The sequence below is a fragment of the Loxodonta africana genome, chromosome 11 (genome assembly GCF_030014295.1).
Source record: "Loxodonta africana isolate mLoxAfr1 chromosome 11, mLoxAfr1.hap2, whole genome shotgun sequence".
In the NCBI taxonomy this organism is placed as follows: Eukaryota; Metazoa; Chordata; class Mammalia; order Proboscidea; family Elephantidae; genus Loxodonta; species Loxodonta africana.
Window position 1 is genome coordinate 20516344 of NC_087352.1, and position 69989 is coordinate 20586332.

Consider the following 69989-nt stretch of genomic DNA (forward strand, 5'->3'; position numbering starts at 1 on the left):
TTAAACCCTGCACTGCACATCATAGCAAGTGTCATAGGGGGAATAGACCCCAGACTCAAATTTAAATAAAAGAGATTATCATTAAGCCAAGACAAAGACAGTCATTGTAATGAGGGTTCTGCTAGTGTGCCCTAGGCACAAGAGACTAGCAGAGTCCACTGAATCACAATCAGAGAGTCCCTAAGATGCTGTTAAAGAAGGAAGTAAAAATACGTTATTGTCAAAGATGGGTTAACAAAAAGTTTCCCATATAGCAGTTTAATCTTTTGAATAATCCTTTTGTTGCAGAGTCACTTGTAGGGGCCAGTGAGGTGGCAAATAAAGTCCCCAACTTACAACGGGGTTTCCTTTCCATGCCTTCATCTTAAGTGTATTCTGACATAAGTTGATAAATGAATAATTTCTTTCATAAGGATCAGCACTGTGATCGTTGGGATTGTGTGTTAACCTGGCTGGGCCACGATTCTCAGTGTTTTGGAAGTCATATAATGTGATCACTTCCCCACTGAGATTCGATATGTGATCACCCCCATGATGGGATATGCTGTGATTAGCTGTCTTAGTCATCTAGTGCTGCTATAACAGAAATACCACAAGTGGACGGCTTTAACAAAGAGAAATTTATTTTCTCACAGTCTAGTAGGTTAGAAGTCCAAATTTAGGGCATCAGTTCCAGGGGAAGTCTTTCTCTGTCTGTCGGTTCTGGAGGAAGGTCTTTGTCGTCAGTCTTCCACTGGATGAGGAGCTTCTCAGCAGGAACCCCAGGTCTAAAGGATGCGCTCTACTTCTGGTGCTTCTTTCTTGGTGTCATGAGGTCCCCATCTCTCTGCTTCCATCTCATTCTTTTTTATCTCTCGAGAGATAAAAAGTGGTGCAGGCCACACCCCAGGGAATCTCCCTTTACTTTGTATCAGGTATGTGTCCTGGTAAGAGTGTTACAATCCCACCCTAATCCTCTTTAACCTAAAATTACAATCACAAAATGGAGGACAACCACACAATACTGGGAATCATGGCCTAACCAAGTTAATACACACATTTTGAGGGGACATAATTCAATCCATGACAGTAGCCTATCAGTTGAGGGGGAGTCTCCTTGGGCATGTGGCCTGCATTGATTGAGATTGGACATTAAAGCAGGGCTTGGGGGCTTTTGCTCATTCTGGATCCTGCACCTGGCTCCTGTTCATCTGAGACTTGAGCTAACAGCTTACCTGTGGTCTTTCCTGCCAATCTTGGGATTTGTCAATCTTCCCAACCTGTGAGCAACAGCTCTGCTCTCTGGCCTGCCAATCTTGGGTTCACCAGCCTCTTTTCTGACCCACGGACTTGGGACATTATAGCCTGTACAACCGTGTGATCAATTTCCTTGATATAAATCTCTTTTTATATATATATTTATATATACATGCTGTACTCATTTTGCTTCTCTAGAGAACCCAGCCTAAGACATTTGGTACTGAGAGTGGTTCTAGAGCAACAAAATTGTAAGAATGAATTTTCTAAATTGGTTCTCAAGTCTGGTTAGTCTTAAAGATGTTAATGACTCTGATTCCAGTAGTAAAGAGGTTACTGCTAATCCATGGTGTGAGGTGGCAGTTCAAATATGCGATATATCATCACCAATAGACCAGGTATTGGTGAAAGATGAGGTTCTGGGTAATTGCATGTATGATACCTTTATACAATTTTGTCATAATTAGAAGTATAAGTAAGCTGGTCGATTGGTTCTACTTTCGCTAGACAAACTGGTGAAAGAAAGAAATGAGCTCAGGGCTTCAGAGTCAAAGCTCAAGTGCTGCAAAAACAACCTCAAAATTTCCACTTGTGCCTTGAAAGAAAACCTTATTTCTCGTAGTAACACAGCTGACATTGCTGAAAACCAAACCTAGAGTCTTATTGTAAGAGTTGCTGAGTTACACCAACTCAACTGCCAAAGTCGAGAGGTGTCTGAAGTTAAATGAGGGCATTGATTAGGAAGAAATGGGGTCCTGAAACCTGGGATGGAGACATATGGGCAGATAATCAGGGAGCTGGACACACTGAGCCTCTAAATTCCATTGAATCACTCTTGTCAACAGAACCATTAGCCTCTTCACTCCCGTCTCATGAGATTTACCCAGCCACATCTAAAGCAACTTTGTCTGTGTCATTGCCTGGCACGTTGCCTGAGGCAGATGCTTTACAAGACAATGCTGAATGTTCTCAAAACATTTCCCCACCGATTTTGGCTTCTAGACCTATAACTAGACTTAAGTCCCAGTGAGCCCCAAAAAGTGAAGTACAAAGCATGACCCAGAAGGAGATACACTATACTCTAAAAGAACTGCTTGACTTTTCTAATATGTACAAACAGAAACCTAGGGAATATATATGGGAATGGCTTTTAAGGGTGTGGCATAATGGTACAAGGAACAGAAAAATGGATCAGTCTGAGTTTATTGATATGGGCTCACTAAACACAGATTCTTCGTTCAATGTTTTAGCTCAAGAAGTTAAGAAAGGACCTAATAGTTTATTTGGTTGGGTTGCTGAAGCATGGATTTTGCAGTGGCTACACTAAATCCAGCTGAAGTACCAAACCTGCCTTGGTATACTATAGAAGAATGTATCAAAAGGTTTAGGGAAATTGGCATGCTAGGGTAGATTTATAAGTTTAGACCCACAGACCTACACATGGAGTGCCCAGAGGACACACCTATTACCACAACGGTTTGGAACAAATTCGTGAAGGCAGCCTCAGCATCCTTGAAGACTGCTGTGATTGCTATTTTCTGTAAGTCAGTTTTGACAGTAGGAACTGCCTGAACTAAATAAAGACATGTAACTACAATGGAGGTCATAGGAGCCCGTGGTGGTGGGGCCAAGTGGTGGCACTCAATTGACAAAGACAAGGAGGGTGTGGTTACCATAATGGACAGCAGAGTCAAGGCAGTAATCAGAAGTCTGACTCATATGCACTTATGGCATTGGATACTTAGTCATGGTGTCCATAGGAGTGAAATAGATAGGAAATCTGAATACTTACTTGATCTGTACAAGTGGATGAATCTAGGTCAAGTGAACAGCAGTATAAAACGAATTGCTGGAATAGAGAGTCAACAGCCCCTGAATCAATTCCCAGACTTGAGTAAGTTTACAGATCCACAACGCTGATTAAAGGGGAGGCAGGGTCCCCCTGAGGATGCACTCCAATACACTGCCGAAAACTTATACCGTTAGTCTTTCTCCCAGTAAGGTCCTCCAAAGGGATCTACAGCCTTTTATGAGAGTGACTGTTCATTGGGGAAAAGGAAATAATCAGACTTTTCAGGGATTACAGGGTACTGGCTCTGAACTGACACTAGTTCTAGGAGACCCAAAATGTCACTGTGGCCCACCAGTCAGAGTGGGGGCATATGGAGGTCAGGTTATTAATAGGTTCTTAGCTCATGTCAGTCTCACAGTAGGTCCAGTGGGTCCCTGAACCCATCCTGTAGTGTTTTCCCCAGTTCCAGAATGCATAATTGGAATAGATATACTCAGCAACTGGCAGAACCCCTACACTGGATCCCTGAGAAATGGAATAAGGGTTATTATGGTAAGAAAAGCTGAGTGGAAACCATTAGAACTGCCCCTACCTTGGAAAACAGTAAACCAAAAGCAATACTGCATTCCTGGAGGGACAGAGATTACTGCCACCATCAAGGACTTGAAGAAGGCAGGGGTGGTGATTCCCACCACATCCCCATTCAACTCACCTATTTGGCCTGTGCAAAAAACAGATGGATCTTGGAGAATAACAGTGGATTATTGAAAACTTAACCAGCTGATGACTCCAATTGCAGCTGCTGTTCCAGATGTAGTCTCATTGCTTGAGCAAATTAATACATTTCCTGGTACCTGGCACACAGCTGGAAACCCTGGTGGCGTAGTGGTTAAGTGCTACGGCTGCTGACCAAAGGGTCGGCAGTTCGAATCCACCAGGCGCTCCTTGGAAACTCTGTGGGGCACTTCTACTCTGTCCTATAGAGTCGCTATGAGTCGGAATCTACTCGACGGCACTGGGTTTGGTTTGGTTTTGGTTGGCATGCAGCTATTGATCTGGATAATGCCTTTTTCTCCATATCTCTTTCAAAGGACCATCAGAAGCATTTTGTCTTTAGCTGGCAAGCCAGCAACACACCTTCAGTCGTTTACCTCAGGGCTACATCAACTCTCCAGCCCTATGTCATAATTTACTCCACAGCGACCTTGATCACCTTTCCCTTCCACAAGATGTCACACTGGTCCATTACATGGATGACATTATGCTGATTGGACCTATTAAGGAAGAAGTGTCAATAACTCTGGACTTACTGCTAAAACATTTGCATGCTAATTTGCATGCTAGAGGGTGGGAAATTAATCCCATGAAAATTCAGGCACCTACTACCTCAGTGAAATTTCTAGGGGTTCAGTGGTGTGAGGCATTTTGAGACATTCCTTCTAAAGTGAAGGAAATGTTATTTCATCTGGCCCCTCCCACACCTAAAAAGGAAACACAATACCTATTGGGCCTATTTGGATTTTGGAGGCAACATTTTCCTCATTTGGGTGTCCTACTCTGGCCTATTTATCAAGTGACTCGAAAAGCTGCTAGTTTTGAGTGAGGCCCAGAAAAAGCAAAGGCTCTTTAACAGGTTCAGGCTGTTGTACATGTTGCTCTGCCACTTGGGCCATATGATCCAGCTGATCCAATGATGCTTGAAGTGTCAGTGGCAGATAGAGATGCTGTTTGGAGTCTTTGGCAGGCCCCTATTGGTGAATCACAGTGCAGACCTTTAACATTTTGAAGCAAAGTCCTACCATCCTCTGCACATAACTACTCTTCTTTTGAGAAACAGCTTTTTGTTTATTACTTGGCTTTAGTAGAGACTGCACGCTTAACCATGGGACATTAAGTCACCATGCAGCTTGAGCTGCCCATCATGAACTGGGTGTTGTCTGACCCACAGAGTCATAAAGTTGGATGTTCACAGCAGCACTCCATCATTAAATGGAAGTGGTATATACGAGATCAGGCCCGAGCAGGACCTGAAGACACGAGGAAGTTGCGTGAGGAAATGGCCCAAATGCCCATGGTCTCCACTCCTGTCACATTACCTTCCATCTCCCAGTCTGTAGCTATGGCCTTATGGACAGTTCCTTATTATCAGCTGACTGAAGAAGCAAAAACGTGTGCCTGGTTTACAGATGGTTCTGGGTGATTTGCAGGCAGCACTTGAAAGTGAACAGGGGCAGCACTATGGCCCCTTTCTGGGACCTCCCTGAAGGACAGTGATGAAAAGAAATCCTCCCAACAGGCAGAACTTCAAGCAGTACACCTGGCTGTTCACTTTGCTTGGAAGGAGAAATGGCAAGATGTGCAATTGTGTACAGACTCATGGGCTGTGGCCTATGGTTTGGCTGGATGGTCAGGGACTTGGAAGGAACAAGATTGGGAAATTGGAGACAATGGTTTATGGGAAAGATGTATGTGGATAGACCTCTTTGAATGGGCCAAAGAAGTGAAGATATTTGTGTCTCATATGAGTGCTCACCAAAGGGTAATCTCAGTAGAGGAAGATTTTAACAATCAAGTGGATAGGATGACGAGTTTTGTGGAAACCAGTCACCTTTCTCCAGCCACTCCTGCCATTGCTCAGTGGGCCCATGAACAAAGTGGCTATGGTGGCAGGGATGGAGGTTATGCATGAGCTCAGGACCATGGACTTCCATTCACCAAGGCTGACTTGGCTACAGCCACTGCTAAGTGCCCAATCAGCCCGCATCAGAGACCTGGCCATGACACCATCCGTGGAGGTGATCAGCCAGCAACCTGGTGACAAGTTGATTACACTGGAACACTTCCATCATGGACAGGGCAGCACTTTGTCCTTCATGGAATAGACGCTTACTCTGGATATGGATTTGCCTTCCCTGAATGCAAAGCTTCTGCCAAAACTACCATCTGTGGACTTACAGAATGCCTTATCCACCGTCATGGTATCTCACACAGCGTCACCTCGGATCAAGGGACTAACTTCACAGCAAATGAAGTGCGGCAGTGGGCCCGTGTTCATGGAATTCATTGGTCTTACCATGTTGTTCATCATCTTGAAGCAGCTGGTTTGATGGAATGATGAAATGGCCTCCTAAAGACATAATTATGGTGCCTGCTAGGTGGCACCTTGCAGGGTTGGGCAGTGTTCTCCAGGAGGCTTATATGCTCTAAATCGGTGTCCAGTGTACGGTGCTGTATCTCCAATAGCCAGGATTCATAGATCCAGGAATCAAGGGGTGGAAATGGGAATGGTACCACTCACTATCACTCCTAGTGGCCCACTCACAAAATTTTTGCTCCCTGTCCCCAGGACCTTATGCTCTGCAGGTCTAGAGGTCCTAGTTCCAAAGGGTGGAATGCTTCCACCTGGAGACACAACACTGATTCCATTGAACTGGAAGGTAAGAATGCCACCTGGTCACTTCGGGCTCCTTATACCTCTGAACTGACGGGCAAGGAAAGGAGTTACTATGCTGGCTGGTGTGACTGATCCTGATTACCAAAACAAAATTGGATTGATGTTATATAATGGAGATAAAGAAGAGTATGTCTGGAATGCAGGAGATCCCTTAGGGCATCTCTTAGTGCTACCATGCCCTGTGATTAAAGTCAGTGGAAAACTACAGCAACCTGATACTGACGAGATGGCTAGTGTCCCAGTCCCTTCAGGGAATGAAGGTTTGGGTTACCCCCCCACCACCTGCCGCAGGCAAAGTACCATGACCAGCTGAGGTGCTTGCTGAGGGCAAAGAAATGGGAAATGCGTTGTGGAAGAAGGTAGTTCCAAATATCACGTGACTAGTTGCAGAAGCGAGGACTGTAATTGTTATGAGTATTTCTGCTTTGTACATGTGCATCAAATATTTTTGTTTTCTTCATTTATAAAATACAAGATGTAAATGGGTTTTAACAAATGGTGCTGGCATAACTGGATATCCATCTGCAAAAAAATGAAACAAGACCGATACCTCACTCCATGCACAAAAACTAACTCAAAATGGATCAAAGACCTAAATACAAAATCTAAAATGATAAAGATCATGGAAGAAAAAATAGGGACGTTAGGAGCCCTAATACATGGCATAAACAGTATACAAAACATTATAAAGAATGTAGAAGAAAAACTAGGTAACTGGGAGCTCCTAAAAATCAAACACCTATGCTCATCCAAAGACTTCGCCAAAAGAGTAAAAAGACTACCTACGGACTGGGAAAAAGTTTTTAGCTATGACATTTCTGATCAGTGCCTGATCTCTAAAATCTACGTGATACTGCAATACTGCAAAAACTCAACTGCAAAAAGACAAATAACCCAATTAAAAATTGGGCAAAAGATATGAATAGACACTTCACTAAAGAAGACATTCAGGTAGCTAACAGATATATGAGGAAATGTTCATGATCATTAGCCATTAGAGAAATGCAGATCAAAACTACAATGAGATTTCTTCTCACTCCAACAAGGCTGGCATTCATCCAAAACACACAAAATAATAAATGTTGGAGAGCCTGTGGAGAGATTGGAACACTTACACACTGCTGGTGGGAATGTCAAATGGTACAACCACTTTGGAAATCGATTTGGCACTTCCTTAAAAAGCTAGAAGTAGAACTACCATACGATGCAGCAATCCCACTCCTTGGAATATATCCTAGAGAAATAAGAGCCTTTACATGAGCAGATATATGCACACCCATGTTTACTGCAGCACTGTTTACAATAGCAAAAAGATGGAAGTAACCAAGGTGCCCATCAATGAATGAATGGATAAATAAATTATGGTATATTCACATAATGGAATACTACACATTGATGAAGAGCAGTGAGGAATCTGTGCAACATTTCATAACATGGAGGAACCTGGAAGGCATTATGTTGAGTGAAATTAGTCAGTTGCAAAAGGACAAATGTTGTATAAGACCGCTATTATAAGAACTTGCGAAATAGTTTAAACTGAGAAGAAAACATTCTTTTGTGGTTACGATAGGGGGAGGGAGGGTGGGAGAGAAGTATTCAGTAATTAGATAGTAGATAAGAACTACTTTAGGTGAAGGGAAAGACAGCACACAATACAGGGGAGGTCAGCACAATTGGACTAAACCAAAAGCAAAGAAGTTTCCTGAATAAACTGAATGCTTCGAAGGCCAGTGTAGCAGGGGCAGGGGTCTGGGGACCATGGTTTCAGGGGACATCTAAGTCAATTGGCATAATAAAATCTATTAAGAAAACATTCTGCGTCCCACTTTGAAGAGTGGTGTCTGGGGTCTTAAATGCTAGCAAGCAGCCATCTAAGATGCATCAATTCGTCTCAACCCACCTGGATCAAAGGAGAATGAAGAACACCAAGGACACAAGGCAATTACAAGCCCAAGAGACAGAAAGGGCCACATGAACCAGTGACTACATCATCCTGAGACCAGAAGAACTACATGGTGCCCGGCTACAACCGATGACTGCCCTGACAGGGAACACAACAGAGAACCCCTGAGGGAGAAGGAGAGCAGTGGGATGCAGACCTCAAATTCTCATAAGACCAGACTTAATGGTCTGAATGAGTCTAGAGGGACCCTGATGGTCATGGCCCCCAGACCTGCTGTTGGCCCAGGACAGGAACCATTCCCGAAGCCAACTCTTCAGACATGGATTGGACTGAACAATGGGTTGAAGAGGGATGCTGGTGAGGAGTGAGGTTCTTGGATCAGGTGGGCACTTGAGCCTATGTTGGCATCTCCTGCCTGGAGGGGAGATGAGAGGGTGGAGGGGGTTAGAAGCTGGCGAAATGGACACGAAAAGAGAGAGTGGAGGGAGAGAGCAGGCTGTCTCATTAGGGGGAGTGTAACTGGGTGTGTGTAGCAAGGTGTATGTGTGGGAGACTGACTTCATTTGTAAACTTTCACTTAAAGCACAATAAAAATTATTTTTTAAAAAAGATGTAAATGGGGCTTTTGCATTTTTGGTTGTATGTGTGTTTGTTGTATCATGTTAGGCCCAAGCATGACTTTATAATTGTCTTTATTCAGAGATTATATATGGTTTAAGGAGATGTGTACAGGTGCCAATTTGACAAGGGGTGGAGTGTGATGGTTGGGATTGTGTTTCAATTTGGCTAGGCCATCATTTTCAGTGTTTTGGCAGTTGTATAATGTGATCACTTCCCTGTTGAGGTGTGATACATGATCACCCCCATGATGGGATCTCTTATGAGTAGCCAATCAGTTGAGAGGGAGTTTCCTTGGGCATGTGGCCTGCCTTGCGGGTGGGTGGATGGTCAGGCAGGTAGGGCTCGGGGGTTTTTGCTTGTTCTGGACTCTGCACCTGGCTCCTGTTTTCTGACCTCTGGTTCTAAGAGACTTGAGCTAGCAGCTTACCTGTGGTCTTGCCTGCCAATCTTGGGATTCATCAGTCTTCACAGCCTGTGAGCAACAGCCCTGCTCTCTGGCCTACCAATCTTGGGTTTACCTGCCCCTGCAGCTGCATAAATCAGGAGAAGCCTCTTTCCTGACCCATGGACTTGGGACATTACAGCCTTTACAACTGCATGATCCATTTCCTTGTTACAAATCTCTCTCTCTCTCTCTCTATGTATATATGTTTTACTTCTCTAGAGAACCCAGCCTAAGACAAGCACAAAGCTGTTTCCTATGAGGTGGAGGTTAAAGATGTCCCAAATGTCCAACTTTTCCAAACTGCTGTACCACTCCATCATCTCTAACATCTACTACTCCTCCTCCTCTCAGTACTCTCCCTCCCATCTTTGTGTTCTTTAATTCACTGTAATGTCTCACAGAACTCATGAAACCATATCAAGGAAATGGCTCACAAGGTTGTGGAGTCTAGAAGGTCCCAAATCCGGGGATCAGGTGTAGGCTTCTCCTGACCCACAGGGCTGCAGGGGCTGATGAACCGAAACCGGCAGGTCAGACCACAGGCTGCTGGCTCATAAGGCTGTGGAAGCTGGTGAATCAGGTTTGAAAACAGTGTGCTAGCCCCCAGGGTTCAGAGGCTGCTGAATCTGGCAGGTCAGATGGCAGGCCCCTGGCTCAAGTGCCAAGAACTGGAGTTTAGATAATCATGAACCAGACATGGGATCCAGATGCAGAGAGCCCTGCTAGGGCATCCACAGATATGCCTTGGTTGCAGTCCAAACCCCAGGGAAGGGCATAACTTGAGTAAGGGTGGAATTTTAGTCATGCCTTCCTGTGACTCAAGATACACCCCACATCATTCCTGCCTCATTAACATTTAGAGGTTAGAATTTCCAACACATAAAATGGAGGACAACCATACAATACTGGAAATCATGTTTGACACACAGCCCCAGCCTTCACAGCTTCCATATACCTTACTTGCATAGTCCCACTCAATCAACATGTGTGTCACAAAGACCATGGCTGTTGATTCTAACTCATAGCTACCATATATGTACAATAGAACGAAACATTACCCTGCCCTGCGCCATCCTCACAATCATTGTTATGCTTGAGCCCACTGTTGCAGCTACTGTGTCAATCCATCTCATTGAGGGTCTTCCTCTTTTTCACTGACCCTCTACCAAACATGATGTCCTTCTCCAGGGACTGATCCCACCTGATAACATATCCAAAGTATGTGAGAGAGTCTCACCATCCTTGCTTCTAAGGAGCATTCTGGCTGTACTTCTTCCAAGGCAGATTTGTTTGTTCTTTTGGCAGTCCATGGTATATTCATAGCAGACCATGGCTAGAAAGGCCATATTAAGTAATTCACTGCAGCACAGTGGAATACCTCTTTTTTTTTTTTTTTTTTACTTTATTATTGACTTTTATTATCAGAATCTTTATAAATCGGATCTTTATTTGTCTGTGGGGGTTGGCATGAGAATGATAACTACAGCAAATTATGCACTCCAACATTGTATGTAGTACCTATTACTAATGATAAGGTGTACAAAAAAAGAAAAACAGACGGTCATAAGTGCAGTTCATCATCTCGAATCTGTCCTAAGTTGGGGAGTTCATGTAACTCAGAAAAATGAAGTAAAGCGATGTGGACAAGGAAGATAGAGTGATATTTTGGAGACAGCATCAACAGGAAGTGGTGCTGAGTGTAAGGATGACACGTGTATGTGTTTCCATCGATCCTTTGACCTTTTCTCACCAACCTCCAATAACCTATGAGAAACCGTTCTAATTCTCCTGGATTCCAGATTCCTGTATCCCTGGAGTTGGGACAACCCACCTAGATCACTTGCCCTAGGGTGTCCTTTTGAACCTAGAAGAAATTGGTTTCCTAAAGTCATCTTTAAGGCAAACAATAGCCTAGTAAGTAGCTTAGGGGAGACTTTTCCCTTAGACATTGGGCTGTTTTTGAAGAATTATCTATGTGCTGCCAGTTCAGGCAAACAGGAAATCAGGATCTGACTGGAAGCTTTGTTTTAGGGTAAATTGTTATTTTCAAAGCACTGTTCTGACCCTATTTCCAAGACAATATGAAGGAAGTGGGGTATAAGAATCTCTGGAGGTTTTCTCATCTGTGGAACTTTCCTCTGACTTTCAAACCAGACATTCCCTGGTGCATGAGCTGAAAAATATAGCTAATGAGTTCATACACAAGTAAAAAAATTATTTGTGACACCTATTTTTCAGATAATTCCCCAAAATAAAAAAAAACAAACCCAGTGCCGTCGAGTCGATTCCGACTCAAAGCGACCCTGTAGGGCAGAGTAGAACTGCCCCCATAGAGTTTCCAAGGAGCGCCTGGCGGATTCGAATTGCCGACCCTTTGGTTAGCAGCCATAGCACTTAACCACTATGCCACCAGGGTTCCCCAAAATAGCTAATCTTAATTGCTTGTGCATTAATGACTGCTAGCTGAGAAATGTAAAGGAGAAAGAAGTTGAGGGCGGTGTTGAGTCAATGGGAGAATTCTCAACACCATATGTGAGGCCCCGCTTTGATTCCTGGCCAAAGCACCTCAAGCTCAGATACCTAGCGTCTTGTGAGTGGAGGCTTGCATGCTTCTGTGATGCTGAAGAGGTTCCGGTGGAGCTTCCTTACTAAGATGGTCTAGGAAGAAAGTCCTGGCAGTCTGCTTGCTTTTACTGACCACCTTTAGTGCTCTTTTCCCTATGCTATGCCCCACTCCAAATATTACCTAGGCTCATCCCACTCCTAATTTTGCCTTGTCTGTGGTGGCCACTCATACGATACCAGGTTCTCCAGATCTTTTTCTGTCCTTAAAACTGCTTCTTGCCCGCGTTTGCAATCAGAAGCGTTCTGTGTTTGTCGGTTTACTGGCTTTTCCCCTTTTCCCTTATATCCTACCAGGAGCTCGTCTTTGCTGTACTGACACTTGAACTCCCACTTGTCCCTTTCCTAAGGTTCTTTGTCAACAGTGTTTAAAGGGTGTGGCCATATTACTTTTTTGCCCAGCCTGCTGAAAGCAATTTGATCCGTGCCTTTTTTCCTTGAGAAGCTTGAGCCACCGAAAAGCTATCCATTTTTTGAAAGGGTCGAGGAGACAGGGAATCGGACAGTTTGGTTGGCTTCCTCTTTTTCCTGGCCGTCCCTGGTGTCAAAGAAAGAAACTGATTCTTGACATCTTGCTTTGATTTGGGAGTTTCTTACCCAAAAAACCAAATATTCTCTTTAAAGACATCTGTGACCAAGATTAAACCGCCAGTGGTTCTTTTTTCACGCAAAGTTGCAAATCCTTTCTTTCTTGTTGGGAACCAACTGTACTAATTTCGAATTTCAGCTGAGTGGAGGGACACAGGCCATGTTGTGAACTGATACCCGTGGATCTCAGTAAAAGGCGGAGGGCAGTGTTCAATCAATTCTGTTCAAATTAGCTGATTAAAACAGCCGAACTCATTGTTGTCCAAGTGATTCCGACTCATAGCGACCCTATAGGACAGAGTACAACTGCCCCATATGGTTTCCAAGAAGCATCTGGTAGATTAGAACTGACGACCTTTTGGTTAGGAGCTATAGCCCTTAACCACTACATCACCAGGGTTTCCAAATTAGCTAATGGTTGATCTATGTTTATCACTCTTCCTCTCTTTATAAGCCTAATTGTACCCAGCTTCTTCTAGTCATTTGCTTTTTTGGGGATCAGAATAGTCTCCCTATATACATATAGAATACCTAGAGTAAACCTTATATTCAAATTTAGTTGCGTTTTTGATTATTTTTGACACTGGCAACTGGCACAAAATTCTGCCCCCAGCTTTCTGTACGGCAGGCATTCAAATATGGCCGCGTTCAAATGGCCGGGACTGGGTGGGCGCAGACATATTACCGCCTTGCCTCGTAAGGCAATGCCGGAAATGCGGTTGTCCGCGCTCTTTGAAAAGTTCCAGATCCTCGCCGGCCGCCGTTGGTACACAAGGATTCTGCGCGAGTGGTCCAGAAGTAGAATCCATTCACGGAAGTGCAACTTTTCTGAACTCCTGGTGATTCGGGAGAAAAACAGGTCAGTGTGTGTTTTTGTTCTTGAAACAGGGCCAGGCAGGTGTGTGGACGTGGTGTTGTGAGGACACATGGAGTTCCTGAGGGGAGCGCCGGGTGGAGATGCTCCAGGGGAAGCAGGTGGGAGGGAGTCCGGTGCCTTTGGTGAGCGCCTTTGTACAAGGATTAAGGCTGCCCCGACTGTCAGGGTACCGGGTCTTCGCGGATCACTCTGCTTGTAAGGGGTGGAGGTGGCATTTACAATGAATGCAGTGTTTGGTTCCTGTTCGGGATTTAAAAATCTCAAGTTAGAGCCTGGGGATGGATATCATACGGGGTGCCTGGTCCAGGTTTCCTGTTAATACGAGCATGAAGGTGGCCTATATCTGTGGTGCAGATTGTGGACTCGAGGAACCTCGGCTCTTGGGACAGAGGGCGGCATATTCCCCGAGCAGTAGTTCGAAAGCCTTGGTTTAGATAATCATATCTTTTCTCCTCTCGTACGGTAGTTGGCTAGCTACTGATGGAGGGACTAATCCACCACTCTCCCCATCGGTCTTGGGCTGCTTTGGTGCTGCAAGAGTAGAGTTGAGTGGTTGTGTGTGAGACCTTATGGCCTCCAAAGCTTCACGTACATGCACACTTCCTGTTATGCTCACAAACTTTGTATTTTGTTAGTTATTCATACCTCTGGCAAAGTGACCCATATTCCAGTTTATTAGTTAAGTCTGTGTGTGTCCTGGTTGGACAGTGGTTAAGCACTCGGCTCCTAACCTTAAGGTCGGTGGTTCGACGCACCTTAGCTCTGTGCTTGATAAAGTAGAGGGTCAGCGAAAAAGAGGAAGACCCTCGATGAGGTGGGTTGACACAGTGGCTGCCACCGTGGACTGAAACATAGCAGTGTTGGTGAGGATGGTGCAGGACCCAGCAGTGTTTTCTTTTGTTATACTTAAGGGCGCCATGAGTCAGAACCAACTGGGGCGCCTAACAACAAACTTTTTCAGTGAATATAAATAGATCGTATATAATCCACTTTTTAAAATCAGGATTGGTTTGCTCAAAATTATAGTTGTGAGTCATTCATGTTATTACACGTGGATGTATTTATTTTGCTCTGCAACAATAGTTAGCAAACTACTCTGTGAATGGCTACTTAGTAAATACTTTAGGATTTGCTGGTGTCATAATGTCTCTCATAGAATTCCTTCCTTTTTTTTTTTAAACAAATCTTTAAATAATGTACAAGGCATTCTTGGTTTGCAGGTTGGCCGGAAGCTTTAGTTGCTTGTCTTAGGCTGAGTTCTCTAGAGAAGCAAAACCAGTTAAGTGTGTAAGTATAGATAGAGAGAGATTTATATGAAGGAAATGGTTTACACAGTTGTAGAGGCTGGAACATCCCAAGTCCGTGGGTTAGGATAGAGGCTTCTCCTGATTCACAAAGCCACAGGGGCTGGCGAAGCCAAAATCAACAGGTCAGAGAACAGGGCTGTTGCTCACAGGCTGTGAAGATCGACAAATCCTGAATTTGACAGGCAAGACCAAAGGTAAGCTGCTAGCTCACGTCCCGAGAATTGGAGGTCAGACGAACAGGAGCCAGCTGCAGAATTCAGAATGAGCAAAAGATCCTGAGCCTTGCCAGAATGTCTGTTTATATATTCGATGTGGGCCACATGCCTGATGAAACTCCCTTTCAATTGATTAGCTACTCACAGCAGATCCCATCATGGAGGTGATCACATTATATCAGCTCTCATCATGGAAGTGATCACAATGTTATACAACTGCCAGAACACAGAGAATCGTGGCCAAGGCAAGTTGACACACAGCCTTAGCCATCATATTGCTCTACAGCAGTCCCTTGTTTTAATATATAGCATTTTTTTCTATTATTAGAGGACATTTGTATTGTTTGAAGTTTGGGTTAGTAAAAATAATTCTCTTTTGATAATATTAGTAGATGCTTTGTGGTTCTGTGGTGTGATGGAGGAAACCCTGGTGGCATAGTGATTAAGTGCTACAGCTGCTAATCAAAAGGTTTGAATCCACCAGGTGCTCCTTGGAAACTCTACTCTGTCCTATAGGATCACTAATAGTCAGAATCGACTCAATGGCAATGGTTTTTTTTGTTTGTTTTTGTTTTGTGGTGTGATGGATTACTTTTGTTTAGGCCTTTTTGCCATAGTCTTGTAACTCTCACTCAAGTGACTGGGCCCACCAAAGGGATTGGTCCGTTTTGCCATGCCGTGAGGCTCAAAATGAGCCATTCCTGAAGTGGGAAGTAGAGGCTCTCACTATCACCAAGGAAGAAAGGCCAAGAGCAGAGTGTGTCCTTTGGATGTGATCCCTGCACTGAGAAGCTCCTGGAACCAGGAGGCTGGAGAGAGGGAGAGAGAGAGAGCTGTAACACTGAAGATAGTGAGAAGCAGTGGCAGAGAAACAGTGGCAGGAGAGACTGGCAGAAGACGGCATGGTGGGCTTCCTGGCCCATGGATCAAGAAAGCTGAGTGCCTTTGGACAGGAGGCTTGCTGATGGAGTAGGATGCCTCTGGGCCCTTGTTAGATCTAGGTTTGTGGACCCATGGAGCTAGAGCAAAGTGCCTTCAGGCCTGGACTTGTTGGCTGAGTGGGGTGCCTTGGGGTTCTTATCAGCAGAGCTAAAAGAACTTTGTGACACTTACCAAGCAAGGCAGAGGCCAAGGGGCCAGAGAGATGTGCGTCTGCAGACACAGCTGAAAAGAGGCTGTCCTGATGGAAGAACCATATCATGAGTGTTCCTGAACCTGGATCGTAACCTGTTACTTCCCTACTGCAACCCATAATCATGAGCGTTGTCTGTGAGTTCTTTGTGGCCATTGCAATGAATTATCGAATCCAGAAGAGAAGTAGAGAGTGCCTTCGGAGCAACAGTTGGTGTCAGAGTTGGTAAAAATGGTGGAGAGAGGAGGTATGTCTGACCTCTGCCACATATGAATCAGCCTTGGGCTGTTGTTCTTGATAATCTTTTCCCCTTGTGAAGTTAGAGGAGGTCAGACGCAGGCTCCACACCATTTTTGCACTGCCACGTTTTTCTGCTGCAGAGCAGCTAGTGGGTTTGAACCACCAACCTTTCAGTTAACCACTGTGCCACTAGGGCTCCTTTCCATCTTACTAAGACTGTGTTACTTTATTAGTCTCATCAAAGAACAAACTTTTCATGTTTTGTGGCTCATCGTTTTGCTTTTGGTATTTGGGGCTCTTCCATTTCTTTTTCTAAATTTATCTTCTTTTTTAAAAAATTTACAACTTATTTAGTATAAAGGCAGTATACACGTAATGAGCCACAGCACCAGGCAAGAAATAGAACATTGTCGGTACCCAAATGGCTATAGCAAGCACTTCCTGGCATTTCATTATAAATCTAACCCTGTGGTTAATTCTTCCTAAAAATTATAATTTATTTAGTTTTGTAAGTATTCAACTGCTTGGTTTATAATCAGGAAAGGTGTCCATCAGGGTTGTATCTTTTCACTATGCTTAGTCAATCTGTATGCTGGGCAGATAATCTGAGAAGCTGGACTATATTGAGAAGAACAACATGAGGATTCGGAGAAGACTCATTAACAACCTGCGAATGCAGATGACACAAACTTGGTTGCCGAAAGCGAAGAGGACTTGAAGCACTTACAAATGAAGATCAAAGACTACAGCTTTCAGTAATAACTGTCCCAATAAGCAGCATCATGAAAAATGGAGAAAAGACTAAAGTTGTCAAGGATTTCATCTTACTTGGATTCACATTCAACGCCCTTGGAAGCAGCAGTCAAGAAATCAAATGACATATTGCATTGGGCAGATCTGCTGCAAAAGACCTCTTTGAAGTGTTGAAAAGCAAAGAAGTCACTCTGAGGACTAAGGTTCACCTGACCCAAGCCATAATATTTTCAGTTGCCTCATATGCATACAAAAGCTGGACAGTGAATAAGGAAGACCAAAGAAGAATTGACGCATTTGAATTATGGTGTTGGTGAAGAATATCGTATATACCATGGACTGCCTGAAGAACGAAGACGTCTGTCTTGGAAGAAGTACAGCCAGTGTTCTCCTTGGAACCGAGGATGGCGAGAGAGGTTCAAATGTGCAGTCGTTGTGGGAGGTGTCTTAGGCTGGGTTCTCTACAGTAGCAAAACCAGTGAGATGTGTGTGTGTGTGTGTGTGTGTGTGTGTGTGTGTGTATAATCAAGGAAATGGCTCACGTGGTTGTAAAGGCTGAAGAGTCCCAAGTTCATGGGTCATGCTGGAGGCTTCTCCTGACTCACACAGCTGCTGGGGCTGGCAAACCCAAGATCAGTAGGTCAGACAACAGCCCCCTGACTCACAGACTGGGAGGCTGACAAATCCCAAGATTGGCAGGTAAGCTGGCAGGCAGCTGGCTCACAGGCTGTGGAGACTGATGAATCCCAAGATCAGCAGGTAAGTTGCTAGCTCAGTTCCTAAGAACTGGAGGTCAGATGAACAAGAGCTAGCTGCAGGGTCCAGAGCAAGCAAAAACCCATCAGCCTTGCCAGAAAGTCCACCTGTATTTTATTTAGGCTACACGCCCAAGGAAACTCCCTTTGAGCTGATTGGCTACTCACAGTAGTTCTCATTATGGAGGTGATCACATTGTATCAGATCTCATCATGGAGGTGATTTCATCATTATATGACTGCCAAAGTGCGTCATAACTGCCAAACCACCAGAATCATGGCCCAGCCAAGTAGACACACAACCTTACCATCACAGGGTGGATATATACCTAGATGTATATCTCAGTCTTAAATTGTTATTTCAAAATGTTTGTATAATTTCAACCTAATAAATGATGCCTACGTGTTTTCTAAAGTGGTTGTATCCTTTATAGTTTCATGAGACTGGCCTTCAGTCTATAGCTAGTATTTTATTGGCATGTTTAAAATATGTTTCCATAGCCTAATGTAAACTTATCTTCTTAAAGTTTTATTGATTGGCCATTCTCGTTGAGAGTCACACTTGACCCTGAACTGATAGTTTTGTATGTGGTGGGGTAGGTATCAAGCTTTTTTTTTTTCCCACAAATGTAGCTGATTGTCCAAGCACCATTTTTTAAAAAGACATGTTTTACCTGTATCTATGCAAATCCTAATCTTAGATTTTATTGCCCATGGGTGTAAAATGTTCTGGGGGGACCAGATAAAGGGACCCAAACCAAAAAACCAAACCCAGTGCCGTCGAGTCGATTCCAACTCATAGCAACCCTATAGGACAGAGTAGAACTGCCCCATAGAGTTTCCAAGGAGTGCCTGGCAGATTTGAACTGTCAACCCTTTGGTTAGCAGCTGTAGCACTTATCCACTATGCCACCACGGTTTCCGAAATAAAGGGACAGTCAACAGTATTGAGGGCTTTGTTTTAAGGTGAGTGCCAGGATCAGTGATAGCATCTGGGTGTAGAGATAATACACCACTCATACTGAATTTTCCCTTCAGCCTACAGGTCCTGACTCCCCGGCAACAAGAGAATCAGTTGAAGGAAGAAGAGGAGTTGCAGGATTTGGGTATTGTTATTTCTGGGGACACCCTTCCCCAGAGAGTGAGATTTCTGAACAGGAATTAGAGCTGGTCCAGAAAACACAAAGACAAAGCATCTCAGGTGCTGGCAGTGTCCCAAGAACAAAAGAAAATGGTCAAGGCGGAGGTGACTTTTGGTTTATTTTATGCTTTCCTTTTTTCCCTAATGGTTTTGTAGAGGCCTGTAAAATATCAGAGCAGTTCATCTGAAAAGTATAAATTTGGAAAAGTAGAAGCTGGGGAGAAGTAGACTCTGACTTCAATGTCAGGCAAAGTAGGATCGCAAATACATTATTCATGGGATTAACACTGAATTATTGATATCGAATACAATATATGGTTGAAGAATCTTTTGGGTTACATTAGTTGTCAACTTGCTTTTAATATTGCTGTGGCCAACAGAAGAGAATCAATGTAAATGCTATGCCCAGTTTTAAGGAGAAAAATATCAGTTCCCCCTGGGATTTCAATATTTCATGGTACTTTCGTCTGAGTAAGTTTCTTTAATGTTTCTTCCTGGAAATGATGTGGTGGACAGCATCCTGAACAGCAGCATTCTCATAGATGCAAAAGTAGGCTTACTATGGCTGTTCCATGGTTCCAAATAGACCAGGCAAACTCATCAGAGGGGCAAATGAGGAAGAATCTGATTTCAGGCTCACTTGTTTGGTTGTGGGCAGGATTCAGTTCCATGAGAGCCTAGGTTATTCAGTTTGTGTTGGCCAGACGGAGCCCTCTGTTTCTTGCCATGTGGACCTCCCCACCATGGCAACTTGCTTTATGAATACCAGTGTAAAATGGTAGTGATAGTGTCGTAACCTGTCTAACTTCAGGGAAGTTAATGCCCAAGGCTGATTTTTGTGAGGTAGAGGTCAGATATACCTCACTCTTTAACCTTTTTTAACAATTCCGACACCAGCTATCCCTCCCAGGGCACTCTCTATTGCTCTTCTGGTTTCGATATAATCCATTGCAGTGGTCACAGAGAACTCACAGATCATAATTACAGTTAAGTGGTTTATTAAGGAAGCAACAAGGTACAACTTGGGATCAGGATTGTAAAAAGTGGTGTGGAGGTGTCTGACCTATCAGTATAACTTCACAAAGGGAAGAGTCAGCTTCAGCCCATGGCTCATTCCTTTGAGGTGGAGGTCAAACATACCTCCTCCCTCCCATCTTTTTCCCAGTTCTGAAACCAGCCGCCCCTCCCGTGGTACTCTCTACTTCCCTGCTTGGTTCGATAATTCCTTGTAATGGCCACACAGAACTCACAGACAATACTCATGATTATGTGGTTTATTAGGGAACTATTGGTTATAATTCAGGATCAGGAGTACTCAGAGTAAAGTTCTTAGATCAGGACAGCTTCTTTTCAGCCTTGACCACAGACAGGCCTCTCTCTGGCTCTTGGCTTCTAGCTCTTTTGACCTGACCTATGCCCTGCTCGGGCAAGTATTACCGGTTGTGATGTGATGAATCACTTTTATATGGCCTTTCTCGCCATGGTCCTTTGGCTCCTACAAAATGATTGAGTGGGACTATGCAAATAAGGTGCTTGTGACCCACCATGGGGATAGGACTGTTTGCTAATAATGCAGATAAGGTGCATGCAACTCCTGTGGGGGTGAGACCATGCAAATAAGGTGTATGGAACCCTACTGAGGGAACTGGTCAATTTTGGCATCCCGAAAGGCTCAAAAGAGAGGCAACCCAGAGCAGACTGGGGTCCTCACTGCCACTAAGAAGAATATATGGGAGCTGTGTGCATCCTTTAGACACAGGGTTCCTGTGCTGAGAACCATCTATACCCAGGAAAAAGAAAGAGCTGTAACACTAGAGATGACACAAGATGGCAAGAAGTAACAGCAGAAAAACAGTGCAAGCAGAATCAGGAAACTGGCACAGTACCACTCAGTGGGCTTCCTGGCCTACTGACCAAGATGGCTACAGTGGGCAAACTGACTCATGGAGCTAGAGAGCAGAACAACCTTGGAAAGGAGGCTTTCTCGTGGGTGGGGTGCCTCCAAGCATATATTGACAGAGCTAAAGAGCTTTCTAACACTTACTAAATCAGGGCAGGGGCCAAAGGCCAGAGAGAGACCTGCGTGCAGTCATGGGTGAGAACAAGCTGTCCTGACCAAAGAATTGTATCCTGAGTCATTCCTGATCCTGAATTGTAACCCACTCCTTCTCTAATAAATCCCATAATCATGAGTATGGTCTGTGAGTTCTGTGTGGCCATTGCAATGAGTTATCAAACCTAGCAGAGAAGTGGAGAGTGCTGTGGGTGTGACAGCTGGTATCAGTATTTGTAAAAAGGTTGGAGAGAGGAGGTATGTTTGACCTCCACCTTACAGGAATCAGTCTTGGTCTGATGCTGATGGTGATTCTCTCTCCTGGCCTTGTGCAGTAAGATAAGAAAGTCAGATGATGCCACCACACAATTTTTATACCAAACCCTTTAGCTCTGTCAATAAGTGCCCCCACATACCCCTAATATGCCAGGAAGCCCTCTGCTCAAAAGTGCTCAGCTCTTGATCCATGGGTTGGTGAGTCTCGCTTAGCAGATAAGTGCTGGGACACATTCCACTCCCCCAGCAAGCCTCCTGCCTGAAGGAGCCCAGCTGTTTCACTCTGTGGGTTGGCATACCCACTGTGGTTGCCTTGCTCTGTAGGCTGGGGAACGTACTATGCCGTCTCCTGCTGGTCTCCGTTTCTTTGCCACGTTTGCCACCACTTTTCACCATCTTGTGCTGTCTTCAGTGTTACAGTTCTCTAGGTCTCCTGGTCTAAGAGGGTCTCAATGCAGGGACCCCAGGTCCAAAGGACACATTCCACTCCTGCCTCTTCTTCCTTGATGGTAGTGAGGTCACCTTTCTGCTCTGGGATTGACTCTCTTTTAAGCTGAGCGCGATGGCAAAACTGACCAATCCCTTCGTTAGAGTTCCATACACCTTATTTGCAAAATTCCACCCCCACAGTGGTGCTACACACCTTATTTACATAATTAGGAAGCTGTCCAATCCCCTTGGTGGGTTACAAGCACCTTATTTGCATAACTTCACCCACTTATTTTGTAGGTGCAAAAACAGTGTGCGGGCAGTGTCTGACCTCCTCTAACTCCAGAAGCAGGAAGGAGAATCAATGTCAACAGCCTAAGGCTGATTTCTATGAGGTGGAGGTCAAACATGCCCCCTCTTTCCGTCACCTTTACTAATTCTGACACCAACCATCCTTCCCATGGCACTCTACTTCTCTGCTGGTTTAGATAATTCATTGCTTGCCCACACAGAACTCACAGACCATGCTCACAATTCTGGGGTTTATTAGGGAAGTGACATGTTACAGTTGAGTCCCAGGAACACTCAAGGATACAGTTCTTTCCTCAGGACAGACTCTTCTCAGCTGTGCTCGCAGGCATGCCTCTCCCTGCCCTAGGCCTCTGCCCAGAGGCACTCAGCTTTCTCTCTCTGTGGGCCAGAAAGCCCACCATGCCATCTCCTGGTGCCAGGTTTCTGCTGCCACCTCTCTGCTGCTGGTTCTCTGCTGTTGATTCTCTCTGCCTTCAGTAATACAATTCTCTCTTTATGTATCCTGGTTCCAGGAGCTTCCCAGCTCAGGGATCCGGGTCCAAAGGATGTGCTGGCTCTTCTTCCTTGGTGGTGGCGGGATTCTTTTTTCCTGCCTCTGGTGTGGCTCACCTAAAGTCCAGCGCCATGGCAAAGTTGACTGATCCCTTTGGTGGGCCACAATTACCCTACCACACAGTCCCATCCAGTAACTTTGGTGGGAGTTACAAGACCATGGCTAGAAAGACCACACAAAAGTAATCAATTGTACCGCAGTAGGAGTCACAAGACCATGCATTGCTAGAAGGGCCATATTAAGTAATTGACTGCACTGCAGGGATTAGCAGAGTAAACTCAGGATCAATATCAGGCAGCATACAGGCAAAGTCTGGAACGCTACCCTGGACTGTAGAGCACATACCTCCCTTCTTCAGTGCAAGACATCTCTCTCAATTCTTCTCAGTCTTGCAAGTAAGCAGGCCCTTCTCTCTGCTGTGCATGCCTCCTCTCAGCTGTGCAGGCCTCTTCTCAGCCCCCTCAGGACAGGCCTCCTTTCGACCCCTCTCAGGCCAGGCTTCTTCTTAACCCCCTGAGGACAGGCCCTTCTTGGCCCCATCGGGACAGGCCTGCTCTCTGTCCCCTCAAGACAGGTCTTCTTTTGACCCCTCTGTGCAGTCCTCTCTCTTAGCTGCATTCCTAGAAGCAGGTTTTTATTGTCACCACCAACACTGCCACAGGGCCCCTTCTGGGCCTGTCACCACCAGCTCTGCTGTTGGGCCCCTTCCAGGCCTCTTGCTGTCTTCAGTGTTATAGCCCTTTTTGGAGGTGCCTTGCTACTCGTCCATCTGCTTCTCTTTCCTCTCTTGCTATTTCTCCTTTGTGCACCTTTCTTCCTTCTGTCTCTGTTTGCCAACCTCTCTAGGGTTGACTGTATATGTAAGCAAACTCTTTGTCAGTTTCAAGGCATGGCCTTCCCACCAGGTCCATGAACTGACCAATCCACTCCTGGTAGGCCACAGATGTTTTATTTGCATAAGTATATTGACCAATTCCTGCAAGGTGCATAAAATACACCAGAGCCAGACAAAAAGTATCAAAGCTCAAGATGTTTACAGCCATCAGTGTGGCAAAATGTCTCAGGGTGAGGTCACCCATGTACCAGCCACTCAGGTCTGCTGCAGGTGTCCATCTGGTCTGGTAAGTTTCTCTGAAAGTTGTCTCAGCTTCTTCCTTTCTGGCCTCTGATAAAATTTAACTGGGAGGTTTTTCCCTTGCCCTGAGCCTCTTGAGATGTTACTGTAGTAAACCCTTTAAGGGACATTAGGTTTGGCCCCTGACTCCAGTCCAGCAGCATCTCCCCCTTAGTGTACTCTTTCAGTTACAACTTCTGCAATTAGAGTTTTTACAATCACAATTAAGCCTGTTAACAATAAATGCAACATCTCTACCCCAGAGACCCATCAGGAAAAGTTGAATCTGTTCATTGGTGGATCCTCCTTTGTCCCCTTCATTTTGAGTATAACCACACTCAGGAAAACACGTAAGCCAGCCACTTCATGCCTTTATCTCCCCCTGTTTTAGACAGCTAGTGTTGAAATTGCCCCTCCCTATCCAACCAGTTCTCTGAGGACCCAAGCATGTTCCAATCAAGTTTCCCTGAAGGGTGGAGTTGCATACTCTCTGTTTTTGTTAAAATATCCAGTATTTATTTCCATGATATATTCAGGTCTATTTGACAACGATTGGTAGGGAAAACATTCCTTTAGTCAGATAAATAGAGTACATTCAGATAAACACATAGCCCTTTTAAACACTTTGGTTTCATCTCCTGTTTTCCACCCTCCGACTGTCTTAGCTGTTTGTAAGCATATGGTTTTCGGTCTCTGTCTGGATCAAACCAGAAGACCCTGGCCGCTTGCAGTCATCTTGTGTAACCTACAGGTCTTTCCCCCTAGGTCACTCCAGATGCAGCTTTCCTATCCACTGCTGTAGCAGAACAACCAGCGGTACGGAACTAATATCTAATATGTAATCTAATCACCAAGTGACGTTGTATTACCTTTGCCACATTCTGTTAGAGAGGAGGAACTAGGCCAGCCCATACTCAAGGAGTGTAAAAAGGTATAAATATGACTATGAGGCTGTGTTGGAATATGCCTGCCACAGGTCTTTCATTTGTAAAAAAATTATTGTTTTTAGGACACAGTAAGATATTTGGCTATTTCTTCTCCCTTACTCTTTTCTCTTTCAGTAGTTATGGATAGGCATGTATTAGACCTTCTCACTCTATCCATGTTTCCTAACCTTGCCTTTATATTGTTTCTCTCTGCTAGATTTTGTGTAATTTCTTCAGTTCTGCCTTACAGCTGACTAATATCTCTTTAGTGTATTTGACATGCTGTTAACTTGTCTGTTAATATATATACGTATGTACGTGTAGTATATATGTATGTCTGTGTATTTGTGACTGTGTGTATATGTATATGTGTGTGTATATATATATAAATATAAATGTGAGATTTTTCTACCTTAGGAAGACACAATGCACTACTTCACATTATAGAAAATTCTAATTTCATGAGTGGATGGATTATTGAATGCACACATTCAGAGTATTTTGTTATAAAATGGAAAAAAAAAAACAAACACCTAGGTATATAGATACAGCAGCTTATGTAGAGGATTGAGCAGACAACTTCCCTCACATTTCATCCTTATCGTCAAATGGAAATCAGTTCATTAAACAGGATGCTCTTAATCCAGGACTCACTGAGATTCAGCGATGTGGCTGTGAAGTTCACCTGGGAGGAGTGGCAGCTCCTGGACCCTGCTCAGAAGGACCTGTACTGGGACGTTATGTTGGAGAACTATAACAGTCTGATGTCCATTGGTGAGGACAACTCTCCTGTCATTGGCCTTTCCTTTCTCAGTCGCTGAAACCTTTGGAGTGTCAGTGGTGCTCGGGAGTGATAGATTCTCAATCCACTCTCTGGCCCTAGATAAGCGGGTATATTCTTTCTACTCCTGACAGAAAAATCTTTACTTTGTATGTTTGCAAATTGTTTTTTCACAAGTACAACATTCTGCAGTCTTCACAAACCCAAGGCCATCTTAATGTGTCTAAGATTCTGTGCTTTCTCACGAACAGGGTATCAAGTTAGCAAACCGGATGCACTCTCCAGGTTGGAACAAGAACAACCATGGACTATATTAGATGAAAGCCATAGTGGAATCTTTTCAGGTGAGCAAGTGAAAAACGGTAAGGGGGGAAGGCTGTGGAAGTCACATTCAAGTGAGAGAAGGTGTCACATCTGTGAGTGATGTCTAAGGGTACATAAAAGGGCCTCCACATATCTCTCTCTCCCTGTGAGACCTCTTTTTCTTTCTAGGAGCTTAGAGAAATATATACTCCTCTATGTCTTCTGAAATCAGATTTCCTGTTTATTTGATCTACACTTTCTGTTTTTGGTTCCATAATTTTCTTCCTTCTAAGATTCTGAAATCTTTTCTTTTTTTGTGTCCTCCCATCTCTCTTTCTATGAAATTCCAGTTTCCAGGCCTCTCTCCAAAGAAAGAACTTTGAATTCATAACTGTTCTCAGAGTATAGCCCCTTCCTCCCCCATTGAGTAAGACAATTCCCATCCTAGCATCCACTCCCACCTTGAATGTTGTGCCCGCACAGTAAAATCGTCTTTTATTTGCTTCCTCGGCTTCTTTTTTCCCCCACTCTGTGGTTCTCTGAAGGTTCTAATTTCCATTTTCTCATTTGTTCTCCTAACCCTTTAAAGTTTCCTTCATTCTAATGAGTTAATCTTCAGTTTTCAAGAGGAGACTATCAAATTGACATTTTCCTTGAAATTGTCTAACAGACTTTTTTGTATATATTTTACTCATTTTGATGAAAGTTCCCTATGAGTTCTCAATACCTGTAAGGAACTAGGATCATCCTCCCAGAAAGAAAACTCCTATCAACTTAGGTTATCTATAGTAATGTACATCTGAAATCCTAGCCATCCCAGCTGTTACCTTTAATTTTTCATATCTGCAGGGCTCTCTTCTTTAAAAAGTCTCTGCTCCTCCTAATGATTTTTTAACTAGAAACAATATTTTTAACATCCTACATTCTCAGTTTTATCATAAACCAGATTATAACTCATGTGTACTGAAGTGATTATCCTGACTTTAAGAATAAGCCCAAAACTGGTTCCTGTGAGGCCAAGGTGATACTTAGCCCAGCATTCCCACTTACATATTATTTCTGACACCAGCCATTCTTTCTCAGCAGTTTCTTTTTCTAATGGGTTTTGTAATCCATTGCAATGGTCACAGAGAATTCCCTCCAAACACCCTATCTGCAATACAACTTTTTATATACCAAAGATATATATAAACAAAGTATGTAAATGGCAAAATCCATAGGACAAAGTGTGCAAGTGTTTCATTCACAAGACCTAAACACTTCAAGGATACCCGCTTACTCTATCTGACAAAGATGTCCACACATCAACCAGGAACTGTCCTGTGGTGTCACTCAGTGGGCTCCACTATCAACTGTCATTTTAAGCTGGCTCCCAGCTTCCTCTGTACAGCTCCAGGACAGCTCTCGGATGTTCCCAGTTCTTGGGTGGTCCTAGCTACTCTGGGCTGGCCACAACTCTAGGCTGGCTTTACGACAGCTATTGGTGCAGAGCTCCTTTGGTAGCATGCCCTGTTCTGCAGGCAGCTCCCTGGTCATGGTGCCCAATCCCTCAGTATTACATGTCCTGGCCAAGTTTCAACCTTTACACTCTGCTGTCACTGTCCAAGTTTGCTTGTTTCCACAGCTTCTCATCTCATCGTAGTCAATTTCTCCATTGCTGTCATAGCTCCATGTGTTACGGCCCTCTTACCTGGGTCTGAGAGGGTCTCAGCATGGGACTCCCATGTCCAAATGATAAGCTCACTTATTCCTCTTGACTCTCATCAATCAGGAGTCCTCCCAGAATCCTCTATGTTTTGCCCTTCATGTAGGCCAGTCCTTAAGTCTGGGTAGGGCTCCACAGGCAATCCAGGAAAGGGCAGACCAGGCAGGTCTTCCCCACCAATCTGGGTAAAGGTCAGTTACTGCACAGGCTCCACAGCCAATCATAGTATAGGTCAGACTGGCCGTTCTCCCCAGGCAATCCCAGTAAAGAATGGACTGGGCAAAACTCCCCAGCCAGTCCAGGTAAGGTTAGTGTAATCCTGTTTGTGAAGCCAAGTGTATTCTGCTAGTGTCAAACCTTGTTGAATTTCAAGAGCAAGGATGGGAATCAAGATCCGCACAAAATTGATTCCTATGAGGTGGAGGTCAAACATAACTCCGTTCTCCATTTCTAAAACCAGCTGCTCTCCCACCCGTGGCACCCTGTACATCTCTGCTTGGTTCGATAATTCATTGCAGTGGTCTAACTTCACAAGAGGGAGGAGAGAGAATGACCATCATCAACATCAGCCCAAGGCTGATTCCTATGAGATGGAGTCAGAAATACCTCCTTTCTCGAATCTTTTGCCAATTCGGACATAAGCTGTCCTTCCCATGGTACTCTCTAATTCTGTTCTGGGTTCGGTTATTTGTTGCAGTGGCCACACACAACTCAGAACATACACTTATGGAGATTATTAGGGAGTTAACAGGTTACAGTTCACAATCAGACAGCATGTAGGTAAAGTCTCCCTTCTTCAGTGCAAGATAGCTTGCTAAGCTCCACTTGGCCGTACAGGACTCCTCGCAGCCTCCTGAGGTCAGGCTCCTCCGGCCCCCTCAGAACAGGCCCGTCTGACCTCCACCTCGTAGGAATCAGCCTTGGGCTGTTGATCTTGATTCTCCTTCTCCCTCGTGAAGTCAGAGGAGGTCAGATGCTTCTGCCATGCCATTTTTGCAGCTTTCCAAGGCTGTAAATCTTTACGGAGGCAGACTGCCAAATCTTTTTCTGGCAGGGCAAATGGTGAGTTCAGACCACTGACCTTTCAGTTACCAGCTGAGGGCTTAACCACTGCATCACCTAGGAATCTTTATACTTAAACAATTATCCATTTATTATAACCAGAGAGGATACAAATGAAGAGACAGCTCAGGCTTGGTCTGGGAGAGGTCCCACCATGACATTCCCATTATCTTCAGGGACACCCACCTTCTCCAATGCATGAGTGTTCCCAGCAGTCCAGGAAGCTTCAAACTTCCTTTTATGTGGCCTTTTGCTGCCTTCATTTTATGCTGATCATTGGAGCCTCATTGCACAGGCATCATCAATTGAAAACGTGAATATGTGTGGCTGATTGGATCAAGCCCACTTCACCTCTTCACGTTATTGGAGAGGTATACTTTTGTAGCCCCCAATCATTTCCACACAGTCTAAAGTGTTGCCTTGTAAAAAGGCTGTTATATGACTATCAAAAAAAACAAGGGCAGCTTGATGGCTGAAAAAATACCAAGGCCTACCTTTCAAGGGAGTAGCCATGGTGGCACAATGATTAACATTAGCTGCTAACTAGAAGGCTGCTGGTGTGAACCTACAAGCTGCTTCAGAGAGAAAGACGTGCCAGTCTCCTTCTATGAGGATTACAGTCTTGGAAACCCTATGGGGTAGTTCTCCCCGTGCTATAGGGTTGTTTTGAGTTGGAATCGACTCAAAGGCAATGGGTTTGGGTTTTTTTTTTTTTTTTAAGGGATAAAGACAAAAACCAAATTGAGTTCTTAGTCCCATGCTAATTCTAATCTTTCTCTTAGTTCATCATCAATAGTACCACTGTATTCATTTTAGTCCCTCAGTGGATTTTCTATTTCCAAAGCTGTAAATGTTAGAATGATTAAAATCTTGGTGTTCATCTTCTTTTAATGTACATGGTCTCTGAACTTGATCTTATTCTGGTCTCTGTCTCTAAATCATAGTTAAATACTAAATTTTTCTAAATTGTTACCTCCAGTCAAGATTTATTCACCTTTCATATTTCTTCATATCTGTACTTGGGTATGTAATAACTATCTTGAAGTTGATATGCTTCATAATGTTCTCTTAAACAGTCTATACATCAGTGATATTCCTCATCTTATTAGAAGACACTAGTACCCTGTGGCTCAAAGCGAAATACTTAGCAGAAACTCTTTACTTCTTGCTTTCTTTTTCCTACCCTGGCAACAATGAATTCATCAGTGAGGCTTCTCTTCATTCAAAATGTATCCTCATTTCCTCCATCCCTGGCTGGCCCTCTCATAAAAACCACTTTTCACAATTTGCAGCTACTTTCTTTATGGCTTTCCTTGCTTTTTTTTCCAGAGGTTTACCAAAGTGGAATGTAGTCTCCATAAACATCAAGAATACGTTTGTATATCCCCAGTATGTATACTATGTACATGTGAAATTGTTTTATCCCAAAGGTAACGTTCTGAATTCTTCATATACGCAACTATTCCTGGTGTATAGTTGTCTTTCAGTAAGGATTTGCAGAAAGAATGAATTTGTCCTTCACCAAGTGGGATCAGGAGGCCTTACAACCTCTTTGGTCTGTGTGGGTCACTGTGACTTCTCGTATTTTACATTCTCTGCATGTTTTACAAGGCCTTTTGAAGAAGCAACCAAATCTTTAACTGTTCGTTATGTATAATCAAACCTTGTTTCTACGCTAGCTGCTTTACTGCCTGGGTTGTTTATAATGCTGTATTTTTATCACAGTGCAAAGAACATTGTTATTGTTAGGTGCCATCCAGTCAGTTCCGACTTGTAGTGACGTGTGTACAACAGAAGGAAACACCGCCCTGAGCCATCTGCACAGTCGTTGCTATGTCAGAGCCCATTGTTGCAACCACTGTGTCAATCCATCTCATTGAGGGCCTTCCTCTCTTTCACTGACCCTTTGCTTTACCAAGCATGATCCCTCCTGATAACATGTCCAAAGGAACATTAAGTATGGTGTTTTATTTACACTCGTATCAGAGGGTTGTCACTAAAGATCTGCCTTCCACCAATATATTTTTTTAAATAGCTTCGTTCTGAATCAAGCCAATGGTAGGATTCATTGTTCTCTTCTTTCCTAGAAATCCGGAAAGCTGATGATCGTCTGCTTGGATACTCACAAAAAGAAAGAAGGATGGACATAATGGAGCAATGCTATGAATATAATGCCTTGGAAACTATCGTCCAGCAGCACAAAATTCAGTTTCCTTTAAGGGAAAATCATGATATGTTTGACTTATGTGACAAAACTCTGAAATCAAATTTAACTTCAGCGGCAGTTAACCAGAGCAATAGCAATGAAGTAGTGAACTCTATTGAGCATAATGGAGATGAGAAAACCTTTCTCCATGCTGATCACGAGCAATTTTGTAATGAAATGAAATTTCCTGAGAGTCGAAAATCAAATAGCACCAAGTCCCAACTCATTAAGCATCAGAAAACTCACAAAATAGAAAAACCACATGTATGTAGTGAATGTGGGAAAACCTTCATTAGGAAGTCTTTCCTCATTGAGCATCTAGTCATTCATACGGGAGAGAAACCGTATAGATGTAGCCTATGTGGGGAAACCTTCTTTAAAAAGTTCAAGCTCATTGAACATCATCACACAACTCATAAAGGACAAAAACCTTATAAATGCACAGAATGTGACAAAGCCTATCTCCATAAATCACAGCTCAATAAACATCAGAAAACTCATATGGCAGAGAAACCATATATATGCTGTGAATGTGGAAAAGGCTTCATCCAGAAGACACATCTCACTATTCATCACAGAACTCATACTGGAGAGAAACCCTATATATGCAGTGAATGTGGTAAAGGCTTTAACCAGAAGGGAAGTCTCATTATTCATCAGCGAACTCATACTGGAGAGAAACCCTATATATGCAGTGAATGTGGGAAAGGCTTCATCCAGAAGGGAGATCTCACTATTCATCAGCGAACTCATACTGGAGAGAAACCCTATATCTGCAGTGAATGTGGAAAAGGCTTCAACCAGAAGGGAAGTCTCATTATCCATCAGCGAACTCATACTGGAGAGAAACCGTATGTATGTGGTGAGTGTGGTAAAAGCTTCAGTCAGAAGTCTTACCTCATAGCACATCAGAGGTTTCACACGGGGAAGATTCCCTTTTCGTGCAGTGAATGTGGAAAATCTTATTCCCAGAAGGCAACTCTCATCAGGCATCGAAAAATTCACACAGGAGAGAAACCCTTTCAATGCAATGAATGTTGGAAAGCCTTCCAAACGAAGCCAAAGCTCATTGTGCATCAAAGATCTCATACAGGAGAGACACCAGATGGCTCCAATGGCTATGGACAAACTTTTGCCTATGCTTCTAACTTTTATTCACATAAAAGAAAACACAAAAGAGAGAAACATGTAGACTCAATCAAGGTAGAAAATCATTCCACAGCAAGTCACAGCTCATCACACACCAGTGATCTCATCCAGGAAAAAAGCCCTGTTAGTACAGTGACTGTGCAAATGCCTTCTGTGGCAGCTGAGACAGCAAACATCTGTGGGCCCCTAACTAATAGGAACATAGTCCGTGGGCCCCTAACTAATAGGAACATAGTCCTTGTGGGACAACCTGTTGCCAGATGTGAACCTTCAGGAGATAACAGAGAATTTGTACAGGAGAGAAACCTTATGAATGCAGTGAATGTGGTAGTGCCTTCACTGCTCAATTGCGTCTTATTTTATGTCACATAAAACCGTTTAAGAAAAGTGTGGTGGGGCATCTGGCCACCTCTGACTTCACAAGGGTGAAGGAGAATCCAGAGCAGTAGCTCAAGGCTGATTCCTATCAGGTGGAAGTCAGACATGCATCCTCCCTCCAACTGTTTTGCCAATTCTGATCCCAGCTGTCCATCACACAGCAGTCTGCTTCTCTGTTGGGGTCCATAGTTCATTGCAATGACCACACCAAACTCACAGACAATACTCACAATTACAGGGTTTATTAGGTAAGTAACGGGCTACGGTTCAGTTTGGAAATGCTCAGGACACAATTCTTCAATCGTGACAGCCTCTTCTCAGCTGTGCCTGCAGGCACATCTCTCTCTGGCTGTCGGCCTCTCAGACACTCAGTTCGGCATCTGCCTGGCTTGGGCAAATGTTACAGAGCTCTTTCAGCTCTGCTGATAAGTGCCCATAGACACCCCACTCTGCCAGTAAGCCTCATGTGTGAAGGTGCTTAGGTTTCCCGTTCTGTGAGCCCGGAAGCAGACCGTGCTGTCTCCTGCTGGTCTGCTGATCTCCTGGTACTGGTGCCATCATTTCTCTCCCGGTGCTTCTTACCGTCTCTGGTGTTATAGCTCTCCTCTGTCCTAGTTCTGCTGCCTCTGCCGACCCTCTGTGTCTTCTGTTATAGCTCCTCTCTACCTCACTGTCTCTCTCTCCCCATGTCTCCCTTTAAGCCTAGTGGAATGCCAAAACTAACCTATCCCTTTATTAGGGTTCCATACACCTTACTTGCATGGTCCCACCCCCACACGTGTGCCATGCACCTTAATTGCAGTATTAGCAAGCCGTCACATCCCCTTAGTGGGCCACAAACACCTTATACGCACTGTTCTATTTGGTGGGTGTTACAAGACCATGGCGAAAAAGGCCACATAAAAGTGGTGAATTGCATGGCAAACCTGTAGGATAAACTTAGGTATATTCACTGGGGACTAGGCTTGAGCAAAAATTTCTAACTCGTTGCATGGCTACAAAGTGTATCCTGAGGTAAATGATGTGAATGCAGAGACTGGGAAATCTGTTACACTCATCCTGTGTAAATATGTGCTTTGGTATAGAGACATACTCTGATGTTAACACAAACACACGTCACTTGTATTGTGCCAATTAAATGAAAAACCACATAGAAGGTGGTTGGTGGGAAAGGGACAATACTGAATTGGTGGGATATGGGGCACGTATATATCGGTTCAGTTTCCCCAGATCAGAAAGAAAGATGAACTGAAAACCAGGTTGTGTACCATACATAATAGGACTTTATATTATGCAGAAAAAGAAAAACTAGTTTTACATTGAGTTTATTCATTAATGCAACAAGTATTTGTCACATATGTCCTTTGTACGTGGCCCTGTTTTCCAGGAGCCCATGACATCTTGGAAAGAGCATCAACTTGAATCATATATAAGTGGGATCTTTATACTCTTGCTAATCTGATGAAAGGATGCTGTGGACCAATGAATTATTTACATGGCCCTTCTAGCCGTGGTCTTGATGACTCACACACAAGTGATTGAGTGCATTGTGCAAATAAGGTATATGGAACCTGTGATAGTTGGGGTTATGTATCAACTTGGCTGGGCCGTGATTTCCAGTGTTGTATGGTTGTCCTCCATTTGATGTGTTGTAAATCTTAACCTCTACATACTAATAAGGCAGGAATCGATTTGTGTGGGGTGTATCTTGAGTCACAGCCTGCAGGAGGGCATAACTCAAGTCCCACCCTTACCCAAGTTATGCCCTTCCCTGGGCTGTGGCCTGCATCCAAGGTATATATGTGGGTGTCCTGGCAGGGGGCTCACTCTTCTTCCTCTGCATCTCGATCCTGCATACGGTTCATGATTGTCTAACCTCCAATTCTTGGGACCTGAGCCAGCGACTTGCCACCTGACTTGCCAATTCTGGGATTTACTGGCCTTTGCAGCCCCTTGGGCTGGCAGCCTATTGTCTGACGATTCATCAGCTTCCACAGCCTTGTGAGCCAGCAGTCTGTGTTCTGACCTGCCAGTTTGGGTTCGTCAGCCCCTACAGCCATGGGGTCAGGAGAAGCCTCTGCCTGACCCATGGATTTGGGACTTGCCAGCCTTCACAATTGTGTGAGCCATTTCGTTGATATGATTCGTGAGTTTTGTGAGATGTTGGCAACGAATTATGGAGCCCAAAGATGGGAAGGAGAGTACTGAGGGGAAGAGAAGTAGTTGATGTTAAAGATGATGGAGTGGTACAGCAACTGGAAAAGTTGGACATTTGGCATATCTTTAAACTCTGCCTCATAGGAACAACCTTTGTGCCGATTCTTATAAATTATTCACTTAGATGCAGTATCTACATCGGGTGAAATAGACATGGAATAATTTGTACAATAGGTTTAAGTTAGAATTTTTAAAAGTTAGAAAATGCTAAAAACTTCTTAGGACAATTTCTTGTTAAAATCTAATTACCATTGAGTTAGTTCTGACTCATGATGGCCCCATGTGTTTAAGAGTAGAATTGTGCTTTAGGGTTTTCCATGGCTGATTTTTCACAAGTAGATGGCTAGGCCTTTCTTCTGAGGTGCCTCTGGGTGGACTCGGACCTTCAGTCTCTTGGGTTCATAAATGAGTGTATTAACCATTTAACTACACATGGACTCTTGGGGGGAAGGGCTCCTTTTAATGGAACTTAACCAGCCTAGGAAACAGTGATTTTTTAATGTCCGTGCCTTATCTCAACAGGTGGATTTATAAATTCTTTGATAGTTTTTGTGACTGTTAACCCCCAAGTTATTATAAATTCCATGACAGTTTTTCTGACTATTTAAACCTAAACAGATTATAAATTGATAGTAGTAACTTGTGACTATTTAAATTTAATTAAAAAAATAAAAAACAAAAGTCATTTTCTTAATTGCTGTAAAAATGGCAGTATGGCAGCATCCGACCTCCTCTGACTTCACAAGGGGGAGAAAGAATCACCATCAGCATCAGCCCAAGGCTGATTCCTATGAGGCAGAGGTCAGACATGCCTCCCCTCTCCACCATCTTTACAAATTCTGACACCAATCATCCCTCCCATAGCACTGTTACTTCTCTGCTGAGTTTGATAACTCATGGCAATGGCCACACAGAAGTCACAGACGATGCTCGTAGTTATAGAGTTTATTCAGGAAGTAACAGGTTCCAACTCAGGTTCAGGAACACTCAGGATACAGTTCGTTATCAGGACAGCCTCAGTTGTGCTCTTTTAGCTTTGCCTCTAAGTACCCTGAAGCACCCCACTCTGCCAGTAAACCTCCACCCAAAGACACTCAGCTCTAACTGCGTAGGTCAGCAAGCCTAGCTCCACCAAGTGCCCAGAGGCACTCCATCAGCGAGCCTCCTGCCTGAAGGTGCTCAGCTTTCTCTGTGGGCTGTGGCTATCTCCTGTCAGTTGCCTGGTTTTGCTGCCACCGTTTCTTTGCCGCTGTTTCTCACCATCTTTGATATTACAGCTCTTTTGGTCTTCTGGTTCCAGGAGCTTCTCAGCACTGATATCCTGGGTCCAAGAGACGTGCTACACTCCTTGCTTGTCTTTCTTGGTGGTGAGATCCTCTCCTACCTCTGGGTGAGATGGCTCATTTTAAGACTAGCAGGATGGCAAATCTAAACAATCCATTTTTTAAGGTCCCGAAGACCTCGTTTGCGTGGTCACACCCCCACATGGGTAGCATGAACTTTATTTGCATTATTAGCAAGGTATCCAGTCCCCCTGGTGGACCACAATTACCTTATTTGTATAGTCCCTCCCAGTTACTTGGGTGAGAGTTACAAGACGATGACTAAAAATGACGTGTAAAAGTGATCCATCACACTGCAATTGCACTAGCCGTATTTCATGTGTTCAGAAGCTACCTGTGACTACTGCCTGCCCAATTGGACGTTACAAACAATGAGCAAAACTTTCTAGCTCTATATATGGCTGGAATATATATGCTAAGAAATCTCCATCATTTCCATCCAGAAAATTTTCAGAGAGCACTGGTTTACATGATTGCAGTGCGATGAATTACTTAAATGCTCCTTCTAGCTATAATCTTTATAACTTCCACCAAATGACTAGGGAGACTATGCAAATGAGGTGTTTGTGGCCCACCAAGGGGTTTGGATAGCTTCCTAATATAAATAAGATGTGTGGCACCCTTGTGGGGGTGGGACCATGCAAATAAGATGTATGGAACCCTAAAGAGGGGATTGGTAAATTTTATCCTTCTAAGCTTAAAAAGAGCTGTTGCAGAGGTGGAGCGGAAAGGATTTCACCACCACCAAGGAAGAAGAGACCAGTGGAGTGCACCACTTGAACTTAGGATCCCAGTGCTGAGAAGCTCCTGAAACCAGGAGACCAAAACAGACAGAGAGAGAGAGTGGTTTCAAACTGAAGATAGCTAGAAGTGGTGGCAGAGAAACTGGCAGGAGACGGTGTGGTGAGCTTACTGGCTCACAGAGCAAGAACTGTGTGCCATCAGGCAGGAGGCCTGCTGGTGCAGTAGGGTGCCTCTGGGCACATGGTTGGAGGTACATTTGGTGGCCCATGTAGCTAGAGCTGAGCGCCTTTAGGCTGAGGCTTTCTGTAGAAGTTGGGTACCTAAGGGGCACTTATTGGCAGAGCTAACAGAGCTTTGTAACACTTGCCTGAGCCGGAGCAGAAGCTGATGGCCAGCTTGAAACAGACTGTCCTGCTCGAAGAACTGTGTGAATTACTGAACCCAGTAGAGCAGTAGATAGTGCCATGGGAGGAACAGTTGATGTCTTAGTCATCTAGTACTACTATACAGAAATACCCAAGTGGATGGCTTCAACAAAGAGAAGTTTATTTTCACAGGCCAGTAGGCCAGAAGTCCAAATTCAGGGCACCAGCTCCAGCAGAAGGCTTTCTGTCTCTGTCAGCTCTGGAGGAAGGTCTTGTCATTAGCCTTTCCTTGGTCTGGGAGCATCCCAGCACAGGAACCTCAGGTCCAAAGGACACACTCTGCTCCCAGCATTGCTTTCTCGGTGGTATGAGGTCCCCTGTCTCTCTGATCACTTCTCTTATATCTCAAAGAGATTGGCTTAAGACACTAATCTTGTATGTCTGATCAGTATAACTGCCTCTAATCCATCTCATTTCATCATAGTGATAGGATTTACAATACATAGGGAAATCACATAAAATGGTGGGCAATCACAATACTGGGACTCATGGCCCAGTTAAATTGGCAGATATTTTGGGGGGACACAATTCAATCCATGACAGTTGTCAGTATTGGTAAAGAAGATGGAGAGAGGAGGCATGTCTGACCTCCACCTCATAGGAAATCAGTCTTGGGCTGTTGATCTTCGTTCTCCTTCCACCTTGTGAAGTTAGAGGAGTTCAGGCACTGCTACCACGCCATCCCTATAGTTGGTGTCAGAAGCGGGATTCTTTGTAATGGGTTCAGATTTGTGGAAGCATGGGACTTTGTAAGAGAAAGAGTGAAGGGGCTTGGGAAGTGAAACTTTTTTATTTTTTTTCTTAATATATTTTATTACACCAGTTGACTTAGATGTCCCCTGAAACCATGGTCCTCAAATCCCCGCCCCTGCTATGCTGGCCTTTGAAGGATTCCGTTTATTCAGGAAGCTTCTTCGCTTTTGGTTTAGTCCAGTTATGCTGACCTCTCCTGTATTGTGTGTTGTCTTTCCCTTCACCTAAAATAGTTCTTATCTACTATCTAATTTGTGAAAACCCCTTTCCCTTCCTCCCTCCCTCCCCCATCTCCTAACTATCAAAGAATATTTTCTTCTCTGTTTAAACTATTTCTCGAGTTCTTATAATAGTGGTCTTATACAGTATTTGTCCTTTTGCAACTGACTAATTTTATTCAGCCTAATGCTTTCCAGATTCTTCCTCCATGTTATGAAATGAAACTTTTGATTCTTAAATGGTTACTTCGGTTGTTGTTACCTGTAATGACTGAAAGGAAAGTTATGCTCAGCTGAGGGAAGAAAAGCCACATCGGGAATTGCTTTGAGCAAAATACATGCTGGTTAAAGGAGATGATTGATAAGAATGCCAGGGTCTACTGGTTCCACCCAGCCAGAGGCACAATGCCATAAACATATCAATGGGAAGACAGTTAAGGTATGGAGAAGATGAAACTGAAATGTTTAAAAGGGGTTTATGCGTTTATCTGAGTGTACTATGGATATTGAATGTTTCCCCTACCTAGTGTTACTAAGGGGCTCTGGTGGTGCAGTTGTTAGGTGATTGGCTGCTGACCAAAAAGTCAGCAGTTCGAATCCACCAGCTGCTCCTTGGAAATCCTATTGGGCAGTTCTACTCTGTCATATAGGGTCGCTATAAGTTGTAATCGACTTGACAGCAGTGGGTTTGGTTTTTGGTTACTTTTTTGTAGTGCTGTAAAGCAGACCTAAATGTATGATAGAATGAATATTGGGTATTATAGATTACAGAGATTACACCTTCAGCCAGTACTTGATTGGATATTCTTTAAGGGGAACTAGGATTTGCCCAAGGGAAACACAGGCTGTTTGAATGCAGTAGCCCTGTGTATAGAGTGGGGGCTTAGATGGGAAACCTGAGCCCCACCCATAATTTGCATTTGAAAAGACAAGAGAACTACTGAGAGAATAGGAGATTTGCATTTGAAGGAAGGGTCTGCGAGGAAAAATAGCTGTTTCCCTTTTTTAATTTCGAGCAAGTGGTTTGCCTTTAGGTACGTTAAGTCAGGAAAACTTAGTGCCCATTAGAACACTCTTCTAGGACTGGAAGTTAAAGGGAGCTGGCAAGAAGACAGTCTGGTATGCTCACCTCAGGTGACTACCTGGGTCCACTCATGAGTGGAAGTGGGGAAAGTGCAGCAACGAAGAGACACACTGAGTTTCAACATTTTCCATTGGCACACTTCGACCTAGCCCACAGGGACTAGAGATGAGAGAGAAAGAGAAAGGGCTGGCTGGTCAGAAATCCAGGGAATTTTGTGGACTCCTAAGTTTATGGGTGGAGCCCATTGACCTAGCCCAAGGGTATAGGGATGAGAGAGAGAGAGAAGGGGCTATCTGGTCTGAATCACCAGGCTGTGTGTGTGAACTCTAAAACCTAGTGCTAGTACCCTTTGTGACCTAGCTTGGATGGCTAGAAATGAGCTGACCAGAATCCGACTGAATGAAGAGAAAGATGTTTGACACTGAGCTGGTATAGATTGCTGCAAATTTGATAGCTTGCTCTGTACTGGACTTTGCGTATGGATGCAGGCGTTCATCGTTTTTATGGGAACAGGAGATTCTTCAAGACCAAGGAACATGCTTAGAGTACTGGTTTGATAGGGACGAGCAGTTTTGAAATTGGCTGTCTGAAATGAGGGGAGATAAAGGCATGACGTGACTGGCTTACATGCTTTAATGGGTGTGCTTACACTCAATGAGAAGGACAAAGGATCCCCACTAAATAGATTCCTCTTTTCCTGGTGGGTCTGGTGAAGAGAGGGTGGGGGAAGATGCTGATAGGATTATATGATTCATTTGCGAATGTTGTTAACAGGGCTAATTGTGATTATAAAACTGTAATTTTAGAAGTTGTAAGTGTGAAGGAATGGACTAGGGGGGAAGCGCTTGCTAGACTGGACTTACTGCCACCAAACTGGACTAGCACAGCAGCTCAACCTAATTTTCCTTCCCAAAGTGGCGAAGTTTGGGTAAAAATAAATGACAAATTGAAGGAAGGAGAATAGCTGAATATAAAGGAATGAATAAATGAGTTATGCAGCAGGGGAAAAAATCTAACAGTATGCTGATACCTTGAGAGAGACTCAAACCAAGGGAATAATCTTCTCCCAGTTAAATTTTATCAGAGGCCAGAAAGGGTGAAGACAAGTTGAAGTATTAGAGAACCTAACCAGATCAGGTGCACACCTGCAGCAGACCTGAATGGCTGGTACTTGAGTAACCTCAACCTTAGGACTCTTTTGCCCTTCTGAAGGACTAATTGTTAATGATTGTTTTGGACTGGTAAAATGATTGAGAGGGGGAAGTTATCCTTCAAGTGTGAAAGAACCATGGCTAGAAAAGTCAAAGGGTGGCCTGTGGTGTGATGGATTGCTTTTATGTGGCCTTTCTCACCATGGTCATGTAACTCCCACCAAATGATTTGGTAGGACCATACTAATAAGATAGATGGGACCCTAACAAAGGGATTCCTCAGTTCTGCCATCTGTCATTTTGCTAGTCTGAAAATGAGCCACCACAGAGGTGGAAGGAGAGAAACAACACCACAAAGGAAGAAAAATCAAGAGTGGAGTGTGTCCTTTGGACCTGGGATTCCTGTGCTGAGAAGCTCCTAGAACCAGGAGACAGAGAGCTGTAACACTGAAGATGGCAAGAAGGGGTGGCAGAGAAATAGCAGCAAGAGAGACCAGCAGGAGACAGCCCAGTGGGCTTCCCACCCCACAGAGTGAGAAAGCGAATGCCTTTGGGCAGGAAGCCTGCTGGAGGAGTAGGTTGCATCTGGGCACTTGGTGGAAGTAGGTTTGCTGACCATGGAGCTAGAGCTGAGTGCCTTCAGGCCAGAGTTGCTGATGCGGTGGGGTGCCTAGAGGCACTTATCAGCAGAGCTAGAAGTGCTTAGTCACACTTGCCCGAGCAGGGACAGAAGCCAAGGGTTCAGCTGGAAACCAGCTATTCTGATGGAAGAACTGTATCCTGAGTGTTCTTGAACCTAAAATGTGGCCTGTTACTTCTCTAATAAACCCCATAGTTGTGAGTATTGTCTGTGAGTTCTGTGTGGCTATTGCAGTGAATTATTGAACCCAGCAGAGAAGTAGAGAGTTGGGAAGAATGGTTGGTATCAGAACTGGTAAAGGTGGTAAAGAGAAGAGACATGTCTGATCTCTGTCTCATAGGAATCAGTCATGGGCTGTGAATCTTGTTTCTCCTTTCCCTCTTGTGAAGCTAAAGGAGATCAGATGGTTTTCCACCTCATTTTTACACCAGGGAAGAGTGGGACTTGAGTAAAGGTGGGACTTGAGTCACACCCTCCTAGGACTATGCAAATAAGGTCCTTGTGGCCCCCCAGTGGTAAAAAAATTGGGTAGCTTGATGATAATGTAAATAAGATGCATGGCATGCTTATGGAAGTGGGACCATGCAGATAAGGTGTGTGAAACCTTAATGAGGGGATTGGTAAGTTTTACCATCCCACTAGGCTTAAAAGAGAGCCAATCCCAGAGCAGAGTCAAACCTGACTACCACTATGAAAAAGAGACTAGAGCAGAGACTGTCCTTTAGACCATAGGATGTCTGTGCTGAGACCCTCATTGACCCAGGAGACAGAAAGAGATATATCATTGAAGATGGCAAGAAGCAGTAGCAGAGAAATGGCATCAGCAGAGGCAGGAGACAGTGCTGTGAGCTTCCTGGACCACAGAGCGAGAGAGCCGAGGTCTTTGGTCAGGAGGCTTGCTGGTAGAGTGGGATACCTCCAGGCACTTATTAGAGGAGCTAAAGACCTTGTAACACCCGAACAGGATAGAGGATGGGCCGAGGGGACGAGGGCCAGAGAGTGGCTTGCGTGTGGCACACCTGAGAAGAAGCTGTACTGATCAAAGAACTGTATCCTGAGTCATTTCTGATCCTGAATTGTAAACTGTTAATACCCTAATAAACCCATAACTGTGAGTATTGTCTGTGAGTTCTGTGTGGCCATTGTAATGAATTATCAAACCCAGCAGAGAAGTAGAGAGTACCACTGGAGGGATGGTTGTTGTCAGAATTGGTAAAATGGTTGGAGGATGAAGGCGTATCTGACCTCTGCCTCATAGGAATCAGCCTTGAGCTGTTTATGCTGATAACGATTCTTGCCCCGTGTGAAGTTAGAGGAGGTGGCATACTGCTGTGCCATTCTTACAGTTGTCTTAGAGTTGAACCCTTATATCACCTTTGAGAGGTGCCATCATTTCGAAGATCCTGTGTCCTTGGCGACCTGCTGATGTGAGACGTGATTTCTTCGATCTTCATCATTCCTTCACACTTTGCTGGGAGCGGGGCTGTTGGCCTCTGTCTTCTATCCATGGTTCCTTTCCTTAATCGCATACACTAAGTTACAGTGAGTCCTGCTCATAGGAAAAGATATTGGAATTTGCCATGCAGAGGCTGTCTCAGAATTCATTGTGAAATCCTGGGTTAGTGAGTAAATTCACTCATTCAGAAATAATGTCAAGCAATATGACTATCCCAAGCACGTTTTTTCACACGCTGGGGATACAGCAGTGAACACAACAGGCAAAGAAACAGCCTCTATGAACCTTACAGTCTAGCAAGAGAGACTTACAGTAAAGTGGATGATAAAACATCAGGAAGCATGACCGTTATGAAGAAAAATAAAGCCTAATAAGTATAAAAAAAAAAATAGAGATAGTAAAATGGAGGCGTATTTTAGTAAGAATTTTCAGGGAAGGCTTTTCTGGGCAGATGTCATATGAGGCAAGACTTGAGTATACTGAACACAGCCAACCATCATCATACTTGAAAGCAGAAAACATTACAGGACTTGTCTAAGTGTTGTCTGAGGCTGCAGCCTCAGGAGCCTCTCCGAAGCTTGCAAAGGAATGCCCATGGCTGGGTCCCATCCCAGACCGCCTGGAGTAGACTCTCGGGGTCTGGGGCCCAGCACTCTGCATTTATAACCAGGGCTTTCTGCTGCACACTTTATTTTGAACATCTCTGCCCTAAAAAAAAAAAAAAGGCTGTTAAGTCAATTCCAACTCATAGTGACCCTAAAGGACAGAGTAGAGCTGACCCATAGAGTTTCCCAGGAGCAGCTGGTAGATTCAAACTGCTGACCTTTTGGTTAGCAGCCGAGCCTTTAACCAGTGTGCCACCAGGGCTCTGCCCTACAGCTTGGATTAGTGCTCCCCTCACCACCAGGATGAATTCAGGGCAGACCACTTTCTAGCAAAGCATGAGGAATAGATGATCTGTAAGCCACGCCACCCTCTCCGCTCATCCTGTGAATCTGCATGTGTGGGAATCTCGGAATCCCCACTATTCTGACATCAACTATGAGGATAATCACGGGACCAAATCCTCGTTTTTCGCTGCTGTTCTGTTCTGACGCCAGCCACCCATGCAGCACATCTTTCTCTGACCCTAACTACTCAGAGCTAGGCCAGATCTCACAAGTCACAAGGACACTATCTTTCAGCCTAAGATTTCAGATGCCAGCTGCAACCTCGGGAGGCTCCAGGACTCACCTTGCTTCTGAACTGCTGGCTGCACATTCAAAGTTTTCCCATGATCCCTTCAGGAAGCCAGTTGTGAGCTTGGTATGCCCCTGGGCTCCTTCACTTCTGACTTGATTGCTACAAATTTGGGTGTGTTCCCTTGACCCCCTCAGGGTACCAGCTATAGCTTATTGATCCCCAGATGCCTCATTTCTAAACTGCTGACTTCCACTACTCCCGAGGATTTGATAATCCATTGAAACAGCACCAGAACTCCTGGAAATTACTATACCTAGGTTTTTAGGGTTATAGCTTTATTACACCAAGGTATAAACAAACATGCACAGTGCCAGATCTGGGAGGGTTCACAACGTGAAGGGTCCATGTCCCAAAGCATTTGTTACCCCCTCATATGCATGGACATCTTTCACCAACCAGGACACCCATCGAACCTCCATACACAGAACTTTTATTGGCTTCATTATGTAGTCATGATTGGGTCCTCAATGCATAGGCATGGTTGATTGAATCATTACTCTCACTCCTTAAGGTCAGCGGATATCAGGCTATGAGGTAGTCTTTCTGGCTTGGACAACCCCCACCCGTTAGCACAAGCCCTCAGATACTGGCCTAGATAACGAAATCACCTCAGTTATTCAGGATATTACAAGATTTTAGCAGTATTGAGGGCAAAAACCAAATTAAGGTTAAGCGTAAACCCCACACTGCACATCCTGCCATGGCAAGTGTTGTGCAGTGGGTTTCTCTTACATATGTCCTTTCTGGCCCTGCGGTTGTAATTCTGCCAGAAATGATTGGTTGGGCTGCAGTCTGCCCTGTGATTGGTCGATTTGGTTCACCTTGAAGGGATTGGTTGATTTGCTATTCAAATAGTTGTTTGAAAATCCACACTATATGACTGAGTGACTGCAGTCCACTTGGGATTATTTGGTTTCTGGTCCTGCTGGGAGGGCCATGCCTTAAAATTGACAAGGAGTTTGATTATATAAGCTGCCAACTCCACAGAGGTTTTTAGGAGAGTAAATGAATAAATTTCTCTTAAAAGGATCAGCAAAAACTCGTTCCTATGAGGTGGAGGTTAGAGCTAAAAAATACCCATCTTTTCCAAACTGATATATCACTCCATCATCTACAACATCAACTACTCCACCTCCCCTCAGTACTCTACCTACCATTTTGAGTTCAGTAACTCACTGCAACATCTCACAGAACTCGTGAACTGTACTTACAGTTAAGTGGTTTATTAGGGAAATAACAGGGAACAACTTAGGATCTGAATCAACAGGACAACGGCAACTCAGGATGCAGTTCTTTGATCAGGAGAGCAGCTTCTCCCTCTCTGCCACCGAGACCTGCTGGGGGCCTTCTGCTGCCAGGTCCTGCTGGGGTTCTTGCTGCCACTAGGCCATACTGCGGACTTTCTGCCACTGGGCTCTGCTGGAGACCTTCTTATGCTGCTCTCCTGGTCCCTGCTGACTCATGCCGCTCACTGTCTTCTGTGTTACAGGCCCTACCTCTCTCCGTGTCTCCCTTGAAGCCTAGTGTGATGGCAAAACTGAGCAATCCCCTCATTAGGGTACCATGCACTTCATTTACATTATTAGCAAGCTATACAATCCCGTTGGTGGGCCACAAGAACCTCATTTGCATAGTCCCACCCAGCCATTTCTTGGGAGTTACAAAGACTAAGACCAGAAGGGCCATATTAATCACTACACCACAGAGATAGAGAGAGAGGAGTTGGGAACCTCCTAAAAGAGCTTAATATGGGTCAAGTGCTGTAACACTGAAAATGATGAGAAGCCCAAAAGGGGGACCAGCAGCAGAGAAATGGCAGCAAGCACAACAGAGCCACGTGGCAGAGAGTGGCAGTAGTACTTGTAGTGGGAGCCATGGGACCAGCAGTGATAGTGGACAAGCCAGCCCACGGAGTGTAGCTGGGCACCTCCTGGTAGAAGGTTGGCAACAGAGCCGGTGCCCCATGAATGGAAAGCAGCCACAGTCCAAAGCCGTGCAGGTGGACACCCAAGCAAACAAACCGGTGTGGGACCAAGCTGCCCTGCCTTTGGCAATGGCAAATGTCCCGGCTCTGCTGAGAGCTGTAACCCTGAGATTGAGACAGGACCAGGCCTAAGTGCCAACAGAAGGCTGAGAGGACTGCCAGAGGTTGCATGGATGTCGAGAAGGGCCTGCTTGCTTGCTTGCTAGGAGCAGCTGAGAGAGCTGTCCCGTTTGGAAGCTATCCTGCACTGATGAAGGGAGAGATGTTCTCTCCACCTCGAGGGAGCTGTTCAACCTCATCTATGTGCTTCCTTATTCTGACCCCTAGTTCCTGTTACTCCTTAGGGAACCACATGACTGTGAGTATGGTCTGTGAGTTCTGTGTGGCCATTGCAACAAATTACCCAGCAGAGAAGTATAAAGTTCTGTGGAGGAAATGGCTGGTGTCAGAAATTATAAAGAAGTTGGGAGAATGAAGGTATATCTGACCTCCACCTCATAAGAATCACCTTTGTGCTCATCCTGATTCTTATCCCTCAGAAAGTTACACAAGTCCTGATGCTAGGTTATACTAAGTCAGATCTTTTCATTCCCTAAACTGATCAGTTAGGGTCCCAGAATGGTACGACCAGGCCTGCCTGAATGGCCAGGGCTGCCCTGAGCCCTTCAGACCAGGTATTCAGCTCACCTTTTAAAAATTGACATCCCAGGAGAAGGGGGCCCAGTGCATATCTATACCTGGTACACACAGCCTCTGCTCCCACACCCAATATCCTCATGGTGTCTGTATCCATGGTCGCAGTCCTTCCTGGGCTGAGAAGCAGTATTATCACATAGTGGTTAGGAGTGAGCCCAGAAGTCACGATGCCTGAGTTTGAACCCTGCCCTGACATGAACCAGGTGTATGACCTTGAGCAAGTTATTTAATTTACCTGTACCTTTAAAATTATTATCTGCCTCATGGGGTTGTTGTGGAAAGTAGTTAGAACAGTGCCTGGAAAACAGGCAAGTAATAAAGATATTATCGTTCTTTTAATTAGTCCTAGTGAGAAGAGGTTTTCAGTGGCTAATTCTTTTCAGAAGTAGACTGCTGGGTCCTTCTCCCATCACAACAGCCAATTCCCACAGGTATACCTCTCTCTGGCCTCTTGGCCCCTGCTCTGCTCAGGCCAGTATTACAAAGCTCTTTTAGCTCTGCCGATAAGTGCTTGGAGGCTGCCCACTCCACCAGAAATCACTCCCTGAAGAAGAACATCATGCTTGGTGGAGGGTCATCAAAAAAAAGGAAAACCCTCAATGAGATTGGTTGACACAGTGGCTGCAATAATGTGTTCAAGCATAGCAACAATTGTGAGGATGGCGCAGGACCGGGCAGTGTTTTGTTCTGTTGTGCATAGGGTCGCTATGAGTTGGAACCAACTCGAAAGCACCTGTCAACAACAACAGTGAGAAGAGAAGGAGGAATTGAGAACATAAGCGTGTCTCACTTTAATCATAAATCTGCAGCTTGATGAGAACAAGTGTTGTCATGCACGGAGCCAAGAGTATCCCATATACCACACTGTTCAATCTTTTGAATAATCCTTTGGTTACAGAGTCACTTGTTGGGGCCATTAAGGTGGCAAATTAAGCAGTAATTCAGAGCAATGAAGTCAAGCAATGAAGACAGAGGAGTGACCCGATGTTATTTTTGAGATAGCATGAACAGGAGCTGGTGCTATTATGAGGGTCACACATGGATTGTGTTTTGACTTGATCCTTTGACCTTTTCTCATCTCCATCCAATACTTTATGTAAAAATGGCCTGGCAGCATCTGACCTCCTCTAACTTCATGAGGGGAAGGATAATCAGGATAAACAGCCCAATGCTGATTCCTTTGAGGCAGTGATCAGAAATATCTCCACACTCTAACCTTTTTACCAATTCTGACACCAGTCGTCCCTCCCAAGGCACTATCTACTATGCTGGGATAGAACTCACAAACTATACTCATGATAGTGGAACTTATTAGAGAAGCAACAGGTTACAATTCAGGTTCCGGAATGCTCAGGATATAGTTCTTCCATCACGACAGCCAGTTCCCACAGCCACGTCTCCTCTGGCCTCTCGGCCTCTGCCCTGCTCAGGCCAGTGTTATACAGCTCTTTTAGCTCTGCTGATAATTGCTTGGAGGCACCCTATTCCACCAGTAAGACTTGGCCCAGAGGTGTTCAGCTCTCTCTCTTCATGCATAAGTGAGGCTAGCTCCACTGCCAAGTGGATGAAGGCACCCCACTCCACCAGGAGGTTTCCTGCCTGAACTTCTTGAGCTCTCTAACACCTTGATTCAGCACACCCACTGTAACAGCCTCACACCAAGGGCCAGGGAGCCTACCACACCATCTCCTGCTGGCGTCCTGGTTCAGCTGCCTCTGCTGCCACCGTTTCTCTGCTGCAGCTTCTTGCTACCTTGCTGTCTCCAGTGTTACAGCTCTCTCTCTGTCTCCTGAATCTAGGAGGTCTCAGAGCTGGGATCCTTGGTCCAATGGACGCACTGCATTACTAGCTCTTTCTTGGTGGTAGTAGCTTCAACTCTGCTCTGGTATTAACTCTTCTTTTAAGCTTAGCAGAATGGCAAAACTGATCAATCCCTTTGTTGGGTTCCATACATTTTATATTCATGGTCTAACCCACACCAGGGTGCCATACACCTTATTTATATTATTAGCAAGCTATCCAATCCCTTTGGTGGGCCACAGGTACCTCGTTTGCATAGTCTCATCCAGTCATTTGGTGGGAGTTACTGCACCGCACTTTATATTCAAGATAATATGCACATTTTCCATTCTTAATTGTTTGTGCTATAATGAATGCTGGCTGAAAAATGAAATGAAGGATAAGTAAGTTGAGGGAAGTGGTGATTCAGTGGTAGAGTTCTCACCTTCCATGCAGGAGTTGGGGTTGATTCCTGTCCAATGCACCTCAAGTTCAGCCACCACCTGTGTCAGTGGAGGTTTTCATCTTTCTTTGATGCTGAACAGGTTTGGTCGGATCATCCTTACTAAGACAGACTAGGAAGAAAGACTTGGCAATTGACTTGCCTTTTACTGGCTTCACATTTAGTGCTCTTTCCCTTATATCAAACCCACTGCCGTCCAGTGGATTCTGAATCAGCAGCCCTACAGAACAGAGTAGAACTGCCCCATAGGGTTCCCAAGGACTGGCTGGTAGAGTCCAACTGCCAACCTTTTGGTTATCAGCATCCAAGCGCTTAACCACTGCACAACTAGGGCCTCCTTTCCCCTACACCCGCTCCAAATATAACCTAAGCTCATCCCACCCGCTGTTTTGTCCTGTCTGTGGTGGCTACTCCCATACAATACTAGTTTCTCCTAGCCCTTTTCTGTCCTTAAAGTCACTTCCTGAAAGCCGTTTTGTGGCAGAACGTTCCTTGGCACTCTGCTTACAAGCATTTTGCCTTTTCCCTTCCCAGGAGCGTGTTTCTGCTGTACAGACACTTGAACTCCTACTTGTCTGTTTCCAAACTTTTTTCTTTTTAAAGATACTATGTAAATACAGGGCCATATTATTTTTCTGCCCAGCCCACTAAAAGCAATTTGGTCTGCTCCATGGTTTCCTTGTGAAGCTGGAGCCACTGAAAAGCTATCCATTCTTTCCAAATGTCAAGAAGACAGGACGGTTTCATTGGCATTTTCATTTTCCTGGCCATCCCTGGCTTCTCACACAAAAAACCACCCCTTTTGTTCTATATGGCAGATATTCAAATATAGCCACCTCCAGACAGAAGCAACAAGAAGGGTGCAGACATCATACGTCCTAAGACAGGGTCACATGGACTGATTGAAAGCAGAGACTATCAGAAAGATGTTTACCTGTGTTTTGTTGACTATGCAAAATCATTTGACTTTGTGGGTCATAACAAATTATGGGTAACATTGCAAAGAATGGGAATTCCAGAACACTTAATTGTGCTCATGAGGAGCCTGTACATAGATCAAGAGGTGGTTGTTCAAACAGAACAAAGGGATACTGCGTGATTTAGTCAGGAAAGGTGTGCATCAGGGTTGTATCCTTTGACCATGCTTATTCAGTCTGTATGCTGAGCAGATAATTCAAGAAGCTGGACTATATGAAGAAGAATGGGGCATCAGGATTAGAGGAAGACTCATTAATAAACTGGATTACACAGATGACACAACCTTGCTTGCTGAAAGTGAAGAGGACTTGAAGCACTTACTGAGGAAGATCAAAGACCATAGCCTTCAGTATGGATTACACCTCAACATAAAGAAAACAAAAAACTGGACCAATAAGCAACATCATGATAAACGGAGAAAAGATTGAGTTTCCCAAGGATTTCATTTTGCTTGGATCCACAAGTTTCCCAAGGATTTCATTTTGCTTGGATCCACAATCAACACTCATGGAAGTAGCAGTCAAGAAATGAAAAGACGCGTTGCATTTGGCAAATCTGCTGCAAAAGATTTCTTTAAAGTATTGAGAGCAAAGATGTCACCTTGAAGACTAAGGTGTGCCTGACCCAAGCCATGGTGTTTTCAGTCAGCTCATATTCATATGAAAGCTGGACAATGAATAAGGAAGACCAAAAAAGAATTGGTGCCGTTAAGTTATGGTGTTGTCGAAGAATACTGAATATATATCATGGACTGCCAAGAGAACGAACAAATCTGTCTTGGAAGAATTATAACTTGCTTCTTAGAAGCAAGGATGGTTAGACTGTGTCTCTCATAATTTGGACATGTTGTCAGGAGGAACAAGTACCTGGAGAAGGACATCATGCTTGGTAAAGTAGAGGGTCAGCAAAAAAGAGGAAGACCCTCAACAAGATGTATTGACACAGTGACTGCAACAATGGACTCAAGCATAACAATGATTGTGAGGATGGCACAGAACCCAGCAGTGTTTCATTTTGTTGTACACAGGGTTACTATGAGTCAGAACTGACTCCACAGCACCTAACAACAAGACAATGCCAGAAATGCCGATGTCGGCACTCCTTCAAAAGTTCCAGACCCGGGAGCTCCTAAAAATCAAACACTTATGCTCATCGAAAGACTTCACCAAAAGAGTAAAAAGACTACCTACAGACGGGGAAAAATTTTTAGCTATGACATTTCTGATCAGTGCCTGATCTCTAAAATCTACGTGATACTGCAAAAACTCAACTGCAAAAAGACAAATAACCCAATTAAAAAATGGGCAAAAGATATGAATAGACACTTCACTGAAGAAGACATTCAGGTAGCTAACAGATATATGAGGAAATGTTCACGATCATTAGCCATTAGAGAAATGCAGATCAAAACTACAATGAGATTTCATCTCACTCCAACAAGGCTGGCATTCATCCAAAAAACACAAAATTATAAATGTTGGAGAGGCTGTGGAGAGACTGGAACATTTGTACACTGCTGGTGGGAATGTCAAATGGTACAACCACTTTGGAAATTGATTTGGTGCTTCCTTAAAAAGCTAGAAATAGAACTACCATATGATCCAGCAATCCCACTCCTTGGAATATATCCTAGAGAAATAAGAGCCTTTACACAAGCAGATATATACACACCCATGTTTACTGCAGCACTGTTTACAATAGCAAAAACATGGAAGCAACCAAGGTGCCCATCAATGGATGAATGGATAAATAAATTATGGTATATTCACACAATGGAATACTACGCATCCATAAAGAACAGTGAGGAATCTGTGAAACATTTCATAACACGGAGGAACCTGGAAGGCATTATGTTGACTGAAATTAGTCAGTTGCAAAAAAACAAATATTGTATAAGACCACTATTATAAGAACTTAAGAAATAGTTTAAACTGAGAAGAAAACATTCTTTTGTGGTTACAAGAGGGAGGAGGGAGGGAACGTGGGAGAGGGGTATTCACTAATTAGATAGTAGATAAGAACTACTTTAGGTGAAGGGAAAGACAGCACACAATACAGGGGAGGTCAGCACAATTGGACTAAACCAAAAGCAAAGAAGTTTCCTGAATAAACTGAATGCTTCGAAGGCCAGCGTAGCAGGGGCAGGGGTCTGGGGACCATGGTTTCAGGGGACATCTAAGTCAATTGGCATAATAAAATCTATTAAGAAAACATTCTGCATCCCACTTTGAAGAGTGGTGTCTGGGGTCTTAAACGCTAGCAAGCAGCCATCTAATATGCATCAATTGGTCTCAACCCACCTGGAGCAAAGGAGAATGAAGAACCCAAAGGCAGAAGGTAATTAGGAGCCCAGGAGACAGAAAGCCCAGAGACTACATCATCCTGAGTCCAGAAGAACTAGATGGTGCCCAGCTACAACCGATGACTACCCTGACAGGGAACACAACAGAGAACCCCTGAGGGAGCAGGAGAGCATGGGATGTAGACCCCAAATTCTCGTAAGACCAGACTTAATGGTCTGACTGAAACTAGAAGGACCTTTGTGGTCATGGCCCCCAGACCTTCTGGTGGCCAAGGACAGGAACCATTTCTGAAACCAACTCTTCAGACATGGATTGGACTGGACAATGGGTTGGAGAGGGATGCTGGTGAGGAGTGAGCTTTTTGGATCAGGTGGACACTTGAGACTATGTTGGCATATCCTGCCTGGAGGGGAGATGAGAAAGTGGAGGGGGTTGGAAGCTGGCGAAAAGGACACGAAAAGAGAGAGTGGAGGGAGAGAGCAGGCTGTCCCATTAGGGGTAGAGTAATTGGGAATGTGTAGCAAGGTGTATATGGGTTTTTGTGTGGGAGACTGACTTGATTTGTAAACTTTCACTTAAAGCACAATAAAAAATAAAAAAAAAAAAAGTTCCAGACCCTTGCAGACCTCCGTAGGCTGACAAAGATTCTGAGCAAGGGATGGAGAATTATAAGCAGTTCACAGAAGTTTTGCAACTTTTCAGGTCTTCAGGTAATTTAGGAGAAAACCAGGTCGCTCTGTGTTTTGTCCTTGAAAGAGGGTAAAGTAGGTGTGTAGATGTGGTGTGGTGAGGACACATGGTGTTACTGAAGGGAGCCCTGGGGTGTAGGTGCTTGAGGAGGTCCAACATGGGATGAGCACCCTTATACAATGATTAAAGCTGTTCTAATGGTCAGGGTATGGGGTCTTGGTAGATCTCTCTTCTTATAAGGGGTGAATGTGGTATTTACGATGATGCGGTGTCTGGTTCCGGTACGGGATTTGATATGGCGCTCAGTGAAGTTGGAGCCAAGGCACGGACATCTTAGGGGTGTCTGTTGTGGGTTTCACTTTAATTAGAGTGTGAGGGTGGTCTGTGTCTGTGGTACAGAGAATTGTAAGGATGAAGCTTTGGAAGCCCAGGACCCCAGGAACCTCGGCTGCTGGAACAGAAGGCGGTATTTTCCCCAGAGAGTAGTTTGAAAGCCTGGTTTAGATAATCATATATTTTCTCCTCTTATTCTGTAGTTGGCTAACTGTCTCAGGTACTAATCCACCATACCACCCACCAGCCATGGGTTGCTTTTGAGCTGCAAAAGTAGAGTTGAGTCGTTGTGTAGGAGACCTTAGGGCCCAGGAAGCTTCACATATGTGCACACTATTTGCTTTGCTGACTGTTATGCATTGAATTGTGTCCCTCCAAAAATATCTGTTGTAAATCCTCATCTATGCCTGTGGTTATATGCTCATTTGGGAATGAGTAGTGTTTGTTATGTTAGAGAGGCAGGATTAGTGTAGGGTGTACCTTGCCTTAGTCTCTTTTGAGATGTAAAGAGATTAAACAAGAAGGCCAGTAAGCAGAGATGGGGAAAGACAGATGCCAAACCACATGGAGATCAAAAAGGAATCATGAAATAGAAGCTGAAGGGACAAGGACCATCCCCCAGAGTCCACATAGAGAGAAATAGTTCCTTTAGAGTCAATCCCCTGGTGAAGAGTATTGAATATACCATGGAATGCCAAAAGATCAGACAAATCTGTTTTGGAAGAAGTACAACCAGAATGCTCCTTAGAAGCAAGGATGGCAAAACTTCATCTCATATACCTTGGACATGTTATCAGGAGGGATCAGTCCCTGGAGAGGGACATCATATTTGGTAAAGTAGAGGGTCAGTAAAAAAGAGGAAGACCCTCAACGAGATGGATTGACACAGTGGCAGCAACAATGGCCTCAGGCATAGCAACAATTGTGAGAATGGCACAGGACCAGTGTTTTGTCCTGTTGTGCATAGGGTTGCTGTGAGTCGGAATTGACTCAAGGACACCTAACAGCAACAACAACAGCCTCCTAAACTGTAAGAAAATAAATTCCTGTTTGCTAAATCCATCCACTTGTGGTATTTCTGTTATAGTAGCACTAGACAACTAAGACAGAATTGGATACCAAGAAGTAGGTTACTACTCTGTGAATACCCCCATGTGGAAGTGGTTTTGGAATTGGGTAATTAGTGGAGGCTGGAAGAGTTTTAAGGTGTGTAGTAATGCCAGCCTGTATTGTCTCGAAGAAACTGTTAGTAGAATTATGGATGTCAAAGACAGTTCTGGCGAGGGCTCAGCAAGAAGCGAGGAGAGCTTTAGAGAAAATCTGTATCATCTTAGAGAATACCTACAGCACCAGCAACAGAATGTCGCTAGAAACGTGGACGTTAAGTGTGCTTCTGGTGGCTTTAAAAGAAAATAATGAACATGTAATTGGACAATGAAGTGAGGTCCATCCTTTTCATGCAGTGGCGAAGAACTTGTCTGAATTATGTTTAAATGTTTGCTGGAAGATAAAATTTAAGTGATTGCAGTGTAATGAATTAATTACTTAATACAGCCCTTCTAGCCATGGTCTCTGTGACTCACACACAATGGTTGAGTGGCACTATGCAAATAAGGTATAGGAAACCTGTGATGGTTGGTGTTATGTGTCAATTTGGCTAGGCCATTATTCCCAATATTGTATGGTTGTCTTCAACTTTATGTGTTCTGGATCCTGACCTCTACATGTTGATGAGGTAGGATTGGTATGGAGTGTGTCTTGGGTCCTTAGGTCATAACTTTGCTGGATTGCGGAACTTAAGTCTCACACTTACCCTTCCCTGAGGTGTGGACTGCATCTAAGGTGTATGTGTGGATGCCCTAGTGGGACCTCCCTCTCTCTGCATCTGGATCCCTCGTTTGGTTTGTGATTGATAAGCCTCCAGTTCTTAGGACTTGAGCCAGAGGCCTGCCATCTGACCTGCCGATTCTGGGATTTGCTGGTCTCCACAGCCCCGTGAGCCAGTGGCGTATAGTCTGAGCTGATTTGCTAGCTTCCCCAGCCTTGTGAACCAGCAGCCTGTGGTCTGAACTGCTGCTTTGGGTTTGTGAGCCACTGCAGTCAAGTGGATTGGAAGAAGCCTACGCCTGACCCACGGATTTGGGACTTGCCAGCCTCCACAACCGCGTGAGCGACTTCCTTTATATAGTTCATGCATTCTGTGAGATGTTGCAATGAATTAAGGAACCCAAAGATGGAAAGGAGAGTACTGAGGGGTGAGGGAGTAACTGATATTAGAGATGATAGAGCGGTACAGCAGTTTGGAAAAGTTGGACATTCGGAATATCTTTAACCTCCACCTCATAGGAATCAGCTTTGTGCTGCTCCTTATAAAAGAAATTATTCATTTAGTGGTTTTGAAAATGAAGTGGGGCCAGAGTCTGACCTCCTCTGTCTTCACAAAGGGGAAGGAGAGTAAAGATCAACAGCTTCAGGCTGATTCCTATGAGACGGAGGTCAGACATGCCCCCTCTCTATATCATCTTTACTGATTCTAACACCAACCATCCCACCCACGGCACTCTCTACTTCTCTGCTGGGTTGGTAATTCATTGCAGAATTCACAGAACTCAAGCAATATTCATGATTATAGGACTTATTAGGGAAGTAACAGGTTACAATTCAGGTTCAGGAACGCTCAGGATACAGTTCTTCCAGCAGGACAGCCTCTCCCCAGCCGTGCTCTCAGGCACACCTCTCTGGCCCTCTGCTTCTGCCCAAAGGCACTCAGCTTTATTGCTTCGTGAGCCAGGAAGCCCACTATGCAGTCTCTCCTTCTGGTTGCTCCTGCCATCACTTCTCTACCACCGCTTCTCAGTGTCTTCAGTGTTAAAGCTTGCTGTCTATCTCCTCTGTCCAGGACCTTCTCAGTGCAGGGATCATGGGTCCAAAGGACACACTCTCCATTCCTGGCTGTTCCTCCATGGTAGTGGTAAGATCCTCTCCTTCTCACCCTGGGGTGGCTCATTTCAAGCCCAGCAGTATAGCAAAAGTAACCAGTCCCCTTTTATTATTGTTGCTAGGTGCCATCGACTCGGTACCGACTTAGACCAACACCACGTATAACAGAACGAAACACTGCTTAGTCCTGCCACATCCTCATAATTGTTATGCTTGAGCCCATTTTTGTAGCCACTGTGTCAATCAATCTCATTAAGGGTCTTCTTCTTTTTCACTGACCCTTTACAAAACATGATGTCCTTCTCCAGGGACTGATCCCTCTTGATAACATGTCCGAAGTATGTGAGATATAGTCTTGATAACATGTCCGAAGTATGTGAGATATAGTCTTGATAACATGTCCGAAGTATGTGAGATATAGTCAAGCATTCTGGTTGTACCAAGACAGATTTATTTGTAATGAACTTCATATGTAAGTCTCCCTAATAAACTCCGTTGCTTCCACACTGGAGTTGCATGCCTCTTTATTTGGTCTTTCAGCACCCTCCAATTTTGGAGAAAAATTTCAAGTTACTGGTCCATGCCAAACCACCAAAACAAACGAAACCTGTTGCAGTTGAGTCGATTCCAGCTCATAGTGACCCTCTTCAGGACATCTAATAAACCCCATAAACAGGAGTATTGCCTGTGGGTTCTATGTGGCCATTGCAATGAATTATCAAACTCAGCAAAGAAGTAGAGAGTGCCATTGGTGAAACAGTTGGTGTCAGATGTGGTAAAGACAACAGAAACAGGAGGCATGATTCCTCACAGGAATCAGCCTTGGGCTGTTGATCTTGATTCTCCTTCCTGCTTGTGAAGTTACAGGAGGTCAGAAGCCTCTACCGTGCCATTGTTACAGTTAGGTTCTGATCAGCTCATCCCTGGTGCTGTGGACTAGGGCAGTGTGTACCAGCCATAGAACTGGGAGCCTAAACACCTCCCAGCACTTCAGACCAGCCAGCCCCTTCTCTCTCTCTCTCATCCTTAGCCCGCATGGGTAAGTCAATGGGCACGACCTGTAGGCTCAGGAGTCCACCCAACTCCCTGCACTTTAGACTAGTCAGCCTTTTTGTCTCTCTCATCCCTAGACTCAGCTAGGTCAATGGATGCCAGTGGAAAATGTCCAAACTCAGTACATCTCTTTATTGCTGCATCTCCCCCAATTCCATTCATCAAGTAGACCCACGTGGTCACACAGGCGAACATACCAGGCTGTCTACTCACCAGTTCCCCTTAATACACCTAATAAGAAACCTCTTGGTCAAAATTTTAAGAAGTAAAAGTTATTTTTTTCTCTTCAATTCCTTACTTCAAACACAAATTTCCTGCTCTCCCAGCAGCTCTGAGTGAGCCAGCATGTGTTTTCAAATGCAAATTTCTTAACTCTGAAGGTTCTGGTTCAACATCGGGTTTTTGACCTAAGCCCCCAATACTCTATACACAAGGCTACTGCATTGAAATGAACAGCTTGTATTTCTTTTGGCCAAATCCTAGTTGCCCTTTTAGCATACTCAATCAAGTATTGTCTGAAGGTGTAGTTACATGTTTTCTATTATTTGTAATACCCCATTATTCATTTCTAAGATACATGTAGGTCTGTTTTACAATACTTGGTAGGAAAATATTCTGTATCCATAAAAACCAAAAAACCAAACCCAGTGCCGTTGAGTTGATTCTGACTCATAGCAACCCTATAGGACAGAGTAGAACTGCCCCATAGAGTTTCCAAGGAGCCCCTGGTGGATTCGAACTGCCAACCCTTTAGTTAGCAGCTGTAGCACTTAACCACTACGCCACCAGGGTTTCCTCTGTATCCATAGTACATTCAAATAAACAGGTAACTCTTTTTAAAAAAAACATTCTAGTCTCCTCTTCTCCAAACCTTGACTATCTTCCCATTCATATGCATATGGCCTTGGGCCTCTGGCAGGATGGAACCAGAAGACCCTGGTCCCCTATCAATCATCTTGTTTAAAACCAGCCTGGCTTTTGACCCAAGTTACACCAGATAAACTTTTCTTTCCTCAGCTTCAGCATAACAGCTCTTAATTTCCTTTTGGCCATTACAGATAACAACAACCAAAGAAACCATCTAAGAATCATAAGCTTCATTTCTGATGTTCCTTTGTCCTTTCTATTACACAGTCCCATGCTTCCATGAGTCTGGAGCCACTGCAGTGAACCCCATTCATGATACCAACTATAAAATGGCACAGGGGGTGGGGAAGAATCATTATCAGCATCAACATCCCAAGGCTAATTCCTGTGAGGTAGAGAGCCTTGTGTTAAGAAGCCAGGAGCATGTCAGCATTTGGGCCTTGCAGTAATGTACCACTCTCATTGACTTTTCCCTTCAATATACAGGTTCTGACTCCCTGGCAACAAGAGAATCACTTGAAGGAAGGAAGAAGAGATTGTAGGATTTGGGTATTGTCATTTCTGAGGACACACTTCATGGGAGACTGAGATTTCTGAACAGACATTAAAGCTGGCCCGGAAAACACAAGGTGCTGGCAATGTCCCAAGAACAAAAGAAAATGGTCAAGGCAGAGGTGACTTTTGGCTTGTTTTATGCTTTCCTTTGTTCCCTAATACATTTGTAGAGGCCTGCAAAATCTCAGTGCAGTTCATCTGAAAAGCATTAATTTGAAAAAGTAAGGCTAGAGAAAAATAAACATTTACTCTGACTTCAGCATCAACCAATGAAGGATCAGGAATATATTGTTCATGGGATTAACACTAAACTATTGTTGTTGAATTTACTATGTGACTGGAGATTCTTTGGGTTACCTTAGCTGTCAACTTGCATTTAATATTTGTCTGGCCAGCCCAAGAGAGTCATTATAATTTAAATGCTATGGCTGGATTTTGTTGAGAAAGAAGATTAGTTCCTTGGGGGACTTCAGTATTTCATGGGACTTTTATCTAAGTTTCCTTGATATTTCCTCCTAAAGCTGATGTACTGGACAGTGTCCTGTGCAACAGCATTCTGATAGATACATGTAAAGTGGGACCAGTAATAATAGAAATATAACAATGGCGGGTGAATTCCAATGTCCTCTGACTTCAGGAGTAGGAGAGAGAATTACCAGGATCAGCCCAAGGCTAATTCTTAGAAGTGGAGATCAAAAATACCTGTACCCTCCAACCTTTTTACCAATTCTGACACCAGCCATCCCTCTCATGGCACTCTCCACTTCATGCCTGGGTTTGATAATTCATTGCAATGACCACACAGAACTCACAGAGCATATATAATTACAATGAAGTGGTTCATTAAGACACAGGATACAACTTGGGATAAGGATCAACAGGCTACACACTCAGGATCAGGATCAGAAAGCATGTAGGCAAAGCCTCGCTTTTTCAGTAGAGGACAGCTCTCTCAGCTCCTCTCAAACCTGCAGGCCTACTCTCAGCCCCCTCAGAAGAGGCTCTTCTTGGCCCCCTCAGGACAGGCTCCTCTAGGCTCCTTCAGGACAGGTTCCTCTTGATCCTCCTGTCTGTCACCCCTTCCTCTGCCCTTTCCAGGCTTGTTGCTATCCTCAGTGTTACAACCCTTGACCTACTGTGGCGCAATGAATTAACTTCATATGGCCCTTCCAGCCATGGTATTTGTAACTCACACTCAATGACTGAGTGAGACTATGAAAATAAGGTATATGGAACCTGTGACAGTTGGAGTCAACTTGGCTAGGCCATGATTCCTAGTATTGTATGGTTGTCCTCCATTTTATGTGTTGTAAATCCTGGCTCTAATGTTAATGAGGCAGGATTGGTATAGGGTGTATCTTGAGTCACAGCCCTGCAGGAGGGTGTGACTCAAGTCTCACCCTTACTCAAGTTATGCTCTTCCCTGAGGTATGGCCTGCATCCAAGCTATATATGTGGATGCCCTTGCGGGGCTCTCTCTGCATCTGGATCCTGTGTCTGGCTCATGATTGTCTAACCTCCAGTTCTTGGGACTGCCGTCTGACCTGCTGGATTCACCAACCTCTGCAGCCAGTGGCCTATCATTTGACCTGATTTGACAGCTTCTCCAGCCTTGTGAACCAGCACCCTGTTGCCTGATTGCTGGTTTGCATTTTTCAGCCCCTAAAGTCAGGTGGGTCAGGAGAAGCCTATGCCTGACTGACAGATGTGGGTCTTTCCAGCCTCCACAACCACGTGAGCCATTTCCTTGATATGGTTCATGAGTTCTGTGGAACATGGCGGTGAATTGTTATTGTTGTTAGGTGCCATTGAGTTGGTTTTGACTCATAGCAACCCTATGTACAACAAAACAAAACACTGCCTGGACCTGTGCCATCCTCATAACTGTTATGCTTGAGCTCATTGTTGCAGCTACTGTGTCAGTCCATCTCGTTGAGGGTCTTCCCTTTTTTGCTGACTCTTCTACCAAGCATGATGTCTTTACCAGAAACTGGTCTCTACTGATAACATGTCCAAAGTATGTGAGAAGAAGTCTTGCGATCCTTACTAATAAGGGTCATTCTGGCTGTACTTCTTCCAAGACAAATTTGTTTCTTCTTCTGGCAGTCTATGGTATATTCAGTAGTCTTCACCAATGCCGTAATTCAAAGACATCAATTCTTCTTCGGTCTTCCTTATTTAGTGTCCAGTTTTCACATGCGTATGAGGTGATTGAAACACCATGGGTTGGGTCAGGCGCACCTTAGTCCTCAAAGTGACATCTTTGCTTTTGAAAACTTTAAAGCGGTCTTTTGCAGCAGATTTGCCCAATGCAAAGCATCATTTGACTTCTTGACTGCTGCTTCCATGGGTGTTGATTGTGGATCCAAGTAAAATGAAATCCTTGATGACTTCAATGTTTTCTCCATTATCATGATGTTACTTATTAGTCCAGTTGTGAGGATTTTTACTTTCTTTATGTTAAGGTGTAATTCACACTGAAGGCTATACTCTTTGATCTTCATGAATAAGTACTTCAGTTCTCTTTGCTTTAAGCAAGCAAGGTTGTGACATCTACATAACGCTGGTTGTTAATGAGTCTTCCTCCAATCCTGATGCCACATTCTTTTCATATAGTCCAGATTCCTGAATTATTTGCACAGCAAACAGATTGAATTAGTATGGTGAAAGGATACAATCCTGATGTACACATTTCCTGATTTTAAACCACGAATTATCCACTTGTTCTCTTCAAATGACTGCTGCTTTTTTTTATGTACAGGTTCTGCACAAGCACAATTAAGTGTTCTGGAATTCCCATTCTTCACAATGTTATCCATAATTTGTTCTGATCCACACAGTCAAATGCCTTTGTGTAGTCAATGAAACACAGATAAACAGCTTTCTGGTATTCTCTGCTTTTAGCCAGGACACATCTGACATCAGCAATGATATCCCTGGCTCCACATCCTCTTCTGAATCCAGCTTGAATTTTTGGCAGTTCTCAGTCAATGTACTGCTACAACTCCTTTTGAATGATCTTCAGCAAAGTTCTACTTGTGTATGATATCAATGACATTGTTTGATAATCTCCATATTCTGTTGGATCAGCTTTCTTTGGAATAGGCATAAATATGGATCTCTTCCAGTTGGTTGGCCAGGTAGCTGTCTTCCAAATTTCTTGGTACAGACTAGTGAGCACTTCCAGTGCTGCATGCATTTGTTGAAACATCTCAATTAGTATTCCGTCAATTCCAGAGCCTTGTTTTTCGCCAGTGCTTTCAGTGCAACTTGGACCTCTTCCTTCAGCACCATTGGTTCTTGATTGTATGCTGCCTCCTGAAATGGTTGAACATCATCCAATTCTTTTTGGTACAGTGATTCCGTGTATTCCTTCCATCTTCTTTTGATGCTTCCTGCATCATTAATATTTTCCCTGTAGAATCCTTCACTATTGCAACTCTAGGCTTGAATTTTTTCTTTAGTCCTTTCAGCTTGAGAAATGCCGAACGTGTTCTTCCCTTTTGGTTTTCCAATTTCAGGTCTTTGAAATCTTGTGTTCAACTCTCTTAAATGGGATGATGACTGGGGGACAGGGTCTACTGACTCCACCCAGCCAGAGGCCTGAGACCATATGCATATGAATGGGAAGATACTCAAGGAATGGAGAAGATGAAACTGGAATGTTTTTTCAAAGGGTTGTGTGTTTATCTGAATGTACTATGGATATTGGATATTTCTCCTACTTAAGGTTGTAAATAAACCTAAACGTATGATAAAAAAAAAAAAAAGTTTACTGTCGAGTTGATTCCAACTCATAGCAACCATATAGGACAGAGCAGAACTGTCCCACAGGGTTTCCAAGGAGCAGCTGGTGGATTCGAACTGCCGACCTTTTGGTTAGCAGCCGTAGCTCTTAACCACTGTGCCAAATGTATGATAGAAATGAATATTTGGTATTATAGATTACAGAGAACGTGCAACTCCGCCTTCAGCCAGCAGTTGATTGATTATACTAAAAGGGACACTAAGATTTGCCCAAAAAACACAAGCTTTTTTTTTCAAGCCAGTAGCGCTATGTATAGGGTAGAGGCTTAGGTTGAAAACCTGAGCCCTGCCCAGAATTCGTACTTGAAAAGGCATGCAGATCCACCTAAAACTGCTGGGAGAGGAGAACATTTGCATTTGAAGGAAGAATATGCAGGGGGAAAAATGACTGGTTTCCTTTTTTCCTTTCCAGCAGGTGCCTTGGATGTATTGAAGTAGGAAAAGTAAGTGCCCATCACAAGGAACTCCCTTCCAGGACTGGAAATTAAAGGGAGCTGGCTTGGTATGCTCACTTCTGGTGACCAACTGGGTCCACTCATGAATGGACATGGGGGAAGTGCAGCAGTTTAGACAGGCTGAGTTTGGATGTGTTCCATGGGTACCATTTGGCCTAGCCTGTGGGGGCTGGGCATGAAAGAGAAAGGAAGGGCTGACTGGTCAGAAGTGCAGGTAGTTGGGCTTATGAGTGTAGCCCGAATGGGCTAGGAATGAGAGAGTGAAGAGGCTGGCTGGTCTGAAGTGCAGGGAGGTGTGTGTGTAGTCTCAAGCATAGGGTTTGCTACCCATTGTGACCTAGCTTGGATGGCTGGGGATGTGCTGACCAGAACACAACTGAATGAAGAGAAAGACGTTTGATACTGTGAGCTGGTAGATTACTGCAATTTGATGGCTTGCCCTGGACTAAACTTTGCTTACGGATGCAGATGCTCAAAGTTCCAACCGGAACAGAAGATTCTTCAAGACCAAGGAACATGTTTCTCTCCTAGGAGTACCCGTTTAATAGGGATGGGCAATTTAAACATTGATTATCTAAAATGGGGGAGATAAAGGCACGAAGTATCTGGCTTATGTGCTTTCCTGGATTTGCTTACACTCAAAATGAGGGAGACAAGGGAGGATCCCCACTGAATAGATTCCTCTTCCTGACAGATATGAGGAAGAGAGGATGGGGGAAGATGCTGATAGAGTTATATGATGATTCACCTGTAAGTGCTGATTGTTAAAAGGATAAACCGAGGTTATAAAAATTGTAATTGTAGAAGCAGTAACTGCGAAAGGGTGAACTAAGGTTTTGCTAAGCTGATATTTTGTGAGGCTCAGAGCAAGGGAATAATATTTTCTCAGATTTTCTCAGACGTCAGAAGGGTGAAGCTGAGATGAATCCTGGAGAACCTGACCAGATCAGAGGGACACCTGCTGCAGCCCTGAATGACTGGTGCCTGAGTAGCCTCACTCTCAGGACTGTTTTGCCCTAGTGAAGGAGTAATTGTTAATGACTGTTTTGTACTGGTAAAGTGATTGCGAGTGGGAAGTTAATCCTTCAAGTATGAAAGTGCTAATGGCTAGAAGAGCCAGGGGGTGGCCTGTGGTGCAATGAATTGCTTAATGTGGCCCTTCTACCCATAGTTTTTGTGACTCACACACAGGGATAGAGAATACTGAACTGGTGGAATATGGAATATATATATATATATATATATTTTTTTTATATAGACACACACATATTAAGTATATTTATACATACATACATACATACATATATATATATATCAGTTCAGTTTCCCCAGATCAGTGTGAAGGATTAACTAAATACCAGATTGTCTACTGAATAAATTATTTATTTCAGTAAGATCAGTACAAAGCTGGTTCCTATGAGGTGAAGGTTGAAGATGTCCCAACAGTCCAACTTTTCCAAATTGCTGTAGCACTCCACCATCGCTAACATCAACTAGTCTTCCTCCCATCAGTACTCTCCCTCCCTTCTTAGGTTCAGTAATTCTGTGCATCAACTCACAGAACTCACGTACCGTACTTATAGTTAAGTGGCTTATTAGGGAAGTAACAGGGTTGGAATCGCTTGGAAGTAAGAGAAATCACTCAGGAGGCAGTTTTTTCATTCAGGACAGCTGCTTCTTGCCCTCTGCTGCCAGGCCCAGCTCAGAGCTTTCTAGGCAAGTGTTACAACTCTTAGCTCCCTGGGTCATCAAGCCCCACCACAGCCATCTTGCTCTGGTCTTCTGGTTCCTGGCGTCTTGCAACGCTGTGGTTGTACCACCATCTCTCACTCTCTGATGGGGCACAGCTGTCTTTCTCTCTGTCTCCTGGACCCAGGAGGTTCCCAGTGCAGGAATCCTGGGTTCAGTGGATGCGCTCCACTCCTATCTCTTCTTGGTGTTGGTGAGGTTCCCCCCTTCCCACCTCTGTTACGGCTCATTTTAAGCCTAGTGGGATGACAAACCTGACCAATCCCCTCATTTTGGTTCCGTCCAGTTTATTTGCATGGTCCCACCCCCACAAATGGAGCCTGGGTGGCATAATCTTCTTTTTTTTTTTTTTTCATGGCTTTAAACCAAAAAGATCAGCAGTTCAAATCCACCAGCGGCTCCCTGGAAACCCTTTGGGGCAGTTCTACTCTGTCCTATAGGGTCACAATAAGTTGGAATCAATTCTACAGCAATGGGTTATTTTGACCCCCACAAAGCTGCCTTGCACCTTATTTGTATTATTAGCAAGCTGTCCAATGCCCTCAGTAAGTTCCAAGTACCTCATTTTCATAGTCCCACATAATCATTTCATGGGAGTTACAATACCATGGCAAGAAAGGCCATCATATTGCGGGCCGCCCCCTGGCTTTTCTAGCCATTTGCCCTTTCATACTTGGAGGCTAACTTCCCCCTCCCAGAATGGGAGGAATGATGCTAATAAGTATATGTAACACTAACGAGGGGTTTGGTCAGTGTTGCGGTCCTGCTAGGCTTAAAAGACAGCTAATTCCAGAGCAGGGAGATGATCTCACCATCAAAAAGGAAGAACAACTAGGAGTGGAGCATGTCCTTTGGACCCAGGATCCCTGTGCTGAGAAGCTCCTGGAACCAGAAAATCATCAAAAAACTGGCAAAAGGTGGCATGGTGGCTTTTTGGCCCACTAGGTGCTTTCATGGAAACCCTGGTGACGTAGTGGTTAAGTGCTAAGGCTGCTAACCAAGAGGTTGGCAGTTCGAATCCGCCAGGCGCTCCTTGGAAACTATATCGGGCAGTTCTACTCTGTCCTATAAGGTCGCTATGAGTCAGAATCGACTCGAGGGCAGTGGGTTTGGTTTGGTTTTTTGAGTGCTTGCAGGTAGGAGGCTTGCTGGTGGAGCGGGGTGCCTCTGGGCACTTGGAGCTGGGTTTGCCAGACCATGAAGATAGAGCTGAACACAGGCTGAGGTTTACTGGTGGGGTTTGGTCCCTCTGGGCACTATCTGCAGAGTTAAGAGAACTTTGTAATACTTGCCCAGGAGGGTATCAGCCAGGCCAAGGGGCTAAGGGCCAGAGAAAGACCTGCCTGCTCCCACAGCAGAGAAGAGGCTGTCCTTTTAGAAGAACTGAACCTGAGTTGTAACCTGTTAACTTCGATAATAAACCACATGATTGCGAATATTGTCTGTGAGTTCTGTGTGGCCACTGCAAGGAATTATCAAACCCATCAGAGAAGTGAAGAGTCCCACGGGAGGGACAGTTGGTGTCAGAATTTGTAAAAAGTTTGGTCTGTCTGACCTCTGCCTTATAGCAATCAGCCTTGGGCTGTATTTCTTGATTCTCCTTCCCTGTTGTGAAGTTAGGGCAGGTCAGATTCCTCCACCAAGCCATTTTTACAATGATTTTATGTTCCCAGGACACAGAAACACACCTAATTACATATTGATTTGGAAGGTGAATAAATGACATAATGAACTAAGCAAACAGTATTTTGTCATAGAAATAAGCCATTGGAAGGCAGTTTGTAAAACGGAATTTTCCCCCAGGAACTTTTTTCTTGTGGGATTAGAGAAGCACAGTAACTGAATATAAATGGACAGAATAGAAGACAAGAAAGACCGCCAGAATAAGTAAACAAAATACACGGTGAGAACCTTTGTGTCTACCAATGGAGGTGAGGACAGGCAATGGGAGGAGGTGAGGATAGGAGATGGGAGTCCTTTTGGGTTGTCTTAGAGTGAACTCTTATATCACCTTTGAGGGTTGCCACCGTTTCAAAGATCCAGTGTCCTCTGTGACCTGCTAGTGTGAGATATGTGATTTCTTCTATCTTCATTATTCCTTCTCACTTTGCTTGAAATGGGGCTCTTGGCCTCTTTCCTTTATTTGCAGTTCCTTTTCTTAATCCTATATACTAAGTTACAGTGAATCCTGCTCGTAGGGAAAGAGATGGAAATTTGCCTTGCAGAGGCAGTCTCAAAATTCCTTGTGAAATCTTGGGGTTGTGGGTAATTTTTTTCACCCCAAATTGTAAATTCTTTCTTTCTTTCCTTTTGGAAACCAGACTAACTCAATTTGCAAGTTCAAGAAATACGGCTGGGTGGAGGGGCAGAGACATCCTTGTGATCTCAGTAAAACGCGCAAGGCAGCGTTCAATCAATTACATCCAGATTAGCTAAAGGTTTATCTATATCCCTCCTCTTTATAAGCCCCATTGTACCTAGCTTCTTCAAGTCATTCATTTTTTCTGGAATCAAAATGGTCTTCCTGTATGTATATAGAAGAACTGCCTAGTGTAAACCTGATGTTCAAATTTCGTTGAGTTTTGATTGTTTTTGACACTAGCTACTGGCACTAAAAACCAGCCTCTGGCGTTCTATAGGGCAGTGATTCAATATGGACGCCTTTAGGGCTCGCCCATAGAAAGGGGCGTAGACATGTTACCTCCTAAGTTAATGCCGGAAATGCGCTCTTTCAGGGAACTGTGGTTGCAGAATGGTTTCAAGCTTTGCTGCTAACCAAAAGGCTGGTAGTTCAAATCCACCAGCTGCTCCTTGGAAACCCTATGGAGGAGCAGTTCTCCTCTGACTTACAGGGTTTCTATGAGTAGGATTCGACTTATCGGCAATGACTTTGGGTTTTCTTGGCGTTCTTTCAAAAGTTCCTGATCCTCGCTGGCCTCCGCAGGCATAAAAGGATTCTGCAGGAGAGGTCCGTAAATAGAAGCAGTGAACCGAAGTAAGTGCAATTTTTTTTTCTGAATTGCAGGTGATTCAGGAGAAAAACTGATTACTGTTCTTGTCTTTGGAACAGAGCGAAGGAAGTGTGTGGGCATGGTGTAGTGAGGACCCACGTAGTTCCTGAGGGGAGCGCTGGAGTGGAAGTGTGTGAGGGCAAGCAGGTGGGAGTGCGGTGCCTTTGGGGTCAGATCTGGGGCGAGAGACTTTGTGCAACGATTAAGGTTTTCCCGACTGTCAGGTTACTGGGTCTTTGCGGATCTCTTTTCTTGTAAGGGGTGGAGGTGGTATTCATGATGAATGTGCTGTCTGGTTCGGGTTCGGGATTTAATATAGACCGCAGTGACGTTGGAGCTGGGGCATGGGCATCATACAGGGTGTTTGGTCCAGGTTTGTCATTAATCCGAGATGAGGGTGATCTGCGTCTGTGGTACAGAGAATTGCGAGGCGTGAAGCTTCGGAAGACCGGGACCCGAGGAACCTCGGCTGCTGGAACAGAAGGTGGCATATTGCCCGGCCGGTAGTTCAAAAGTCTTTGTTTAAATAATCATATATTTTGTGCTCCCATCCAGTAGTTGGCTAATTAACTACTATTTCAGGGACTAATCCACCAATGGCGTTCATCTGTCTAAGGCTGCTTTCCCGCTGAAGATGTAGAGTTGAGTCATTCTCTAAGATCTTACCTGCCTTAATGCACCCAAAGACAAACCACTTGCTTGAAATTTGAAAAGCAAAACATTTTTTTTCCCCTAAAGTTCCTTCCTTCAGATGCAAATTTCCTGTTCTCAAAGAAGTTCTGGGTTGGTCTGCATGCCTTTTCAAATGCAATTTACTGATTTCAAAACTTTTGGGTGGGACTAATATTTTCTTGCATCTGTTATGGATTTAATTGTGTCTCCCCAAAATATGTGTCAACTTGGCTGGGCCACGATTCCCAGTACTGTGTGATTGTCCACTGTTTTGCCTGATGTGGTTTTCCTCTGTGTTGTAAATTGTACCTTTACTATGTTAATGAGGCAAGATTAGAGGAAGTTATGTTAATGAGTCAGGACTCATTAGGTTGTATCTTAAGTCAATCTCTTTTGAGATGTAAAAGAGAGAAGGGAGCAGGGGGGAGGGTGGGGGGGGAGGGGGACCTCCTACCACCAAGAAAGCAGAGCTGGGAGTGGATGGTATCCTTTAGACTTGGGTTCCCTGCACTGACATGTTCCTAGACCAGGGAAAGATTGGTGACAAGGACCTTTCTCCAGAACTGGCACAAAGAGAAAGCCTTCCCCTGGAGCTGGTGCCGTGAATTCAGATTTCTAGCCTCCTAGACTGTGAGAGAATTAATTTCTGTTTCTTGAAGCCATTCACTGGTGGTTTTCTGTTATAACAGCACTGGATAAGTAAGGCAACCTCCTAGACCCAGGAGACAGACAGGCAGAGCTGTAATACTGGAGACGGTGAGGGACATTGGGAAGTAGTTGCAGAGAACCAGAGGCTGTAGAACCAGATCAGCACAAGAAGGTGTGGTGGGTTTCCCCGCCCATGGAGCAAGGTGCTTACAGTAGGCTTACCAATCCATGGAGAAGAAGAAATCCGAGCCTTCCTGCAGGAGGCTTTCTGGCAGAGTAGGATGCCTCTGGGAACTTATCAGTGGAGCTACAGAGCTTTGTAACACTTGTCCAAGCAGAACAGGGGCCAGGCCAAATGGCTGAAGGGCTGAGAGGCCTAGGGCCAGAGAGAGGCGTGCCTGTGGGCACAGCTGAGAGGAGGCTGTGCTGATCGAAAAACTTTATCCTGAGCTTTCCTGAGCCTGAAAAGTAACCTGGTACTTCCCTAACAAATCCCACAATTGTGAGAATGGCCTGAGAGTTCTGTGTGGCCATTGCAATGAATTATCTAACCCAGCAGGAAAATAGAGAGTGCCACGGAAGAGATGACTGGTGTCAGAATTGTTAAAAAGGTTGGGGAGAGGAGGTGTGCCTGACTTCCGCATCATAGGAGTCACCCTTGGGCTGTTGATCTTGATTCTCCTTCCCCCTTGTGAAGATAGAGGCAGTCAGATACCCCCACACCACCATTTTTACAGCATGAATGCTCTTTGATCTATAAAGAATGCTAGGGAAGTTTTTGACCTGGTACTTTGTTCCAACACTGAACACTGCATACGAGTATACAGCCTCTGCTGTCAGACCTGCTATGGACACATCCTATACCTGGTGTCTTAGTCATCCAGTGCTGATATAACAGAAATATCACAAGTGAATGGCTTTATCAAAGAGAAATTTATTCTCTCACAGTCTAGTAGGCTACAAGTCCAAATTCAGGGCATCAGCTCCAGGGGAAGGCCTTCTCTCTCTGGAGGAAGGTCCTTGTCATCAATCTTCCCCTGGCTGAGTTGCTGCTCAGGTGCAGGGGCCCAAGGTCTGAAGGATGTACTCTCTTGATGGTATGAGGTCTCCCTGTCTCTGTGCTCTCTTCTGGTTTTTATATCTCAAAAGAGGTTGACTTAAAACACTATCTAATCTCATAGCTCTCCTCAATATGACTGCCGCTAATCCATTTCGTTAACATTATAGTTAATAGGATTTACAACACATAAGGAAATCACATCAGATGACAAAATGGTAGGTAATCAAACAGTATTGGGAATCATGACCTAGCCAAGTTGAGAGATATTTTTTTGGGATACAATTCACACCAATGCACCTGGTGTTTCAAAAGAAGAGGGAAAATGCTGTTAAGCGTTTTTCACCC

General features: G+C 44.3%; 1 protein-coding gene across 2 annotated transcripts; it reads left to right on the forward strand.

Moving 5' to 3' along the window:
- Positions 1–13366: 13366 nt before the first annotated feature.
- LOC100670026 (zinc finger protein 613-like) lies at positions 13367–44554 on the forward strand. Of its 2 annotated transcripts, XM_023543388.2 has the most exons (6): positions 13367–13520; positions 18979–19186; positions 24584–24634; positions 25392–25518; positions 25777–25869; positions 30683–44554. In XM_023543388.2, exons 2-6 carry the CDS (start codon positions 19172–19174, stop codon positions 32320–32322), a joined length of 1926 nt encoding a protein of 641 aa, XP_023399156.2. In that variant the 5' UTR covers positions 13367–13520; positions 18979–19171; the 3' UTR covers positions 32323–44554. The 2 variants fall into 2 exon arrangements, with proteins under 2 accessions (XP_023399156.2, XP_064150217.1); XM_064294147.1 differs by lacking the exon at positions 24584–24634 and having other exon boundaries at positions 13368–13520; positions 30683–44551.
- Positions 44555–69989: the final 25435 nt, after the last annotated feature.

Coding starts and splice junctions, on each gene's coding strand:
- LOC100670026 (XM_023543388.2), top strand. Junction 25,519..25,776: donor TAACAGTCTGATGTCCATTG/GTGAGGACAACT, acceptor TCTCACGAACAG/GGTATCAAGTTAGCAAACCG. Junction 25,870..30,682: donor CCATAGTGGAATCTTTTCAG/GTGAGCAAGTGA, acceptor CTTCTTTCCTAG/AAATCCGGAAAGCTGATGAT.